Source organism: Anopheles maculipalpis, chromosome X (genome assembly GCF_943734695.1).
Source record: "Anopheles maculipalpis chromosome X, idAnoMacuDA_375_x, whole genome shotgun sequence".
Lineage (NCBI taxonomy): Eukaryota > Metazoa > Arthropoda > Insecta > Diptera > Culicidae > Anopheles > Anopheles maculipalpis.
In genome coordinates, this window is record NC_064870.1 from 15130217 (window position 1) to 15202305 (window position 72089).

At 42.3% G+C, this 72089-nt stretch overlaps 1 protein-coding gene across 1 annotated transcript; it reads right to left on the bottom strand.

Moving 5' to 3' along the window:
* Positions 1-941: 941 nt before the first annotated feature.
* LOC126563843 (uncharacterized) lies at positions 942-43852 on the bottom strand. The gene is made up of 5 exons (XM_050220622.1): positions 43788-43852; positions 18245-18398; positions 16772-17117; positions 15289-15595; positions 942-967 (listed from the first exon to the last, which is right to left on the bottom strand). Exons 1-5 carry the CDS (start codon positions 43849-43851, stop codon positions 942-944), a joined length of 897 nt encoding a protein of 298 aa, XP_050076579.1. The 5' UTR covers position 43852.
* Between the last annotated feature and the right edge of the window lie 28237 nt (positions 43853-72089).

Below are 72089 nucleotides of genomic sequence, written 5' to 3' on the forward strand. Positions count from 1 at the left end.
GCTGCAGAAATCCTCGAAACCGCTCACTGTCTAGCGTTGTTGTCTGTAAATAAATTATGTTGTCCTTTCTGGCGAACGTATCTACGCCAACATTCCATCTTCGTTTTGGAAACACCACGTCTCCTTTGTCAAAAAGCATATCGAATTTCATCTGAATATTGTTGAGTACATGTTTGGTGTGATGCATCTTTTGATGGACCATCGTTATCAATCAGCTTCTAACGTGAAAAGTCCGGTATTAAATACCACCAATCTCTCTGTGCGCAGAGCTGGCTATCCATATACGGTATTATTTTTTTTTCATTAATAGTTTTACTGCTTGTCTGTAACATAGGAAATAATTGCTCCTCGTATCGCGTTGAGCGTATACCACATAGAACAATAACTTCAACTTATTACCATTAGATCACATCCCATTTCCCGTTGTTGCGCGAAAAGAGGAAAACATCTGGGTAAAAGGAATCAGAGTAAATCGCTCCGTAAAGTTCTCGGTTTGCGGTAAAGTAAATAGTCGAGCAATTCACCGATCGAAACCAGTTACAAAGACGTGCGTTATGCGAGAACACGTTTTGGAAATGGATCATGACGATTCTCACCATTTTGGATCCTTTGTGGGACATATTTCTTTGCGTCTATCTGTTCCAGTGGTACAGGGAAGGAAATATTTCCCAGGGGAAATTTGAAACTTTCACTGCACTTTGGATCCATTTGCTTACCTTACTTATTTCGGTTATTTTCTTGTTACTTTATGTGGCAAACTAGAAAAGGGAATTTCAGTTTGCACCATTCTTCCAGTAGCTGGCGGAAACCTGAGACAGACGGGATTGTACTGTTACACATTAATGTTTGCAAACACGTGTAGCGTACCTGCTATACATCTTAACATTAGTTTACTAAAAGAGACACCTTTAAATCTCATAGAAACAAATGAGTGTTTTGTGTTAGTTACTGTTGTTGCCTTCTTTATCTGTAGACAGCAAAAACGGGGAGAATACAGTTGACGGATTTCACATGTAATCATCTAAACCTGGCGTTCTATTTTTTCGAGAGGTTTGAATATCCGTCTACCCAAGTTAAGGATCAAACCTCCAAAATTCCTCTAAAGGATATGCCTTTCTGAATATCCAAAGTCGCCTGGCGTAAAGGCTTCGATGTCTCCAAGGAATATTCTCATCTGATATCTTCAGACTGCCTGGACAGTCAATCTTAAGGAAAAAAAATTGTTCGCTCAGCTAGCACAGGGTTGTTCCGTTCTCGTCGCGTTTAAAGTCCGATTCCTACCCCGCCATCACACACACGTACGGTTACGATTTTGTTATTTATGCATTCGTTCCACGCTGCAGTACGTCAACCATTGCTGCATGAAAAGGTCATCTAGTGGACAACTGTTATATCTATAGCGTGAAACAAAGCAAGAGTGGCGGGGAGAGGTCTAGACTAGCTTGGTGTCTTCGTGTTTGCTTTGCGTTTGCTTCTATTCCGCTAGTTCGTGGAGTTTATGAAATCTCGCCAGAAGAGCAGTTGTAATTTACACTAAGGGACAGATTATTATCCATTCCGTCTCTACCGGTATCCGACTTTCTCCGCTGTAAGTGCGATTCGAAAAATAAGTCAATCTTTGTTTCCGTACAAACTTTCTTTCTCATGCTTCATCATTTTACCCAACTTTTCGTGATATCGGTACCGACGCAGTTTGCCATCGTGTTGCCATGTTTGGAGTGCAGATGATTGCTGGCGTATTGCTGGCGTCTGTTGACGTCATGCAGTGGCAGAAATGCTGACAGGTAGAATGATCCGGATTACCATTATTCCCATATCCTGGTGGTAGGGACGTGTAGTGAATGTAGAAGTGTTTGATTTTCGCTCGTTAAAGACGGGCTTGGGGTCCACATGAAACTTTTTCTGCTCCGGTATCCAGGAAATTAGTATGCTTGTTTCACTTAGTATTATCACATTTTTGCTTCTCGTCCAATGAGTCAATGGGTAGCATCACAATGTTAATGTGTTCAGTTTCTGTTTGTAGTAAAACCTCCTGCGGAGTACATTTTAACAGGTAGCTCTGCACTGTGTAGTCAAACAGTCATCTTACACGGTACAATGCTACAGATTATCTGGCTCAATGCACAGCGCCGCATCAAATAAGAACATCCATTTTTTTTTGGAGTCAGAAATTACTTCATTTCGTTATGGTGGAAGATCTTTCGTAAGCTTCCAGAAACTTCAAATTCGAGCAGAAGCTTCAAAGGGATTTGACGCATAACAAAGCTACGCATGGGACATTTTCCAGCTCACTTCAGTGCTGCTGGACTAATGTATAGCTTCCACCTTCAAAGTAGTTTCGAGCAAATAGCTTTCAGACGGCCTGTCGTTTTTACTACTAACTCCATGAGTGCCCTTGTTTGATCTGCATATGCACCTTGAAATGGATGGCTGCACAGTATGGACCGAAGACTGACTCTCTCGCAGTGTGTGTGTGTGTGTCAGTTTGAAGTTGTTAAGCTTTGATGGGCGGATGGAACACTACGGCTCCGGATGGAATTTGAGCCCTGGTCCTGCCGTGTGAAGACCGGTGCCGCTGTTGCAACTGCCACAAATAAAGAAGAAATACTAAACAGGAAGAATTTCGACGCATAATTACAAAACTGCACGCATATCGAGATTGAACAGTTACGTGTTCGCTTCGCTTCGGTTCGCTTATTAAGATAGTGAGCATGAGAGGAAGCAACACTCAATAATAGTAAAGGATTGCAAATGAATTACTTCTATAAGGTAATGCATAAGCAAATAAAACATCTCTCGCCCCATTATAAAGTGCATTGTTTTTCGCGCCTTGTAAGTCTAGTCTTGTGGAGAATACCATAAAAAAAAGAAAAGGATTAGTTTAGTTCCCTTCCACTGAGTGAAAGTAAAATTCTGAAAAAATCTCCATAAAATAATGGTTCTGGAAACAAAACGCAAACCCAACGGGAATTGCTTAAAACCCATGCTACACAAACCTTGACTACCAGCAAATGGTGGTAAGAGAAAAATAAACCAAACTCTGTTTACGAAAGACAATGACGGCTATGCCAGAGGTGGTACTTTTTCTATATCTGTTCGTAGGACCCTGTACCAGGCGTTTTGTGGGCGTCATCACCAACTTTTTGCTTAATCGTTGAATGTGTGCGTGTTATTTAATAAAGGCAAACATTTTGTTGTTGTTAGTCATCCTTTGGATTTCAGCTGTTGAGCTAGTTTTGTTTTTGTTGTGATGCAAATATGGTAGCTATCGCCCAACTAATGTTTGGCAACCATTTGCCGTGGGATTAGTTGCCGTCAGTATAGCCCTCCGAAATACAAATATATTATTTATACTTAAGTATGACGGCTGGATTTAATATTGTTATGTTAATTTTGTTATATTCAACGGACCGCGTTAGGCTCTCACGAAGCGGGGCAGCAAAAATAAAAGTGCAAAATACATGAATTTCAACGCGGACGTAATAAATTAGCATAGAGTAGGCCGCACACCGTGAATACAGTTTAAAAACTTGGCGCGTGGCATGCCCGGCTGCTGGCAATCACAGGCGACGTTGAATTTAGGGATGAAAAAAAGGATCAGAAGTGCCAAATCGGGTTCGGCGATCCTCTTTTAACGTATACGTCAAAACAACCAGGTAGACGCAATCTATACAAACCTGAAAGAAGTCTTCGAATCGCCGTGAGTCCTATCTGATGAAACGCACATACCGTGTAAGGCTGAGCAATAAACTGTTCGAAACCATCTCTTACACCTCAGGGGTCCCACAGGAGAGTAATTTGGGTCCTCTTCTGTTCCTGCTCTATGTGAACGATGTAGCTATTCTACTAGGTATTACGGTTTGCTGATGATGTGAAACTATACGCTGCAGTAAATGATGCATACGACTGTCGACGATTGGAACATGTACTGAGACTATTAGTTCTTGGTATTCTCGTAATATGCTGTCTCTGTGTGTTGCTAAAGGTCGTATAATTTCATTCGCTAAAACTAGAGACACTGACATTTTTGAATACAAAATTGGGAACCAGTCTTGAGTGACTTGGGTATCCTACTTGATAGCCGGCTTAGTTTTAGACCTCAAATAGAATCAGGGATCTTCCGAGCAAACCAAATTTCAGATCTTCTTCTTCTGGGTTTGCTCAGGATTGAGCACGTCGAGTCGACATGGCCAGGTCGCAAATCCGTTTCCAGGAAACTTGATCTTGGGATGTAGTCCTCCATACACGGCTGCATCCGATCTCCGACAGGTTAGAATCCATTTGATCCAGCCAACGAGCATGCTGTGCTCCTCTACGCCTCGTGTCGAACGGGTTGCTGACGAGCACCTTCTTGGATGGGCATGAGTCCGGCATCCTCATCACGTATCAAGGTACGGTAAATCGTACAGTTGGAGTCTTCTAGATCGCAGGAGTTTGTGGAGTCGTAGGCACGATTCCCCTGAACAATGCGCCTTTGACCTTCGCTGCCTACGTTGTTGTCCGAAGTTACGATCGTATCAAGGTAGCAGAACTCCTCTACCACCCTGAGGTATTTTGTCTTCGTCGCATTGATGCTCAATCCGATTCTATTGGCCTCGCGTTTCAGTCGGGTATACGCCTCGCACACCGCAGCAGTTGTCCGTCCGATGATGTCGTTGTCATCCGCGAAGCCAAGGAATTGGAGAGAACGGGTTAAAGTTTTAGATCTAATACAACGTATAGTAAGAAAATTTCACGAACCTTCGACCATTAAAACTCTTTATTACTCCATGGTTTGATCTGTGATTGAATTAGGTTCCTCCCTTGGAGGAACGGTGACACTCGTGCATCTTATGAAGCTAGGTGTTTGTTGTTAGGTGTCCAACCATTGTCAGTTCGACGTAAAATGTCTTAGACAACTCGATTGATGCTCCTAACTTATTTAGCTCGATTCCATTTTCGGCACCAACAAGAGACTCTCAGACCACGATAGGTATTACCTGTTTCGCGTTATCGGAACTCTACGATTTTAATGTATGAAAGTTCGCGTTTCGTGACCGTTTGCGTATTCATAGAAACTAAGATCATTTTAAGAAATTCATGTCGACTGATGTCCGATAAGTGGCCTGAAATAAAGTGCTCAATAATAACAATGAGGGTAGCTCAATGCATCAGGATCGAAGGCGGGATTGAGTTTGCATCTATATTGTGTATATCTATCTGCATCTCTATTTGCATCTCATCAGTGACGTCCGGTAAGAAAGACATAACGTAGTTTGAGGCAAAAAAAACTGCATATGAGGTGTTGCCATAGTATCCTTTGTAGTTGATGGAGCTTGAAACATCTGCGGACATTTCAACATTTCGTCTTGCGTTGACGAACTTCCAAAGAACGTCACTGCACGAACGCGAACCTATGCAACAGGCAAAGGTTTTTATTATAGCGTCGATAAACAGAGTGCACCGCATTATACTTGCGTCTTAAAGTGGAACATATACGCCCCCGATATCGTCGGGAAGAAGCTGCCTTAGCTGTTTTGAGCCTACGCAGGGTCCTATCACACCATGGAGAAATAGGCCTCTATTCAGAACCTGTGGCCGACAATGTGGCGATCATTTACGATCGGTGATAGATAAGGACTCTCTTGTCGCTGTGCAGAGACGCTCTTGTCGCTAGCAAAGCGAGCAGAGACGGGGATTGGATCAAGAGCTACTCACCTTTTCATTGCGGTGGCTAAAGTGATATCAGCGCCAGTAACTCATTCTGTAGGAACAGGCATTGTATCGCGCTTGAACCGTAATTAAGCTAATAATTATATAGCTTAAAGAGAACCATAATAAGACTTCTGCTGTTAATTCATCACATCGTATGAAATGAGGTGTAAACCATACGGCTTACGTTCTTATATTCTCGTGATTTTTCAAAGTAAATCGATGTTGAAGATTGTAGATGAAAAAAAAAAATTCAGCTCAAGTAAGAAGAAGGGATAATAACCACCGTTTTAAATGCCAAATGTACTAGAAAAAAGCATTATCCCGTTTCATCGATTGCCGCAGCAAAACCGGCAAACGTGCAAGGCGAATGAACTGACAAATATCGACTATGGGCAGTATTGGCGCTAACAAGCATAATGAAATTCTGCCAGAGTGTGCACTGTTTGCAATCTTTGATTTATTTTATTTGCTTGCTTTGATTGCTATTGATTCGTATAGACGAGGAGCCACAAAGCGTCAGAATTAAAACGATTTTAACACACACACATACACACACACACACACACACACACCCACACAAGGAACATGAATAAAATGTGAAATAAATATTAAAAAGGATTCCCCTTGGCCAGCCCGTTTGAAGCCCGGTACCGCTGCCGCCTTTAACATAATGTTATCTGCTTGAAAAAACACAAATATTCACATAATTGGGCATATATTTTTGTGAATAGTCTAACTGCTGCCGCTGCCAAATAGGAAATGACTAAATTAGAACACTTAAGTAAATTCAGCACGAGCGCAGCATCTTCATACAGAGTTGTGTGCGGCTCGAAAATTGTCCACCTCCTCATCGATAACTCCGTCGACGCGGAATCTGTGGTGCGATATAGCCTGGGTGAGTATTTTATACTCTCCCATCGCTTTGGCTCGTCGTCGCTTATTTTGAAACTCATATAAATTTTTCCATGCCATGCCTTCTGGCAGATTGCGACCCTTGGACACAATGATTGCAGCACACTCCGTGCAAGTATTTATGCGCGACTTGTTTGGCAAATTTGATATAAATATTCATGGCTGCTACCCCGTGACATCGTACACATTATAGTTCGAGGACAGAGTGTATCTGGGAGGTATCTTTCTTTGCAATAAAATAATGGTCGCTTTGCACAGGTGTGGGTGTAACTTGTTCTTGGTTTAACGACCTCTAAGGTCATGCCGGCCATCGAAATGGTTTACTAGACTTGTCGATACCACGAAGTTGGTTAGTCAGTCCTCACTACGGGGGGACGGTCCGGATGGGGTTTGAACCCCGGTCCTGCCGTGTGAAGCCGCTGTCGCCTACACCAACGGGCAGCAACTGCGTGGGCCGGTGTTTGCGATTCAGTAAGTCATCAGAAAGTAGTCCTCCGGAGCCTACAAACATCACGTGTTCTAACTTAGGTGCAGAAAAATTGCATCCAAGAAAAACTTTTCATGAGAATATTGTATGAGATGGTCGAACAGATCGAAAATACGAGTGTGAGATGAGGTGCAAAGTAATCGCGAAGTAAACAAGCAGTTGATCCTTTTTAATTTATTTTCCTAATTTTCTAGTCTCAACATATCCTTCCTAAACGTAGAGACTAGAAGGTTTGAAGAATATTATGGGGTTTCAAAATCTTTTTGACGCTGCTCAAAAACGTCATATTTGAAAGAAAAATTATATTCAACTCATTCATCGTCTCATTGCTACCGTTCTGGCCTAAAGTTTTGACCGAACTGACCAGGTGTTGACGCCGTGCAAAATATGATTGAAAGATGTACATGTATGTCAGGATGTTAAATATCATGTCTGCCCAACCGTTTGCTTCCAGGAGCAAAATCCAGCTGAAAAAAACAACCATATTCATGTTTTTGTGGCTATGAGTATGCAAGCAGGATTACAAGAATTGTTGTGAATATGTTGGTTCAGCTCAGATTTTGTATAGATATTAGTATAAGTGTAAGATTGTACAGAATAGTTGTAAAATAAAAATTGTAATTAACTTTAAGGTAAACCTCAACCAGACAATAAGTGGAAGAGCATGCTTATCGGATGCAGGATTTGATGTCCGTAGAAAAGCGTTTTATAACTTTTTTTTTCTGGTGATACATGTACTAATGGGAATACCTTATACAACCCAATGCTTACCTTCGAAGCATTTGGTTGATTCGGATATTTCTTTACGAGTCTCCAGTCGCAGTAATTCTGTGAAAGGAATCTGTTGCTAGGGGATGTACATAAACTACGTAACGCTAGGGGGGGGGGGGGGGGGGGTTAGTTTAAAACACCCTAGCATTACGATTTGTTACACAAGAGGGAGGAGGGGGTCCACTTTGTGTTACGTAGCAGAATGTTATATGCAACAACATTTAGGGACACGCTTCTTTTATATCCTCCTTCCTTTCGATTGCTTCAAAATTGTAATATTAGGCCCGATTATCTCTTGCAAACGGAGAAGTCTCAAAGTCAATAAAAATGGAAAATAAATTTGCATTATGAAACCGTTCTTGTGACAAACAAGTTTCGTTAAGCATTTTTTTTTGTTAAATCTTCAAAATCAATTTGTCAAAGTGATGAAACCAACAAAAAACAAAACCAAAAGTGTAAACAACTCTTCTTGTTGAGAAGACATTTTGTGTTGTAGCTGATAGTAAGGATATTAAAATGATTTTTTATAAATCATATGAGCGATGATAGCAGTAATGATTATGAAAGAACAGAAGATCTTACTAAACAACGCTGGCTGCGTCGTAGTACGTTCGATCCTTTGGAACTTAGTAATCAAGCGTGAGTTTATCCTGTGACATTTTTGTGTAAAACCTTTTTGATAAGTTCTTGAAGTTTGCTCTTTTCAGATTTAAGATAAAATTTTCGTGTATCGAAGGAAATTTTCCTCGATATTCTTGATGAGATTGAGCCAAAGTTTTCGCCTGTAAGGGCAAAAGGACTCCCACCAAAAGAAATGTTGGCTGCTACGCTGCGGTTTATTGCGGATGGGAGTTACCACAATAGAACCGGAAAAGATTTCAATACAGCAATTGCTCAACCAACTTTCTCCGTGGCATTTATCAAGTGTTTACAAATTTTGGAAGAAACGTTTTCGCCCAAATACATTTAATTAGGAATGAAACCAAATGAGCAGCAAGATGCACGAAAATCCCGATTTTAGCGTTACGTAATTTATGGTCCGCGCCTAATGTAGTTATACTTGATGATTATGTGATCCATGTTACGTTTCGGCAATGCTCAGTATAAGCATTTACATTCTAATGTAAATGCAAAACCGTTCAAACGCCAACACCAATATGGCCATCTCGTTCTAGCTGTAACAAATCAGCATCAACGCTCACGAAAATTGATGAAAAGGGGTCTAGAGAATTTAAAACAAGCAACGAAAAGACAAAAAAAGAAATCGCAGGAATATTTCGGTGGGTATGTCGTCAGGGGTAATTCATGTCGGTTAAAGACACACCGTGAAGCTTTGCTTTAGCACCAACAATTCCTTCAGTAATTTCATCACTTTAGGAAGGTTCATCTAGCATGGGAAATATATTCTGCTGGGAGTGCTATGAGGTAGACACAAGCAAACAGTGTTGCAAAAGATTAGCGAAACAATATGTAAATTTATGTTGTTCTGTTTGTTTGTTTTCAGCTGGAGTTTCATCTTTACTGAAATCTCTTCGAAGCATTAGCTTATACGTGCGAGTGATTTGAATTCCTTTAGCTTAAGGAGTAACAAGTATTCTGAATGTTTAGGGCGAAAACGAATAAAAAAAAAACACACACACACACACACACAAACTGTGGTTCGATATATTCCACTTCTTCTGTTTCTCTTTATCCTGCAGTTGCAACAGGGGAGAAAGAGCTAAAAGAATTATTTATCTTTTTGTTTGGACTCTTACAAACAGATCGATGTGTAAGATTAATCACAACCTGTTTTGTCGGGTAGATGTCGTAAATTTTTGTTATAATTTATGGAAAATGATTCATGACTGTGCAGTTTTGAACCTCCTAGTAATAGTTCAAATCTTGCATTGCGTGTGCGTCCCTGGTTTTTCCATTTTAAAAGAACAAAAATTGCTAATAAAAATGCCAAATCATGCTCATCAAAGTGCTTTCGAATCTGCGGCAATAGGTAAAAAAAATTGACGGATGAATGTGAGCATAACTTAATATATTTATACACCTTAAACGATTGCTTCAACGAAATATGCAATTGATGTAGTAGCAATGATGGAGTTTGAAGAAACAAATAAGAAGATTGTAGCACGCTTACCCTTATACCACCCCGACACGTTGCTGGAAAAGTTTTCCGACTCGATGCGGAACTCCGAGTGTGGCGCATACAAAGCAGGCCTTCTGCCACCGCTGAGCTGCAGTGAAGCTTCCCTTCCCTGACCACGCCCTCCCACTCCCCACCCCACTGCTCTCTCCCGCTCAACCCGAGCATGTTTGATGACGCCATAAGGGCGAAGCCCAATAATAATGAACCAAAATTATTCATCACCATAAATAATTCTGCCACGCGACGTCCAAAGTGAGTTGTTTGTCGAGACTAAGGGTCTGCGGTAGTGCGATCATCCCGCGTGCATTATTCAACCTGCATCATCTTTACCCACCCGTTCCACCTGGAGTAAGCGCCACAATGCTCTGGTGGTGAAGGAGGCGCCTGGTGGTCTTTCATTCAAATGGAGGCGCCTGGTGGTACATGCATCAATGGCTTGCGTCGCGTTTTCGGAACCGCGATGACTCGATAATAAAGCAATCGAGAGCAACACAGAGGGAGAGAGAAAAATATGCATGGGTAGATGGAGAGAGAGAGAGAGAGAGAGAGAGGGAGAGAAAGAGAGAGGTAAAGAAAGGAGTATTTTGAAAAGAGACTGTTAGCTGTTGTCGCGTTGGTCTAAGCGTTTTGCTTCTTACATTTTTATATTGATATTTCTTACACGGCATGGGAAAGACAGAAATCAATTCGTGGCCGATTGCGAGTCAATGATTGGTAAACAATCGTCGGACGTTTGCCGACCGTTTATGAAAAGTTATGTTAATGCGATTTGTTTCGTAAGCTCGCTTCGTATTTCTGTTTGATGTAGGAATAGCTGGCAGATGAACACGGTACAGAGTGACTAGTTTGAAGTAACAGTTGACAATTTTTTGGACATGGTTGAATAAATAAATAAGCCGTCAATCGAGTTCAATAGACAAGGCAGTAAAAGTGTTAGTTATTATTTAATGGATAGCTAAAGATATGTAATGCACCTCACATCAGAGTCTAGCATAATCTTTTCTTTAACCGTTCATTAAACATTTGAGGCTGGCTGTTCTTATTATCATTTATTCAAATGTTTAATGATTATTTTCGATAAATTTTTAACCCTGAACAATTGGCACATTAATATTCAAGACCACTTCTTAAACATATCATTATTCAGCTCCTTGCGGCTAAAATACCGCACTTGAAATGTATACCGACATCGTCCGTTTTACCCTCGGGTTGTCCTGTAAGCTGGAATTGACAAGCTGTTGAAATTAATCATTATTTACGAAACTAATTACCCTAATCAATACAAGCAAAACAAACTCGTAGGAAGAAGGAAGCCAGCTAAAGTTTGTTTTCCATCACGACACCGATTTGGGTTATGCCCGCGCTAAGGATAAATCACCCTCATCGTCAGCGCAGCTGGATCACTTCCACGATTGTGAAAACCTTCCGGCTATGAAATTTTTGAGGGTGAAAAAGCTTCGTGCAAATCTGGCAGCAGAAAGAGTCGTACACATTTGCTATCGATTCGAAACCACATTGTCGCGCGCAAAAGTGGGTGCGCCGGTGACCGGCGAGCCGAGGTTTAACCAATTCGTCTCAAGTTTATTTACATAATAATGAGTGTCGCTGAAAGTTGAATAAACAACGCTATCAGCTATTTTACCTAGGTGCACGCTACAGCAGCTTGCCGCATCGCTTAAGAGGATCTCTCATCGGAGCTGAGAATACCCGAGTGAAGCAAACGCTCGGTGTATTGCTTCTTTGCGAAAACCGTACAAACACATGCACCGTTTACTACGCCTGGAGATTTTATGCGGAAGTAAGGCATGAATTCTCGGCTATCTGGCAAACAATATCTATTTAAATGGCCTAAAACAAAGAAGGACGGATGATGGTAACGGAAGTGATTTAAATTTTGATAAAACAAAGACGATATGCAGTTTAAACTTGCAGTGAATTTTGCAACTATTGTGCAGAAAATCTTTCACTTTTATTCGTGTAAGAGACGGGAAGGAAAATAACTGCGACTGCGGTACTGCACCTCCCTCCCTTTTTTCTTCTATGACATTAGCACGCGACGGTCTACGGCTGCCTACTTTACTGCCGGTGATGAAAATTCGCATCCCTCGAAACGCTTACATTCGCGATGGTCAGTTGTCTGGGGACTGGGTTGACTAATTATCGCGTGTAATGAAGTCGTTGTCCGGGCTACGCTGGTGCAATACGATCTCAAAATCGATGAAGCGCATCGTTGAGGTTAACACTTGCCTGTACGCGATCGTAAATAATAAGCGTTCGGTCTTTGGCTACGCCGGGTTTTGCAGCTTTCGTTTGACTGAGGGAATCAGCCCACGTTTCTTCGCGAGTCGAATCATTCGTTATTGATTGAAAGATGATGAATTTGAATTGGGGCGGTCCGGTGAAACGGCGACAGCGGCGCCGGTATTTACTCGGCAGGGCCGGGGCTCAAGTCGCATCAGGACCGTTCCACCGTAGTGAGGACTGGCTATCCAACTACGAGGCAATCAGCAAGTCTAGTAGGCCATCTGACGGCCGGCGTGACCTAGTAGGTCGTCTGATTCCATTTGATTATCCAGGCATATAATAGTTTGGATTCTGCAGAAGCGGATGAAGCGGAGATATTCGGAGGTCCTAGACATTCGTTTAACTTGGGGACCAAACTTGGGACTAACTGACACAAGTTTGAGTACGAGGCTCCTAACGCGGGCCCCCTCATAGCAGACAGCTCTCTGGGTCCTAGGTGGTCCCACTTCGTATGATTTTCGTATGACAAAAGTAATTTAAACCAAGAATCAAAGCCAAGCGAAAATCCCAGTCATCCCAGTGTGCAACTTTAACCAGTGCCCGAATTGACGTTGTACGCAATCAAATTGAACAACCAAAAACGTAAAATAAAAGGTATATTCAAAAATTTCCATAGATTCGTTTGTTCATTAGCGAAAAGCGTCAAAACTCCAAACGCTTTCTCACTTCTTTGGTCATCGTGCTGGAACCTTAGCCATGAGAAAACCCGCTGCAAAATAATTGTAATAAAACTCAACACACGTTTTGGGGGGAAAAAAGAACCCCAAACAAGTAGCTATAAAGTAAAAATAAACGGTTTCGACACATTCAGTGTGCTCAGTTTTATTTTATTTGTTTTGATTTTCTTATTTCATTTCTCCAACGCTGTTGGTTTGCACGTGTTTTTTTCTTCTTCTGTCAACTGCGTAAATTTTTACACGCGCTTCTCGATAAAAAGTATGTGAATGCTGCCGTGTAGATGAGTGCATGGTATGTGTATTTGCTTTATCATTGCCTAGTAAAGTTTGCTTTACTTTTTGTTTTACTTTCACTTGCGATCTGCCGCTGCTCATTGCCTGTTTTCATCATTCATTTCCTTTTTTTTTCATCTTTGTGTGTCTGTATGTTTGCTTCATTTCCCTTTATAAGGGCTGTGTGGCTGTGTACTAGTGTGTGTTCGGTTACGTTGTTTATGAATTTCCTCTCTCGACAGTAAACTTCAATATTTACAAATCCTTATTCTACACTAAGTTTAATTTTTTGCGCGTCTTTTTTTTATCCATTTTCCCTCACCTTTTCCCCTTGTATCTGGCCACCGAAGCATAGATACTAGTGGTGGGGAAATTTAACTTTTGCCGGAACGGAACCATTTGCTTTTTTTCCGAAAAGGATCTGAAAGAACCTGTTAGGTTCCTTTGAATCTACTTTTGCGGGGAAATAAACAGTACAACAATGGTAAAGTGTCTACCGTGCTGTAGTAGTCATGTAAGGTTTTTTGACTACACAGCAATACGATCGAGCAAAAATTGCTGTTTAGTGAAAAGGAAGCTTATAGTACTGCCGGTTATCTAATGGGCGATTCAAATTCCAATAAAATTAATCGTTAAAATTTTGGTGTCGTTCGAAACGTTGGCTTCGTGCTAGAAGGATTCAGTTCTTGGACAGGAAACAGGACAGGAAAAAAAAGAAGTGAGAATAGCTGTTTAACGAATGTAATAGATACAAAAACTCTACTATGTGATTTTTATTATGAACCTATGTTCGATCGTTCCATGGAAGGAACGGAACGGTGCGTTTGGAACGAAATTTTCCATCACCAATAGATGCGCATCATGTATCAATTATCTGGTGTTTAGTCATTCTCAAAGAATACAACAATTGTCTTTACAAAATATATATTTTTCAGCTTACTGCTCATACCTTACCTAACAACTGGTTGTTTTGATCGATTAGAACTTCCTTTTTTTTTTACAGAACACATATCATATTTGATAGCGTTCGTGAAACATGAAATTAGGCGCATGATTTTGTTCGCTTACTCAATTCCATTCCACAATCGTAGCACTGAATTGCAGTACGAACGAGTCGTGAAGATTCTTTGAACGTGTTTGAAATGTTACAGTAATTATTATATACAGATCCCATCAATATGTTCAATCAGTTTGCACATTAGGCTAGCCATAGAAGCTTGGTTTTGGGGGGAAAATATATCGACATATGGTAAGGTGTAGTACATTCGCTTGTACATCTGAAACATCTGCATACTGATGTTGTCAACATTATCTCGGGTTTGAGAAGTTTTGCCATAAATGTTGCTTGGTTTTTGTTTAAACACCAGCTATAGTAGGTAGTTATTAGTGTATCAATTGTCGTATGATTGCTACTGCTAAGCTGAAACCGAAGCTCGTAGTATGCTCTTCAGGGTCGGTTGTCAAGAAGGAAACGTAGGTCCTGCTCGTTGTACCATCGCATAGCTGCGATACCAATTGTTGAGAAAAGTAGGAGAGATTGAGCTGCAAAAAAATAACAACAATTAGAACAAAGAGAGAAACCGAGCGTGCCCGGGATAAGGCATAACAAAAAACTAGGAATAAATGTCTTGAGAAATTTGTACAAAATCAGCTCGAGAAGAGCTGAGAATACGGCACCGAGCCGTAATACTTAAATTTAAAAACATAGCGTCGAGAGAATCTATGGTAAAGGGTATCTCTAAGAGAGTATTGATGAGAATTCATAAATAACGTCATATATTTTTTTAAGGAAAAACCCCGACCGTATCCCCGCAAACATGACAAACCATCCTCTGCTATTGGTAAATTAAGTCAAAGAAAGACAAAAATGGCGGGACGAGTCCTCATGTAAAGATAAGGATGAAATACGATGCGATACGACAATAAGATTTTGATGGTAACTTCCAAGGTTAGGATCATTAATTTACTGCTCAATGTTTTAGGTCCGTTTTGGTCAACATTCATCGGTATCTCAAAATAAGGCTACTTACCAGCTGCCAGATTGACTTTAAGATCAAGTCCCGGGATGATATTGCTTCTGCCAGTTGCTCGACTATGGCCTCCGAACCCAAACAACGACGAACGATGGCTGCGCAACCCGACCACCGCATTTGCCTCACGGCCAATCGACGGTGCAGCATCGACCGAGGCCATGCACTTGATATAGATAACGTTGTCTAGCTCACGTTGCACCAGCCTGTCCACTGGCACACGCATTTCCAGCGTGCGGTAACGCAGGTAAAACCCATCGCTTTCGAGCGTGGTTTCCTGCTGCTGCTGTAGGTACTCCATCGGAACCTGCAAATGACATCGTTGTTGTAAAAAAAGGGATAAAAAACACACACACATCGAAAAAGATCTCGCACGAGGGAGTGTCTTCAGGAGTGCTGCTAATTATGCTGCCACTACACTGCGGTACGGGTCGGATTGCGGTTTGCTGCCAATCGGAAGTCAGATAAAATCAATGCCTCTTGTCTTTGTCAACCACAACATACGGGTGTGCAACCCGTAACTGGAACTAGGCTTTGGTTTTGCGGTTATCGCTGGAGTTTGCATAAGAAATAGCACCCCTCATATGCTGCTGCAGTTATTTATGCCAGAATCATGCCGTTGCCATAGAAGAAGTTATACTAACTTCATGACGATATATTAACGATAAAACATATCTTTATGCTTTTTATTATAGCTTCTCACACTGCAATGTCAAACTGCTAGTTATCCTAAACTCTATTCTCTTCCCTTTTTAGATGTGCGACCGTCTAAGGTCACGCTGGCCATCTAATGGCTCACTCTACTTGCTGATTACCGCGTAGTTGGAAAGTAAGTTCTCATTACAGGGGAACGGTCCGGATAGGATTTGATACCTGGTTTTATCGCATGAAAATTAAAGTCGCTGTCGCCTTGCCACGGCCGCTTCTAGAATTCGGAATGAAGTCGGTATTAATGACGATGCCAATCAGGATGTCGAAGTTTGGTGACAAATAATCGGATCGTTATAGGGGCAGCCCGGTAGTGTAGGCGACAGCGGAGCCGGTCTTCAAACGCCAGGACCGGGGTTCAAATCCCATCCGGACCGTCCCCGCGTAGTGTTGTGAGGACTTGACTATCCAACTACGTGGTATCAGCAAATCTAGTAAGCCATCTGATGGCCTTTAGAGGTCGGGTTAAGCCAAGAAGAAAAAGAAAAATTGGATCGTTATATTATCATGTGTAGGCTCTCGAACAGTTTCAAACACTTTCCGGATGGCATTTTTCCTGGGTGTAGCATTAAAAAGGTCATATTTAATTTATGATACACGCCTTTATACGCCAGCATCAACACTATGATCATTTATCTAACGAATCGACTTTAAAACTAACTAACACATCCATTACGGAAATCAGTCAATATAGGCCGATACTCATACACCCCTTGTATCAGAAAATTGCCTAACCTCATTGAACCACCGTAGATGTTGAAATGCAGCTACTTACTGTGCGTCCATTGATGAACCACAGCAGACGGGTGGCGAGTGTTGAACGATCCGAGGTACAGTTTGCGGCGATGTGCTCGTTTGGCAGGTAGCTGGCACTGAGTCCGCTAATGGTGGGATCGTCCTGGGGCAGCACCTCAACCGTCATGTTGCGCGTCCCGTTTGCGAGCTTGAACTCGGGTGCGTCACCCGATATTTCGCACCGATACTCGCCGCTCGTGCGACGCTGCAGCTCGGTCAGCCGGATCGAGCATAGATACTGATTGCAGATAGTAGGCCGGTCGTTTGCGACGACGATGCCTTCTACCGGGTAGGTTGTCACTTTTGGAAACAACATTGGCGCATACCTGAAGAAGAGGTAAATTTAATCGTAAAGAATAACATGATTATTACAAGAAAACGTTTAACCGGGTTCGGTGTTAGACCGTTCGTTTGTTGAAACAACAGGGCTGCCATTATATTCCATCCTAACGCAGAACTAACTTTTTAATTATGGGTCACAAAAAATCTACTGCGAAATCATGTACGGCTCTTCTATTTTATAAGAAAAGTTAAATTTTGGGTGGTTTTTTTTTGTTTCTATAATCAAGTGTTACGATTTGTCGCTGTGTTACCAAACTTTTAGAAATATTAAGTGAAAAACAGTCTATAGTAGTGCAAACAGTATGTCCTTGTCTGTCCTTGCATGGAGCATCCTGCATCCTCATCTCGGCAGAAGTATACTTCGCTTCCTCCAAATGAAACGGTTCAATAAGAACCACGCTATTGCGTTCATTACTGTTCCTTGCTTCTTTTCGTTGTCGTTGGCCAGCTGATACTAGTCGATCGATGGTAAAACATACAATGAAAGTATGGGAAAGATCAATACCAAAGGCTGCCCGGAGTGATGAGCCCAAATATCATTCATCGCACAGTCGCTTCAACATGGAAGCCAGGTAGGCAGTCGTCACGAAAAGCATCATTTGGTTGTTTTTCAAAGTATGATGTATTGAATCAGGCATTTCGTATTGCAAAAGAAGGTCGGGAGAAGCATAAACAAACAAGGACCCCAAAAAACCAAGCCAATATTCGCCTGCAATCTGGCACGGTTCGTGAAACGAACCTCATGCTGATGATCTATCCTTGTTACCTCTATTCAATTTTTTTCCACAATAAGCGTAAATTGTCTAGTTGCTGCATCAGCGCAGTCGCTGCAAATTGGACCAACAGCGTCGGGATACATTCGGGAGTGTCCCATCTCTCTACAACATTAGTGTGCATTATGTCCTTGCGATGAGTTTTTTTGTTGTTGCTGCCATCACGCCCTTCCTTATGTCCACTCATCTAATAGTTTGCCTGTGAACACACCGTTCGTATACTATCTTAAACATTCAACGCATCAAAGTAGTGTGTAAAACTGAATACGCAGCAAATAGCTTCCTGGGCCTAGGATATTGTCGTCAGCAAGAGAAAGTTCCCAGCTACGATTGCGTACCTGTAAAACTCCTTATTGCCTTTGTACCATTTAACGGAGTTTAATTGGTGAGTACCCAGATCATAGCTACAGGATAGTGTTACCGTATCACGATAGTCGACCACTTCCGGAACGTTCATGTTTGTCAATCGCAGCGCTAGTGCCCGGTGCCATTCTGCAAATAGAGGTAGATTGTCGAACAATGTTAGGGCTGCTACCTATGCTAAGATTTTTCGATGCACTGGGTACGGTAATGCACACGGAACGAATGCAACGGCAACGGGTGAAGAAAGTTTCAAGGGAAGAAGGTGGTGGTGGCTGCCAAATGAAAGTTAAACATTTGCACGATGAATTAAAATACCCGCTCGCAAACATTTTCCCGGCCGGATAGATGATGAGCAGGGAAAGACGGAAAATGTACGATAGTGCAGAGAATGCGCGGTCGGATGTATACAAAACGCCATCACTGCAGCAAAGTTATTTTGAGCTTCAGATGAAACAATCACTGCAAACAGTGTGACCATTGTTGAGTACATCTCAGGGCCTGGTTGCTGAAGGTCTGGCACCCGAATGGGGAAAATCAGTTGGTAGACAACAAATGGAGATTTACATTAGCGAAACCATAACGAAAACAAAAACATAGCAATGACCATAACAACACAGCTCTATTATAGTTTTGGTCACTGGGGGGAATGAAGACGAAATATATTAAAAATGGCAATTAGTGTGTGATGATTTACAACGGCTGAAATTTGTGTTCATAATTTTCTTTTTTTGCTGGTCTAACGACACTAATCTCGCTGGTTCCTGGTGGCCGAGACGATAGCTGCGCCGAACTTCACTCGGCAGGACCGGGGATCGAATCCCATTCTGACTGTGTTCCTTTATTAAAGCTTTTTTCTATTGATTATCCATCTTCGGGGCATTGGTAAAATCAAGTCATGTCTGAACTAGCAGCGGATTATGAAAACCAAGAATGAAAAGAAGAATGTGTGATTGGCCTTGGGGTATATATGAGGTATGCTTTTAGTACGAAAAAAATGGGCTACCATTTCTTATCCCCACCTTATCAATGGTTCGCCCCCTGTTTGCCTTCTCAATTACTATTTACGCTTTGTGCACCTATTCATCCTCAGTTTTAATAAAGCTTTAAATTTTAATGCTCACCAATAGAAAATGAGCAACAAAAAGGGAATAAATGTGCGTTGAAATGGCTCAACGCAGAGCTAAATGCAGTATTCGGATTGACTCTGTCTAGTCTAATACGCTACGTGAACGGCTGAACGCATTTAGGGCATGCAATCAATATTAGCAATGTATCGGGATGCCTTTGAGGTTGTGCAGAGTGGGTGCTTCGATTCGAAACTAGAAACGGTAAAGAAAGGGCAGAAGGGGAAAAGCCAAAAACGACACAAAAAAGTGCATCTATTGATTACGACCGTGCGCTTCAAAGAAAGAGATGAAAGTGCTGACAACCATTGAGTTTAACTCCCAAAGAGTGCAGCTGTAAAAAAACGAGAGAAAAAAAACGGGTAAATAATAACGCAAGCATGATGATCCTGGTTCTAAAAAGCATGTGCGCTTAGCTATCAGGATACATGAATGATGATGATGACGGCGGTGAACTTCATAATCGAAAATAGAAAAGCAAAAGCGGCAGTACGCCGGAGCAGGTGCCGTACACATTATTACTGTTATTGCTGCACACTGTATTGCTTTTAGTTGTCGTCGTCATAATCGGCATCCCTTTGTTGGGTACATTTTTTATCTATATTATGATACGCACTTAAATGAGAACAGGAAGGTGAGAGGGCATGTTCATTGTCGCTGATGAAATTGTTGTGACTCGCCAAAGAGAATGTAAAATGAACAGAAGTAGAACGCAAAGCCATCCTGTGTGGATGGAATTTATTTATCTGGAACGATTCTAGTGATACAATTATGATTGTCTTATGCTGTACTCAAAATCCTTTTATTAGTCCAGGTGACAACTACCGTCCGGAGTGAGGTAAACGTTCCTGGTAAAATTCATGTACGATTGCCACGTACAATCCCTATACATTGAATGATTGAAGAACGCATCTTGTATTGGATACGCGACTTTATGATGTACTTAGGAACCAGGGTACTAAGGTCCTTGGTACTTGCTCGGGGCTTTGTTACGAGGAGAACGGGACCCCTTATACGTCCCGTTTTGCCAACCGTCAAACCTGGCACTACAGCTCGCACTCTACCCGCCCCTCTATAGATCACGCCGGTCGTCGAATGGCTCACTAAACTTAATGATACCACTCAGTCCGGTGTTGGTGTTGGATACTGAAGCCTCAGACTCATCAGATTCTCAGTGCCGAGTGAAGACTGGCGCATCCATCACCTTGTATGCTTAGTACTGTCACTCCTCTTCTGTCCATTTTTTAGAAATTTACAGTGAAGAACAGATAGCCTCATAGCAATATGGGCAGGCTGTCACTCACGGATAAAAAAAGAAACAAATAGCCTCATTCATAAATTTGAAATAAGATATACACCTTCACACACACACACACACACACACACAGCTGTAGGAAACCATATTAGTCACACCTGTTCTAGGAAAGAATTCGTATTATTTCCTAAAACGGGTAGGACGGTTTGCAGCGGATGGTAAGGTGGAACCGGAATCAGCATAGCTAGAAGGTTTTACAGTATCCTGCTCAATCTTTCATTCTTCACGATATGATCCCGGAAATTGCCCTCACCATGTCTCGTTTGCCAAACGTCGAACCTAATTATGATCTGTTTTTCTTCCATTTCGTGCCACTGTCTGAGGAAGGCTCCGCCACGGATCTACGCTTCACACTACCAACTTTATCCGCTTTACTGTACTGCTAAAAACCCGTTTTAACTGGAGTGCTGTAGGAAACACGCAGTCAGTGGAATGGTTGAATTGAGCACGGAAATAGAATACGGAAATTGAGGTTATGAGATTGCGTTTGTTTCATGTATGTTGCACAGCAGACTGTGTAGCAAGTTGTGTACCTCCTGCTCGGTTGGGATTTCTTTCGTTTGCACTTTCACATGCCGGTTTGAATATCTACACCAAAAAAAAAAAAATGTCTCTTCGAAACGGTGAGAATTCGTAAATATACTGGTGATACTAGGAATACAGAGGGGTGAGGGGGAGGTGGGGTGAAGGGGAGGGGGAGAAATTTACGGAATGCCATGGAAAGGATGATGTTTGCAAGCTGCCATGAGAACAATCCGTGCATGAGCATTACTCAATTTGAAAGCCCGCGTCGTATCTCTTGTCTTCGTTGTGATTCTTCATGCAAACCGAGCGAGTTTTTATCCCGTTGCGGGTAAGTGAAGCTCTTCGCTCGTTTAGTGTTTCATAACATTTGCAAGCCTTAACTATGCTAAAACTGCTGTGTGCTAGCGAATGGCGCCGATGGGCTTCGAACCAAAAAAAACATATTCCAAGTGAAAGCGATGTTCACAATAATTGCTCCCCTATTACACTTTAGTATTCGTAGTTGATGTTTTTTTTTGTGTGTGTGCTGTTTCTCGTTCATTTTTATTTGTCTTTTGTTTAACAATCGAACTTTTGGTCACATACATTTAATTGAGCCACTTTCAGGGCACGAACGTTTTGCAGTTTGAAGTGATGAGACAACTGTGTTGGCGTGTTAAAAATTCGAACAAAAATCTACTTTCTGCTTTGAATTGCAGAGCTGAGGAACAAAATGAACGTTCGTAACAGAGGATAGATGACGACCGACGCCGTAATATTCTAACCACAAAATAGACGAGCTGTCACCTATGTCTTCGTTTAGTTTGTGTTGTGTACGCACAGAAGCAAGTACATATATAATTATGTTATTTAACTATGGTTAGAGTTCTATTGCAATATACTAAGCTAGCATCGTATTATAATTTTTGAAACGAACGTAAGCTTAAATGGGAAAATCATGTTTATAGGGTGGAAGGTGTCGCAGTTTCTACCTCGTATGAATACTGCAGAATGCGCAAACTAATGAGCACCCCTAGTGTCAGATTTTAATTGCTTCCATTAAAGAATATGGAAGATACTAGTTCACTGTGTGTGGCGTCGCCCTCCGTGAGAATTTCAGGATCCATGATGGCGATAAATTAACTCTCAGGTGTGTTTCGTACAAAGCTCTATTTACAGCGATCCTCAGTCTTAATCACCGCGCTCAATTACAGTTACGTGGCGTTGAATCCATTGCTACGCTCGATAATTGTTTGCCGTCACCATAGTAGATACATTTTTGGGAGATTGCAATTTATAGCAGCATGCAGATTGCTTTTCGTCTAATTCTTCGGCTCACTCATTCATCAGCTGAAAACTTTACCATGCTAGGTTAGAAGATTTTCAGTTGATATGCTAGAGAGGCGAATTGAGGGCGCGTTCCTGTGCGTGGGGCGACAGCGACACCGGTCTTCACATGGTAGGATCGAGGTTCAAATCCCAACCGAAACGTTCTCCCGTAGTGAGCACTGACTATCCTACTACGAGTAGCAGCAAGATTAGTTAGTGATGGCCAGTGTGCCCTAGTTGGTCGTTAGGCCAAGAGTAAGAAACTAGTTGATTTCGATGGCTACAATGGTAAACAGTTCTAGCTAAAGTTGAAGGGTCCACAAAATACTTTCAAAGTTGCTTCGTGGCATTCAAGTTGACCGTTGCGATAGATTCCGAATTTAGTGTCGTTGATTGACTAGTCAAGTTTGTACTTCTTCGAATGGCCTTGATTCTAACTAGATGAAGTTTGAATTGATGATGTTAATTATGATATACAGGGCGTTCGGGATAATTTTGACAGCTACATTTTTGTTTATAACTCGTGATGGAGTTGGCACAGGAAAACAAGCAATACGTCATTCGACAGCTAAACGTGTACGGAACAAGCAGCAAAAACATCCCGTGATAAAAAAAATGCCAAAAAAGGGTACATTGTGGAAGCGGATCACATGCATCATGATGATCCGCGCCGGACGCGACAACCGCCGACACGGTTAACACCCAGAACAACCGGTGGCTGGCTTACTGCCCGGCGGGCGTGCCACGGGTGCCGCAAACCAAGTTCTCCCAGACCTGGTGTTTTCCTGCGTGTCATCGGAAGGGGACGTGATGCCGCCCCACTTTTTCGAGCAGGTGCTGAGGCTGAACGCAGACGGGTACATTTCCATGCTGGACACCGTCGTAAAGGCTTGAATCACGAGAGTGGCCAACGGCAGACCGTATGTGTTCCAGCAGGATTCCGCTCCGTGCCGTACAGCCTCCAAAACGACAAAGTGGTTGGCGGCCAATTTCAACGACATCACCGGCGCGAATGTGTGGCCTCCCAGCTCCCCGGATCTTAATCCAATGGATTATTTCGTATGGGGCGCGGTGGAACGGGACACCAACAGAACGTCCAGCAACACCAAGGCGGAGCTCAGGTCCGCTTTCGCGGCCCTACCCCGCGAAACTGTCGCCAGGGCTTGTTCCCGGTTCCGGAGACGGGTGGAGGCCGTAATAGAAGCCGAGGGCGGATATTTTGAATAAAATGAATAAAATACATGGTACGCTACTATTTCTAAAACAAAACAAAATCCCCGATGATTAATTTTGCCATAAAAAAATTTGTTCTTTCACCGTAGGTGACTGTCAAAATTATCCCGAACGCCCCCCCTCCCGAACCTATATATTTAACACTTCTGTCAAAAGTGGATGCACAAACACGTTATTCTTACTCGCTCCTATTAAATCGGTCTATCGTGTTACGAAATCATCAATTATCCTCTCAATTTTTGTGCTGATAGCTTGGAATTCCTGTGAAAACTACGTTTTAATCGTCGCAACCGAGGTGTTGTTTTCATCTACTTCTTTGCAATGGCAACCAACTGCTCGTCCTGCAACACACCCATCAACGTTGACGCTTTGTGTATCAGTTGCAATTACTGTGAGGACATTTTTCACTTTGGTTGCACAAATGTTCCTGAAGTATTTCTGCTCGGCGTTAATCAGCGACCTGATCTACACTGGAGTTGTCCTGCCTGCACTGATCCAGTAGGAACCCGCGAAGTAAAACAATCAAGGAAACGGGATTGCAAGTAGGCTTCCAAGCCGCCCTTACCACAGCTGTTGACACTATGAAGTCCGTCATTTTGCAGCCACTCATTACTGAACTACGTTCTGGATTTGCTGCATCGAAAAGAACCGATCCATCTTCCCCCTGCCAAGAAAATGTCCAAGCACGCAAGAGACGCAGATTTCAGGATGATGAATCTGGGACTACGAATCGTGAAGCTTCTGATTACGCAAGCGTTGTCATTCAACATCACCCATTCGTCCATCTGTCATCGGCACTAACACTAATTCAAAGGCATCATCACTAGTCATTGCCAAACACAAAACACCATCACTAAACGCATATGGATACACTTGTCTGGACTAGAAAACACCGTTACCACCGATCATGTTGTCTCGCCAGCGGTTGAGCTGCTGGGAACAGAAGATGTGATCGCATTCAGCCTACTGCGAAAGGGCATCGATCCCAATACAGTGAGATCGCAATCTTTCAAGGTCAGAATTCCCGCCACACTCCTTGATAATGCCCTTAACCCCAGTACTTGGCCGGCTGGTCTGTATGTAAGAGATTTTATATTCGATCGACCTTCTTATATTCGAGAGACCTTATATTCGATGCTTATCCGATACCGACAACTACAAACGCTACTACCAAGGCGTTCAACATACAGCACACACCACGACGATCGGCATTCCCACGACTACACACACCGAGCACCATTCGCACGCCAGCATCCAGCACTGTCCAAGACAAATCAACCCACACTAGACCACTTTTTTCGTAAATAAAGTTAGTGTCTCGAAATTAACACAAATGCCCCTTGTTACTGATCATACAACGTTAGGACTAGCACAAAACAACGACCGTTGCGATTCGCAGTCTATCATGTTCTGTTACCAAAACGGACGTGGACTTAACACGAAGATGCATGAATTTTTACTCGCTGTATCCCTGCACGATTATGATATCATCACCTTAACGGAAACTTGGTTGGACACTTCTACACCATCTGGCTTATTCTTCGATAACAATTACTCTGTTTAACGCACAGATCGCAACACAGCAAACAGCGCTCGCTCTCCCGGCGGTGTTGTTCTCACTGCTGTATCGAACAGGCTTACGTCCCGTCTCTGTTACGCTCAAGCGGACTCGCTAGAGTGTGTATGGGTGAAAATTTCTCTAAACCAAGGATTTCTGTATCTTGGCAATGTTTACCTGCCACCGGATAAAACTGCAGATTTAAATACGTTATCGCGTTTATCATCATCGATCGACAGTATTGCTGACCTTATGAGACTGGATGACAAAATGATTTTACTCGGTGATTTTAACCAGCCACACATCACATGGTCTGATTTCCACCCGAACGACACACATGCACACAAATCATTTGTGGCTTAGTTAATCTTTATCTTCTGCTGCAATTGAATACAATAACCAATACACGGGGACGTATTCTGGACCTAGTGCTTGTTAATGAGATTGTTCCTGCGATATGGAAAACATCGTGGATGGTACCGCTGTATAAGAAAGGGGACAAGCATCTCGCTACCAGTTACAGGGGTATCACATCCATGTGCGCATGCATGAAAGTTTTGGAGATAATGGTTCGCGAATCGATCCTGCATGCTTCAGCCTGCTACACTGACCTAAGAGCAGCTTTCGATAGTATATCCCATGAAATACTACTCCGTAAGCTCCATTTGTTAGGCTTCTCCATCAAAATCACAGCATGGCTGAGCTCATACCTCCTCAACCGCACATATCGCGTTCAATTTGGTCAACACACCTCTCGTCCTTTCACCAGCACCTCAGGGGTTCCACAAGGAAGCAATCTAGGGCCGGTTCTATTTATCCTGTTTGTCAATGATCTGTGTTCTGTGTTACCTGACGATTCCTACCTTCTGTACGCCGACGACGCGAAATTGTTTATGCCTGTAAAAACTACTGACGCCTGTGAGAGACTACAACATGCTGTTACTGTTTTTAACCTGTGGTGCGTCCAGAACTCATTGACGGTTTGTACGGAAAAGTGCTTTGTGGTGTCTTTCACTCGGACGCGCTCACCTGTTAGGTACGAATATCAGATAAATAGCGTCAAGATAGCGAGAACCAAAGAAATGCGTGACCTAATGCGTGGCCCTTCATTGACGATAAGTTGACTTTTAGGCATCACTATGACAACGTTATTAACCGCGCAAATAGAACACTAGAAATAGTACTTTTTAAAATGACCAGGGACTTTAATGACCCATATTGTCTACAATCTCTATATTGTTCGTTGGTTCGCCCGATGTTAGAATACTGTTCTATTGTGACTTGTTCTTATACTGTTTTATCTATAAGACGACTTGAGACAATACAGAAAAGATTCACACGATACGCCATAAGAAAGCTAGGTTGGGCAGACGGATCCTTACTACCACCCTACAATCAACGTTGTCTTCTTCTGGGCCTAGAAACGTTAGAAGTCAGGCGCAACAGAGCTCAGGGTATTTTTATAGCAGGACTACTACTAGAAATCATTGATGATCCGTCAATAGTAAGTAGGATTTCTTCTGCTGTCCCGCGACCGGTATCAAGACACCGACAAATGTTGCACGAAGCTGGCGCCAACACATGCCTATAACATGGCCAGCCCATCGGAGCCTGGCGAGCCTAATTTGCTGCACGATGGCGAGGTCGTCATACAATTCGTACAGCTTACCGTTGTAGCGGCTCCTCTATTGTCCTTCCACACATACGGGGCCAACGATCCTTCTGAGCATCTTCCTCTCGAACGCGGCTAAGAGGGCTTCGTCTGTTTTGGAAAAGGTCCATGTCTCAGAGGCGTATGTGAGTACTGGGACTATAAAGGTACGATACAGTTCCAGATGTTTCCTCAGGCTGTAGAAATACCGGCTGGCCGTCAGCATCCTAGTGCGCAACTCCGTCTCTATGCAGTTTTCGGTGCTGACTTTTGACCCGAGATAGGTGAAGTTTTGGACGACTTCAATTTCTTAGTAAGGCTGCTGATGGTGCCACTATCAATTTGGTTCTCTCGTTAATCTGCAACCCGAGGTTTTCTGCCGCCTACTCGATCCCTTGGTAGGCCTCTGCTACCAGGGAGCCACAGACCAATGATGTCTACATCATCAGCGTATACCAGGATCTGGGTTGACTTATAGAAGATGGTTCTCGAAGTCTCCATCTCCGAGTCACGGATGGCCTTCTCTAGCGCCAGGTTGAATAGGAGACAGCGGAGCCCATCTCCCTGACGCAAGCCTTTGGTGGTAGCAAAGGACCCTGAGAGTTTTCCATACACCTTCACCTGGCATGTGACGCTGGACATGGTCATTCTGACAAGCCTGATCAGTTTGGTCGGGATTCCAATCATATGCGGATTGCTATCATATGCGGCCTTGAAATCTATGAACACGTACCATGTTCAACTGCAGTTCAGCCATCTTCTCCAAGATTTGCCGCATGGTGAAGATCTGGTCAGTGGTAGATTTTCCGTTTCGGAATCCTCTTTGATAGTTTTCAACTATATGTTCAACGAATGGGACAAGCTTATCCTGAAGGATTAGGGAGAATATTTTGTAGGTGGTAGTCAACACCGTAATACCCCTGTAGTAGTGGCAGTACAATATATTTCCCTTCTGGTATATGGGCCCATACCTCAGTAACAAGTTGATGAACCTCATTTTCTAGTGAGTTCTAACGATCTTTGGTGGTGTTAATGGTCACCTTAATCTCTTCATTTGCTTTAAATAACTTTGAATCAGTACATTTCTGTTTGGTCGTTGGGCAAAAGGGTGGAGTGCATCGGCTATACTGTCATTATATTACTGCCTTTAACGTTCTGGCTGGCACGAACATCTCACTAGGTTGTTCGCACTGAAGTCAAGGGAAGTGAGTAATATACATTTGAAGGATAAACATTATCCCTTGTTTTCTCCTATTTCGATGAAAACAAAAGTCCACGCCTGAAGAACGTTACGGAACAGTAAGTTATTCAAAAAGGAAAACAACTAGGAACATAGGATAACATCCTATAACGTCACAGAAAGACAACCCGATGAAAGCTGGCGAGAGTAAAATGAAAAACTAGGCGAGACGAAACATGATAAAATTGAAACTCTGTCAAGTTCCCGTGTGCACGATGATTTGGGTCCGATGTCTGAATTCTCATCGTCCAGAAGCTGGGTTCAATTTTACAAATAATTTTAGGAATACAACACACAGGAGGAAGATAAAGCAAGGGAGCAAGGCGGTTGAAGTAGGAAAGCAATAGATCATAACGATGCCAGAAGCTAAAAGACTTTGTTGCAATGTGCGAAAGAGACCGATGCACGGCAGAAATAGCTAACACAGGCTGTGACGAGTGATTATTTTAGGGATTTTCCTCGAGTTTTCTTCGAAGGATGTTGTGTTGGTCACATCTCAGTCTCACGTCAAGTAAGGTTAGCTTAAGTTTGTCTACACCATCTACTCGCATCGAGCTCGTAGACACGCGTATCTGTTTTATGCATGCGTTCATGGTGGGTGGAAACATTCCGGATATGGTTGCAAAACGATGAACAATGGCAAGCGTGAGTGCCCGTGTAAAGTGTCAAATTGTTGACTTAACTAAGGACCATCCGTTTTCTTTCCTGAACATTGTTGGGCAAAGTTCAGGCAGGGATGCGAACCGTCTTAAATAAACGAATTGCCACTCAGTGCCTTTTTGCTCTGTGTAGACTAATACGGCACGTTTAGTAAAGATGTTTGTTTACCTTACAGACTACAAACTTTGATACAAACGATAACAATGGTATGCTCCAGTATGTGGAACGTGCAGTTAAAGTAAGACAAGTGCCTGCATAGATCCAGTTGTTGCTGTCGATTTGCCATGTTTAAAATTAGGATAATCTAATTGAAAAGCAACCTCAGAGCGCAGACAATGCAGCTGTGTTGTATGCACAGTGTTATTTATTTCAAAAGACCTCTACCAAAAGTAGTCGAAACATTTTATTTCCTCATCTGAGACAATCCACACAGTTTTTCTCACAGCTTATGAAACTGCAAAAGGAAAATTCATTTAAAAGAAAAGTGTCAATCAAGCTTCTAAGCAAAGTTTGGCGTCCTCCGTGATTTCGCAATATGGGCGCAGCGTAGAACCAGCTGGCGATAAAAATTTTGCAATTTAAATTAATCTATATCAGAAAGGCAAATTCAGTATCGCCAACAGTGGCAACGGGGTCCGTTGAAAATCCTTTTGACAAACGAAAAACTAAATACCTTCATCGTAACCGGAAAATGCATAACAAACTTGGCACAGCTGCAGTGAAGTTTTACTTGTTTTATCCTTTATTCTAGCACGCTTAAACACTTTTATGTGTTTGCATCGCTTTTTTTGTCTTCTCTCATCCTCTACAAACGTTTTGATATCTTTTAATTTGGGATACATTTGGCGACACGGTGGTATAACGAAACACTTCAGACGTTTCAAACGGAACGGAGCGTAAGTAGTCAAAAAAGAACACTAAAGCGTTTGCTCTTTTGCGCATCAAGTTTTTGGTTCGTTGACCAACTGCACCAACAATCGATAAGCTGTTGGACCCTGGGCGAAAGTCGCAGCGCAGCGAATCGTCAGCAAAGTGTAGTGATAGGACTGGGACAACAATCGATTCATTTAAAAAGGCGAAATGACTAGGTACGGCCATGAGCTAGCTAACGAGAAAGGTAGCTCGCGGTTTGTATCCATGATGAAGGAAAAACAGACAATGTTGGAGCGGCGTTCACATAGGGAAGTTTATTCTGCTTGCACAAGTGGCACTTTACAGGTTTGGCTCTTAAGTTCGATTGCTACTCGAACACGATGACAGGCGCGGGCGAGCATGGGGCAGAAGATACCGATTGAAGAAACTGTTTCCCGGGAGGGGCAAATCGTGCGTCAAGAGGCTCCATTGATGGTACGTGGCGAATCCATAAGTGGTGTATAAAGTGTTTAAAAGCATTATTGATCCAGTAGAGCTAGTGGATAAGACTGCCACCTTGATGGTAAAAGTAAAAGCACTGGCTAAAGCTGGTGGCGTTGGTAAAAGTCAGAAGTCTCAATCTATTTTAATTTGCTATTTCTTAAACAACCTCCTCCCGGTTAATATGGAGCAAGGAAAATTCAAACCATAGTGTGGGCGTGGGTTCTACGTTTACGAGAGAAACATTGACCGGTATTGGAGAGATTATTTTGATTTTCAGGGAAAAAAAGTAAAACGAACCCATTTGCCAACAATCGAACTAGCTCGGAATATGAGTCAATACATTTCTAAGGTATCTTGCAGGACTCGAGTGTGGATCAGTATCAATATAGGTCTTGCTGGGTCGGTTGTATCTGACTTGAAGTTCATTTTTATTGAGTGGTTGACCGGGAAACGGTGTAGTGGGCCACTCGCGTCGCATTCGCGTGAAAGTTACTTATAGAGTACGATAGCAATTGTAGCCTTTACTTTTTTCCACTGCAAGCAGTTAATTACTCAAACAGGCCCACGAGAGTTGGGAAAACCGAGAATACTTTCTCTAAACAGAGGTTTTAAGGGGAGAAAATCGCCTAGAAAGCCATGAGAATTAGTTGAGCACAATATTGATAAAATGTTGACGTTTGCTTAATATGTCGGTTTGTTTATTCAATGAATGTTGGCACAGGGTTCTTCTTCTTCTTCTTCTTGGCTTAACGACCTCTAAGTCATGCCGGCCATCTGATGGCTTACTAGACTTGCCGATGCCACGTAGTTGGATCCAGTCAGTCCTCACTACGGGGAGATGATGGTTCGGATGGGATTTGAACCCCGATCCTGCCGTTTGAAGACCGGCGCCGCTGTCGCCTGCACCACCGGGCCGACCGGCTGGCATAGGGTTATATATACATATATATTAATGGTTTATTATCATTTTCCGTCTTTACAAATGGGTCTTTTTTTTCGAGTTACAGCTTAAAAGCTTTTCATCGAAAGTTATTGTTGTTTGGAGACACAGTCCATCAGAGGTAATGTGTACTTTTCAATTGGGAAACCTTTTTTTTTACTCTAACTTACCTAATTTTACTATGATTACTATGAAAAAATATCCTTTAAATGGATGAGAGGTGAGTTTAGTGAATTATATCTAATTTTTTCGTTGTATATTATTATTATGTCCTTTAAAGACAAGCTATTGCTTTCACTATGTAAATTCTGTTGTCTTGTTCTAGGGGGAGTATTTAAAACCATTCTAGGAACCCTATTCAAGGCGACCTGAATTTTATTTAGGTAAGTACTAGCACACGTTTGCCATACAGTCATTGCATATGTTGCTGACGGAAGAAAAACATGTTTATAGATTCGACCTTCGATTTATAAGGGGGTAAAGATTTTTTGCCAGAATTATACACTTCCTAATCACATCATATATATGGTCACGGAATAATAACTTTTTATCGAAAATAACCTTTGGGTACTTAACTCTCGGTGACCATCCCATGGAGTCGGCTTCATTTTCCACTTATTTTTCCACTCGCTGATTATGTTGAGGCTACGCTGCGTATTGCTGTGCAACGCAACTAATGTTCTACGTTTTGCTGAGATCGCTGTGTCGTCAGCGAACATGAACAACTGGCTGCCTTTGGAAAGTTGAGAAACTTCCGAAACATAAAGCAGGTAAAGCATAGGACCGAGTATGCTACCCTGGGGTACATCCGCTGGAACATTTGTGGTTTCTGAAGATGTGGATCCTAATGCTACACAGAATGTTCTGTGTTGCAGATAACTCTGCAGAAACTTGATAAGGTAAACTGGCAGTTTGAAACACATCATCCTGTGAAACATGCCCATCATGCCAAACGTTATCAAACGCTTTTTCTACGACGAGTATAACAACAGCAGTAGATTTTTTGTCACGCTTGTTTTGCTTAATATTGTTTAAATAGCGAAGAAGTTTATGAGTCGTAGAATGTCGTAGAAACCTTCACGGAACCCAAATTGTGTTGGTGGAATGATGCTTAGTTCGTTTGACACTTATTTAATCTTCGTAGGACCAGCATCTCGAATAGTTATCCAAGAGCTGAGAGGAAACTGATAGGCCTGTAGCTGGATGACAGCGTTGGGTCCTTCCCAGGTTTGATGATAGGACATTTCCATGTCTGAGGAAAATATCCTAGCTCGAGACAATTGTTGAAGATGTTTGCTAGAAGAACAAATGCTTTATCTGTCAGGTGCTTAAGCAGACAGTTAAAAATCCCATCGAAACCAGGTGATTTCATGTTTTTCAATTCCTGAACATTGCAACGAAGTTCCTCTTGTGTAATGCGATTTTCGGAAGGGTAAGATGAAGGCTTTCTCTCAAGTTGTCGTATACTTGCGGCAACATCATGTTCGTAAGGGCTACGAATGTTTTCGCCTAGGAGAATTTATTTGCTTTTTCTGCGGGGGTCAGTAGAGGGCCTGTATTTGATGCCAAGGGAGGAACGGGCCTTGGTTTTCGACGTAGAATTTTTTGAACCCTCCAGAATGGCGATGAATGGGCATGAGGGTTAGCCATTGGAGTTGCAAAGTTGTTGTTGCGCAAGTCGGCGACGCGTGCAGCTATGACTCTACCAGGGATGCCAGCGTGATGCTTCTTAGTAACATCACCTGTGCGTTGATATTGTCTTCTAAGGGAACCGCGTTGCTTAATAAGGGAACGTGTGTAGGTGTTGGTGATGTTCTTGGTAGTGCTAGCTTGAACCGCCGTAAGGACTGGAAAGTGATCTGAATTCAACTCGTTTAACGTGAGCGGTTTCGTAATCGTTACATTAACGAGGGAGACATCGATTGTGCCAGCCCTACCGCGTGTAGGAATGTGCGTGAGACAGTCAGGAAACTCAAAGTCTTTTTTTTGTAATTTTTTAACGATATTAATAAAAATGGTTCGTTATAATCGGAATTATTAAATTTTGATGAAAGCATTCTATTCATAGCAATATTGAAACACATATGCTGTATTAAATCCTAGGAAATATTTAGCCCCTGGACGTTCTCATGAAAATGCTAATGGCTTTCAGTTTTCGAATAAAAATGGCCCAAATTCGCGTGATATCTTTTTATCGAACTTCGGAAAAAAGCAGTCACAGAAGCTGTTTTCAAAACTTGATTAATTTATCAACTTTTTCTCACCTCTCATGGCCTTGAAGCTAAGACTTATCGATACCACGCAGTTGAATAGTTAAACCTCACTACGTGGGAAATGTCCGAATGGGATTTGAACTCCAGTCCTGCCGTGCGAAATCCGGAGCTTCTAACCTGACTCGCACGTCATGCTAATATATTGTTCGTAAACATTAAGAGTGTTTGCTTTTATTTTGGATTCAAATACTAAAAAAACGTGTCAGATTAAATACATACAAGCATGCTCAGATTGGATTAAAGCTCATTGTAGAATTTGATAAATGTTAAGTTACAACAAATTGATCCCATGGACTGATGTGGGTGATTGCATCTGGTCAAACCGTTTTAACATACGTCCGGAAAAAACCCCTACTAAATCGTCCGTGACAGACACCATCGTTTGAATAATACACCGTCCTTTATTGGGCAGTTTTCTACTAGGAACTTATTTCGAAATCAATATCAATCAAACGTACCCCTCGTTTCTGGTGCGGCTTGTACGCGAGCAACTTGAAATTCATCGCTCCCATACACGAGGCAAGCATGCATGCCATCAACAATCAATCATAACTCCAACAAGTCGTTCGACCTCTGGACGGTTACGACTTTCGCATCATTAATTTGGTGTTGAACTCGCAATTTTACGAGCATGTTCTTATTATTTTGCTGGCATTAGCTACCGATTGTACAGAAGGGTACGCAGTAAATAGTATCGCTTTACTTTATGTATATCCTTTCTTCTTCGGTTAGTGGAAAATATTTTTATGAGAGTTAACAACGATGAAATAATTTTGGAATTTGGGCAACGGTTCAATGGATGAAGGTGGGTTAACGGATGTTTTTCTTCTACTTTTTTTTCTTGACTAAACGACCTATTAGGTCACGCCAGCCATCAAACGGCTAACTAGACTTGCCGATAGCACGTAGTTGGATAGTCAATTCTCACTACGGGGGAACGATCGGAACGGATGTAAGAAATCCATAAATAGGATGGAGCGACAGACTCAGACGTTTTTTGTAACCTCGTGGTGATTGTAAAACGTTTCCTGGGATCGATATAGTGCGTGTCCAGTCTAGCGCAGACGTTACACAGATAATAAACTACTACAATAACGAGAGAGAGAGAGAGAGAGAGAGAGAGAGAGAGATAAAGAGAGAACGTAAGCTATTCAAGATCCTAAAAGGTAAAGCTATCGCGCCAAAACGTAGAAATTTAGTTACACTTTGCCGAGCATGCTTAGCCGAAAATGAAGACAACAAATATTTCATCACTTTCTTGCTATTTAAGATAGTTTTTGGAGCAAACGGAACGCATTCCAGGCTTTTATGTCTTTGTCTTTATTTAGGGTATAATGTTAGTGATTCATACAGTTGAATCGAATCTTCTATCCTTCGCCAAGCATTTCCATTTTCCGAGTAGGGGATGACGATGAGCTGACTTTATTTGAACTCCATACATGTTTGGTAGAAGAGAGAGAGAGAGAGAAAGATAAAGGGGTATTGGGTCAAAAATTCTCCATTCTTTACGGTGTTGGAATTTCCTCGGGAATGTCCTTCTAGGAATACAAGAAGGGGTCACAAAAATAGAACATTGTCTTGCGGAGTAAGAACGGAGTGTTAAATGTGGTCTTCACGATGCAAATTTAGCATACTCGTTTAACCGTGACTGAAGCAAACAAGAAGCTGGGAATAATACCTGGGAAGTTCTTTCTAAGGAGTGAGTTATTCACATGCTTGATTGTACAAAAAATTTAGTCAAATATGTGACAAAACCAACCAACGAACAACGAACAAGGCGATACAGCGAAACGAAAACTAGATAAAAAGAAATAAATAGCAAATGGAAATAGGGGAAACAACCACACTAACGATAAGCATTCTTCATTCCGATTACAGAAAGAATAACAAAGAGAGAAAAAATAAAGTATGTTAAGAAATAAAGAGAAACAGAGCGAGATAAAGAGAAAGAGAGAGGTAAACAGAGAGAAAGAAAAAAAAAGATAAGTAAAGAGAGAAAAAGAAAGGATCTGTTAAGTACGACAGTAAAACTGTATGTAAAAAAAATTATGGTACACGGTCTATGATGTCAAAAAGTTTTCGGTTGTAAAGTGGGATTTCCGAAAACTCGTAACGTCAAAAAGATTTCGGCTCTTCGAGCCTAAAACTCGGAAAGATTTGGCCTCTCTGTCATTTCTATGTGTTTCTATGGAAGTTTGCGGTTGAAGAGAGAGAGAGAGAGAGAGAGAGAGAGAGAAAGAGAAAGAGAGAGAAAGAGAAAGAGAGAGAAAGAGAGAGATAGCATGAAGTACTCCAAATAAAGGAGGAGCACATGAACCGAAATCTTTTTGACGTAAAGTTTTCAGCTTTTGTAATTTTCGCTTAGAGATTTCGGACCGTGTACCGTGGCTTGAATGATTTGTGTTATGGTTTGGCGGCCGAGATGGTAATGGTGGCGGGTCTTCGCGCACCTGGATCGGGTATCGAATCCCACTAGGACCGTCTCCCCGTAAATCGGTCGTTAGATGATGGGCTCGTACTTCGAAGGGGTGAAAATGTAAGCGTCATAAATTCCATATCCTCCAGCATTTCCCATATTATGCTTTAGCTTACTGTTTTGCACTATTTCTTCCGGGCAGGACATTTTGTCCCTCGCTCAACTAGCTACCAGTCTTTGTAGGTTTTAATTTGTAGAGCGCTCGCGTCGGTGTGCTGGTATGTCAACAATGTGTGTCGTGTGAAACAAATCCCCCAATACGCAGTACAATCACTGTGGCTGTGGTTAAACTAACACTTGACAACACTCTTGCTACCCTTGCTATGGCGAGGAATTTCCTGACAGCAGCTAAATTTCGCACGCAAAAAAGAAGGCAACACATTCTTGGCGTGCTTGATAACAAACATTTAGACATTTAGTAGTGCAGTTAACAGCTCGACGTGCAAATGAGTGGTCCGCTTGGTAAACACCGTATTATACGGCAAGGAATACCGATTTTGGGTAGCCAAGATCGTACATGAGTTGTTGTTGAACAAATAGAAAATGAACTGGAGTTTCTTAAGAAAAGCTAGTAGTCGAATTCTTCACTCACATACTGGCACGAGAGCAACTCTTTCTCTGGAAACATTTGAAGAACAGTGAAAACAATTTTAATTTCTCATACTTCATTGGAAGAATTTGTTTATGTTTTGAAGCACTATTTGCATCAACTTTGCTGTTACATTATCGATAGTACTTACAATTTGTACTTCAAGATGCATTCGATCATGCTCAACAAACCTATAAAATATTTTATTGAAGCAAAGAAAAAGAGAGTGAGAGGGAGAGAGAGCTAGAGAAAGCGGGGGTGGAAAACATGCAGCTAATATTACCTTATGAGCGAAGGAGCTGCCATGTTCCTTGTGATACAAGTGCGGGAAGGTTTCAAAGAAAAAGCAAATTCGAAAGCAGTTTTGCTGCAGAGATTTCACGCTCAATTTGGCGAATAAATTATTTTTCTCATCAACCTTCTTGTACCCCGCATCCAGCTGTCTCTGGCACTACAACGACAAGTAAAAGCATACCATGAAGAAATGGCGCAACCTCCAGGTATGCTACAGCTCTTTTGTGTTTCGTGCTTTAGCCGGTAGAGGGGGGAAAAAAAACATCAACAACAAACAAAATGAAGCAATGACACTGTAGACAGAGAAGTTTCTGTTCTAGTGAAGTGCAGCTAAAAGACGTGTTTCTTCGTGATCCATTCGACATCAATGGTCAGGGACGGAAACACACACAAAAACCAGGCCTCCTAATGCTCCTTATGGCCAATTGAGCACTTTTACTCAAGCAGTTCGCCCGTTATTCTTCGTCAATGTACTAAATCTGTCATCTGATTCCTTTTATTTTTTCATCTGGATGGTTCGTGATTTTTCCATGGGAACACTTCCAAAGTGGTACGCGAGTAGCAAAAAAAAAGCTAGACAATTGAGCAGTTTACAAAAAAATGAAATAATAAAACGGCAACCAGATTGAAGTCCTTTTTGTCATTTATTTTCTGAAAGTTTTCGATCAAGCTTATGCTTCGATCGATGCAAGGAACTAAGGGTGCTGCAATATTACCCGAGGAAATTAAAGCAACGACAAAACATGCGGTACTAAGCAAACAGCCCCTCTCCCCGCCCCTCCCAAAGCTTTATGCGATGGGAAAATGTTCATAAAACTGCATGTGCCTGTGATTGCTTAGATGCCCTTTTAAGTTATGCTGCAGCTTAAAGGACCGGCACCTGATCTTTCAAAGCAAAGTGACGAGAGTTTGGGAACCGCTAAAGACGCGAACCAAAAGTTTAGTCGGATTTATTCGGCGTTTTCTACCTCAAAGGAGAAAAAAAAAGACAAACTGTTCGGCGTTTCGCCCTTTTATGGATTTGGCCCCTAATCTTTGCATTTTCTCACTCTTTTCTCACGAGCTCGCAAAACTAGTGCTCTGACAGTCGGCATTATAAATTGTAGTGACAGTACTAATTATGCAGTATACAAACTGTTACGCTAAATCGAGTGTCAAACCATTTTGTGTGTTACAATTTTAAGCTGAACGTATTTTACGTTGTTAAACATTGTGGCTATTCGGTTGATGCATTAAGGTGAGATGTTCTTCAAACATCAGTTTCCACACTCAGATTACGGAAGGCTAAGCAATCGGGGTTTCCTAACGTTTGCTAATATACGCGTCAAAAGCTGGCGTTGCGTGCTGACTAACAATTTTGAAAAATAATTTTCAAAATGCACCGACAGCGCTTTGCCCGCACGGATCCGTTTCCTGCTGTCGATGGTGGACAGCACCAAGCGCACGATTAAATTTGCGGTTTATGCATGCTCGAATAACAAACCTCTGCATGGTTGTTTTTTTTTTTTGTAGAATATGCGATAGATGCGACTTTACCAGCCTATTATAGCAGTGCTGATATTTAAACGCATTTGCCAAGGCATAAATCATGAGGCCTTATTTAATCATTTTAAGTTTTGCATGATATCCTCTTTAGAAACAAAATCCTTGCGATACTTCTAAAAATGTGAGCAATGTTCTTCGATAATGGGAAAGTATTTATATGTTTGTTGTGAACAACCAATAGATCTGCTAGCCATAGCAACTTTCAATAAAAGATTATGCTTACAAATCTCTAAGATACTTGTGATTCCTTGCTTCTGCTTCTGGCTTTGCATAAAAATGTTCCAAATGTCAAACGGCAGGACCGGGGTTCATATCCCATCCAGACCGTCCCCCCGTAGTGAGGACAGACTAACCAACTACGTGGTATCGGGAGTCTAGAAAGCGAATATCGATGGCCGGCATAACCTTAGAGGTCGTTAAGCCAAGAAGTAGAAGATGAAGAAGAAGATCATCACCTTCGAAGTAATCCCCTTCCGATGCAATGCACCTCTTCTCTCACTCGAAGTGGATGGAAAACGCGGATGCTGGGATGTTTCTTTAGTTCCGCCGTCCCTACGGCTTCTGTCTTCTCGATAGTGTCAAAGCGACGTCCCCGAAGTGGCCGTTTTAGCTTGTTGAACAGCCAGAAGTCGGCTGGTGCCAAATTTTGGCGAATACGGCGGTTGCGGAACAATATGGATGCCAGTTGTTGCGCAAAACTCCTTCAAAATGACGGCACCAGGCGAGACTTCACCCGCTTCAACCCCAAAACATCTTTCAGGATGGTGTTGACCGAGGCTTTGGAAATCCCAACACTTTTCGATAGGTCTCGTATCGTCAACCGCCGATTGTTGGTCTCCCCGGACGGTCCTCGCCTTCGACCCTCTCACGGCCATTCTTTGAATCACCATTTGTACACTTTTTTCCTCGACATAGATTCTTCCCCGTAGGCTTTTTGTAACATCCGCAATGTTTCCGCAGCGTTTATTTCATTGCGCGAACAAAATTTGATACATGCGCGCTGCTCCACAAACTTGGACATCGTCAATATGGACAAAATCACTTCGCGCAGCTCCGGAAACAAATTGTCACTGTCAAAAACATACATATTGACAGACGAAAAATATAAACAAGGGGCTTCTTTTGGCGCGCAGAATTTGACATCCAATGTCACCTTGCTTATCGGACACAGTAGTATAGTTTGGGAGAATGGTGCGAGAGAGACTCCGGAGTAAGCCGAAGTAATATTTAGTTGATTCTGCAGTGCAACTCGGAGTAAAATCTGGAGTTCAAATCAGTGATTAGTCCGGAGTCAACTCCGGAGTTCGACTGCGGAGTTGAATCCGGTGTTTACTTCGTCGGAGCCGGAGTGAGATTAATCAATTTACTACGGAGTTCCATTTTCTAGTGAACACAATTTGGCATCGGTGAACCTTGAAAGCTATAAGATGGCCGGGGTGACCTAGTGAGTCGTATATTCAAGAAGCAGAAGAAGAAGAATCATCCATTGAAATGCCTTTAATCAATCTATTTTTTTTGTTGAAAAAAAGGCTTCTTCTTGGCGTAACGACTTCTAAAATCACGCCGGGCATCGAATGGCTTACTAGACGGTCCGAATGGGAATTGAACCACGGACCTGCCGTTTGAAGACTGTCGTCGCTGTCGCCTATACTACCGGTCCGCCCCATTAAAAAGGCTACGATTTGCATTGAGTGTACATACAAAAAAAAAGTAACATAAATTCTAAAGATAGTAAAACGCTTCAAAAAGGGTCCTTTTTTGTTGGTACGGTGAACAACATGATGGATGAGAGTACATTTTCTGCATGGGTAAGAATTGAACGAATTTTTCCCGGACTAATGAAGGAGAAGATAGCAACAGTGGGAGTGGAACTGTTTGAGGGTGTAATGTTCCTAATTAATTATAATAGCGAATGTACGATATGCTATTGTTGTAAGAAAATTTCCTGAGAGTTCTTCCGTTGTCATTCGCGAGATTCAAAACGTCTGCATGATACATAAATAGTAATCGGGAAAGAAAAACTTTAATTTCTTATTCTTTACTTATCGTTATCTTGCACCTTGCAGAGCAGCGATTTCGCCTCCTACAAAACGCGATACCAAACGTGGTACTATGACCGTCGAGCAATCGAGGTATTAACATTGTACCAGTTTACGTTTCCGGTTCATCTCGTTCTGTTTTCAAAATCTGTCTTTAACTTCTCTTGCCTTGCGATCCACAGCCTATCTCATGCAAAGTCATTTCAAACGCGCATTGCGTTCTGCCACCCCTTTAGCTTTGTAAGCCGTGTGATTGTGCTTCTGTATTGCTGGCAAATGTGTCCCAGTGCACCTCCGTTGCGCAGCTGGCGCTTTCTAAAGGCCGTCGTTGGAATAATTACGTTAGCGACTTTTGCTCACTCTGAACGGTATTTCTCCAGCATTCAGCATTCTGCTTCTTCCGTTGCGCTTCTCTTTATATCGCTTCCCTCGTAGTACAAATTAACTGATGAATTTATCGGCTTCATGAACTTCAAGAAGGAAAAAAGAATGAACAAGTTTCCCTACGCTACGCCCCGACAAGTCCATACTTATAGTTTTGGTGTAGGACATATGATTTGAGCGCATATAATGAAAGATCTACTTGTAATCAAACATTTGTTACGCTTCCGTCCACCTAACAACTGAGTTTATTTATGTTATATTCTGTCTTATGAGTGAAGTGAAAAAATGCTATCTTTTTTTGCTTCGTTAAGCCGTTAAAGTTGGATGAATAAATGCCAATAATAATAATAGTAAAGTATTCTATATCGCTGTTCTGAGTTGGAAAAGGTTTATTATTTATACCTTTAACAAACATCTAATGCAGGACATTCGTTTTGAATCTGATATTTAAGAATTTCAACAACACATTTATCACTCATCGCACGAAACAGCAGAAGCTACATCGAGGCATATTTGAAACGAATTAATTCGACAAGGATTCATCCATACATGGCTGATGACTATTTGAATCAAACGCTGAAAGGACAGAAAATCGGTGACACTCGGTTTGCCTATTGCCAAGAGCAAAATTGGACAATTCCTCGCAGTGGGCTCGTAGAACCCAAGGGCAGCGAAATTTATTCTCCCACGTGATATATATACATGTATATATATTTTTTGTCTACGAATTCACTAAAGTTTTTACACAACTTAGTTGGGGAAACCGATCCTATCAAGGCTCTTATTCTAAACATGCTAACAAAACTTTTGGTAAAGTTATACTTGGAAGAAGTATCGAGCAGCAATTTAAAAATCTTTTATAAAAGTAGTCTTCATCTTGGAACTTGGATATTTAAGTTCTCTTCTTGGCCCTACTCTATTGAGCATATCTTTGCAAAAATGGCTCGGTCGCCAATCCAATCCACCTGTACCAGGCAACGTGCCAACTTAGACATGCTTAAAACGGATTTGAATCGTCTAACGAATGCGCCCATGTCCTTACTGTAAGAATTCGCATTCCAGCTTACAAGCGCGTCAAATCTCGATAAATCATGGCGTCTGCTGAGGTCTGATTCTTGGGTTTTACTTGCTTCAAACAATCGACCTTGTTGGCACGACGAAGAAATCATTACAATGTGCATCTTGGTATCGAAAATCATCCGATTATTAAACTTATCAAGCATTCAGCATCATTATCTGTCATAGCTAGACATAGGCGAGCATGCATTTGGAGTACATTTTAATGGTACGCCTGAAATTCGTTTGCTATTGGTAACGTTCGAATCACGCTACGTACTCATCGTAACGTACGTGATTCCTTCAATTCTACCACTGGCTATCTCGTTGCCATTCGGCAATCAAACACACACGTGCCTTGATGCCTAACACTAACAAGGTAGCCCGGTTCTTCCGGCTAGGGCCACCTGTTGGCGGGAGGCAAGGCATAATTTCCGTGCCGTTCGTCAATAGCTATCTGTCAGCACAGGTTGCTTCGTTGGAAAAGCCGATTTCGTAGACTGTCTGCCCACTTTTGGTAAGCAGTTCCGAGTACCCTACACCGACTGTTGCATTCGCAGTCCGTCAGACGGTGCAACAGCTTCTTTATTGCATCAACGTACCGTGCACCTTGATCGGGAAATTTTCGTTGCTTCGTTGCGTCTCCTCCGGCCATTTTTCAAGCCCTGTCTGTCAGATTAGATACGGCTCTTCGATGTTTGCCTTCCAGCTCATAAGAGTCAGCGGCATGATAATGAATGCTTGCACTCCGCCATTTGCTTCTGTTGCCTTTTATACTGGCACTCTGAATTAGAGACCGAACGAGTTTTGCATATCGTTTTCAACCATTACTCAATGCATTACCCCGAATGTGACATGTCGCGGGTGATCGAAACGTACAGGTGAAGTCGTTAGTTAGGTAGAAAAACGAATATGAAAAACACCCGTGAACGTGACAAGTGCCTAGTATTTGTCATAGGCCTGGGACCTGGCACTGAGCTTTGTTAGGCCGTTTTGCATCATTTGTGTTCGTGCTGATGCTTAGGACGGCATGTCGTTGGTGGCAGCGACAAGCCGTACCGAAATAAAAGGGTTGGGACGTTTTTGACACAGATCTCTGTACAGCGCACACACACACACACACACACATACACCCAATAGCAGCACGTTGAAAAGCTAAGGCACGTTTCACCCAGGCCGGATCCTGTTCGCTTCGATTTAAGGTTGATTCATTCGTGCGAATATTTTCCAGTCCAAATACTAATCCACCGACTAGCAATGTTGGGGTTGACTCGTTTCATATTTCATGACTATTGTGTCATCGCCGCTCCATCATAACCGTCCCAAACTTGCACATTGTATTCCCTACAATAAAATGGACGCATAAGTATAAGGACACGCCATATGCATAACCGTAGCCTAACGATTCCATTGGCGAAGGACCTGTCAAGTCGTCGTCACCCACCACCTAAGCAAGTCTGATTTTTGTTGTTGTTGTTGTTGTTGTTTGCGAAGTCTTGTGGTGGATGGTGTGTAACACGTGCTCACATTGATACGGCTGTGTCGTATCAATCTCTTTTCTATTCAAGAAGCTTCGTGTTGTGAGTGCAAATTATTCAATCGGACGTATTGAATAAAATATCACAGGAAGTGAACCGCGCCAAACGTGTAAGCTATATAAATATGTAAATGTGTATGTAAAACGTATATATATATATATATATATATATATATATATATATATATATATATATATATATATATATATATATATATATATATATATATATATATATGTATATATATGTATATTTATATACATATGTATGTGTACATTTATAATTGTATATATACATATACATGTGCATAACCATGTTGACGAAATACTACTATAATAATGATTATTTCACCGTTTTGTCACTTTTATATAGCACGATTATTGATCATATAGAATTTGTTTCCTTACTACATACCTTGTACTTCAACAAGAATTATGCAAATGGGAATCCAGCGAAACACCTGCAACAGCATCACCATCGTGGTTCAAAGGACAACCATCAGAACTAGTTCAACAGTTCACCTTGCAGCTAACACCGGTGTCCAGTCAGACTTTTTTGGAATGCCTCATTTTTTCTTCCTTTGATTGATGAAATTGAGTGACGCTCACAACGAAGGTACACGTGAAAGACTAGCAGCTTACAAAATTACTGCGCTTAGTGATTAGCGCTTGTGTTCACGATTTTTTGGTTACAGTTTTTTACGATCTTAATTTGATTACCTTGCCGAACTGTAGTTTTTATCACTTCTACTATATATTTCTTTCGTAACTTCTACGTTAGTTATCGAACGTTGCATTATTTCTATTAAAGAAGCATTTTTAAAATGATTAAAAAAATGGCAGTATTCCCAATAGATAAGGTTTATATTTGTGAATAATTTATCTTCTATAGCTGATGTTGACTTATTTAGACAAGGATTCACTCGAGCACTATCCCGACGGCGATTGTTAATGGCTGCTCCACGAAGAGTGCATGGATCCTCAACTTATCGGCATTAGGGCGTGGTAGCTTATTTGAACTGTCGAGTTCTTTGGTTTAGCGCCACGCTGTAAAGACACTACGAGTCCTACGAGGTGACACCGCTCGCAGTGCTAGTGGCAGATACCTTGTTACAGTCACGGAAACCTAGGCGATGCAGTTACACACGCGATTCAACAAACGATAACACGCGTTTCGGTCTCGGGTTGTACAGTGCACGGGTTGGTTTGCGGTGGGTTTTTGGGATAGCTGTGACATACGCAAGGATACGACCACTACTGGATTCGAGACCAGATCGACTCATGTTTTTCGTTCGGTACAATCGGCTGTGCACAGGGCTGCCGAAATGCTCTGTACAGCATCCGAATCGGGCACGAGCATTAGCCAGTCGAAGTTTTGAGAGATACTTCGAGGTTTGGAGAGCAGAATCCCTTGCGAGGTTAGCTCGTGCTATCGATGATGATTTTGATGATGATTTCTCACTGGTCAGTGCCGTTGAAGAGAGCTTCTCTGCATTTAAACCGCCGGCTTCTCCGGTGTTAAGGAATGGTAGGACAATCTGCTCGCTCTTTGTGTTTCCATTGTAATGATCCTTGCTATTTATGGGGAGAATATATCCGAAGTAAAATGCCTGCTACATCTCCGCTATACTGCTTACCGTTGGTGCTTTGCTTGGATGTGCGTGTACATTGCGAAGAGCTTGCTAGAAGGATATGATTATTGTTTGAGCTTAATCATTTCAAGTATTCTGCTACATGTGCCGTAATGTGACTCTTTTCATCTGCAGGCTAGTTAGATACTTCACAACGGATATATTCAAAAAACAAAAAACAAAAATCGGATGCTTACGAACACGACAGGCCTTCAGAATCAAATGAGAACCTCCCTGTTTTACCTTTTATCATTTTATCTCTTCAATCAATAAAAAATAAAACACTCCTCATTCGCAGTTGATTCATTCCACTTAACTGATCGATGGCTTAAATTTAGTATTTTGCTTCTGCAAAATACTTAATTTACTAATGTCCTGAATATTCCTCTTATTGGCTGAACGACCTACTAGATCACACCGGAAATCGAAAGATTTATCAAGCTTATTAGTACCTCACAGTTGGATAATTAGTCTTCGTTACGAGTGAGGAATCCTAAGCGGTCCGATTGCTCCAATTTTTAATTTTAGTTTATAGAGACTTTGGGTCTTGAGGACCTCATTCGCCTCTTTCGTGTACATGATTACATAAAGGGTTGCAAATGATTGCAGATTTAGCTCCATTTTAAACTATGACTATTGCTCTTATATGAATCGAATTAGGTTTGGACGACGTGTATTTGTGACTGGCGGCTTTAATGTTGGCGGAATGCGTGAGTTGGATGCTACTGTAGCTTCACAAAGTTGTAGTGGCTTTCGGACTCGTGCGTTCTGCCAATGGTGGGGCCGCCAGCCATAACATGCTAATGCTGGTAATATGGTGTGGTGAACACCTAGGAGTATCCACAAGAAAAGGGGTTTTCTTGGGAGTCAATTGTTAGTCTCCACGGCACGATACTCCAAAGAGGCGACAACTCCTTAGCAAACATAGAGAGGACAACTTTAGAACTATACCTGACAGCAACAACATTCACAGCCGAGCTCACCCGGGATAAGGTGTACTTGAATTTAAGGAAAAGGAAATGTCTACCCTCCAAATAGGATGTAACCTTAATGAATTGTTAAGCTAGGTATAAGATTAGATTTAAAAAAATACGGCCTGGCCAATGGAAAATGGAAAAGTTTGTTTCGCTGTTGCTTGTCGGGTGATAAGATGGTTGCGAAGTCAGGTTCTAATTGGCAGGTGGCTCGGTGTGTCAATGGCAATCGATGATGTCAACGCTACAGAAGCTGCAGCGTGTAGGACTGGATCTGTCAGGGTGTGAGGAGTGTGTAAGGGCGCGTATGATCGATACGAAGGAGGGAAAAGGACCGATCGCCCCAATGCCCTGGTATATGGTGTACATTTTTGTGGCTCTTTATGTTAAATCTTAACTAACTTCCTTCATTTCCTTTTGTCTGAAGAAACCCTCCTAAGCAACTAAGCGACCTTTCTAATGGCGACCTAAGGAGTGCGCCATTTTTTATGCATCTCTTAGTTTTAAAGCCTAAAGTAACATTGTTCAAAACACTTCAAATCAACTCGTAATCTTTATACATTTTACGATATTTTTGATAAACGCTCGTGGGCGGTATGGTGTTGTACGTGAGACCGGTACTGGCTTTCACACGGAGCTCAAACCCTCTCCGGAACGTCCTATCCCCCGCAGTGAAGAATAGTTATCCAACTACATGATATCAATAAGTCTACTAAAGTGCATAGGTTTGCCGTATAATTTACATTTTACTCGTGTCAAAATTATATTACTGTAGGTATATGTGTGTGTGTATTTTTTTGGTTGCAAAAAATTAGCCGATAAAGCACAGCGCTGCAGAAAACTGGCTAAATCGAATGATTTTGATTCAATCGTTTAATCTGTTCAAAGTGGGCTGTTGCCTGCGATCAGCCTTGCACGTTCCTGAGAGCTTATATTCGTGCCCGGAACAATACTGTCACATCTTTCTCTTCCATACCCTAACCTCACATCCGCTTGAGACGGTCTTTGGCACCCATATCGTTTGGTTGTAAACGGATTTAATCCGCTCATGCCCTCCATGCCATTTGGCATGGTGAGTAAAACAAGCTAACTCTCCGCACTCTTCAAAGAACTGGTCCTAGATGGGTTTTATTCCGTTAACGAATAGTTTCATCCCTTCCTTGGCTATGGTGCAATTTCAATCAGATAATCAGGAAGTGGCACGAGCGAGAGAGCATGTATCTCTATCAAGGCTTAAACGTTTCAACGGATTTATTTCATCACTTTTGTTCGTTGTCGTTAGATCACAGAATCATACTTTTTTCATGTCATAGCTCATACTGCAACTTTCCAATGAAAATGACACATTTATGTATGTGTTTGTCTAAGACATCTGTGTCTTCTTTTCTTTCTTTTTTTTACCAAACCATTAGTAATGCTATTCTATTTCGCCATTGTCTCGACACTGCCAAGACAAAAAGGATCGACCATAAAACCATATTAAACAGCGTAAAGTTAGCGTACACGCACAAAATTTACAATGCCCTGGCAACAAACACATGTCGCATACATGAAAGGCGTTCTCCCATCGACGGCAAGGGCTGCTGCGTGCCAGCGTCCGAATAAAGTCCAACGAGTCCGGCACCAAATGCGATCTTCATGTACATATTCCAGATAAGACAGTAATGAAGGAAAATGTAATGCAATAAAAATTCGTTCATAAACGTTGCCTAACGCGCGCTTCTATTTCCCTTTTTCGTCTCGCTATGCTTACATGAGGGGTGAAATGAAACGGCATGCCTTGTTCGCAGTATATCACGTGGTGTGCCAGAAGCGGGAGGGAACAAAATAATACATCGAATCAAAGTTATACTACACAGGGCTCCTAGACCACTGGCCATTCTTATTCTCTAGCTTTGGCAGTGGTGTGAGTTGTCAGGAGAATTTACCAATAAAAATGGAAGAAATATTCGTAGCCTTGCATTTAAATTCAACACGAAACAGCAGCGGTAAAGGAAACTCACACGTTGCCGTTTGTGAGCTAGCGCGATAATTTTAACCAAGTCACGTGCTAACGAATCAACGAAGTACAACACACATGGAATTGAAAAGCGCCGGGAGGAATGGAGATTGTAACAAATTTTAAACACAAGCTGCATAAAACAGAGAATGCATGCAACTATTAGTAGCTGTTGGTGGGTGATAGATACGGCGATGAGGACTACCCAAGGTTTTGGCATCAATGGTTAGGATTATAAGCGTAGAGGCGAGATGTTTTTTTTATCCTATCGTAGGAGTAAAACGACGAAAAGGTGGTTACATTATGTATTAATAACATTTGTGTGAAAACTAGTTAAAAGCGTGTTTCAACACGAAGAAAGGTTGGTTCGTTTGTTTGCCCATGGTATTACAAATAAGTTCTTTACCCTCACTAAATTGGGGCGGACCGGTGGTGTAGGTGACAGCGGCGCACGTCTTCAAACGGCTGGATCGGTGTTCAAATCCCATCCGGGACAGCCACGCCCCCCCCCCCCCCCCCCCCCCCGGTAGTGATGAGGACTGACTTTTCCAACTACGTAGTTTTCGGCAAGTCTAGTAAACAAATCAATGGCCGGCGTTGTGACCTTAAGAAGGTAGTTGTTAAGCCAAGAAAAACCCACTGTAAAATTTCATAAGCATTATTATGGACTGTCTAAAACATTCACACAATTAGTCTTTTTCATCAATGATTCTTTACTTATGTGTCCAATGAGTCCTCGATAATTCATGTGCCTTTTTTTCGTCGCATGCGCCAAATTGTGCGAGTTTTGGTGAAATAGGGTGCGATAAAAAAGATGATTTTGACAGCATTTTTGTCTGCCTTCCTGACAAGGTATTTACTTGGGTATCGTTGGTTAAGGTGGTTATTTTTTTGTTATCCTCAATGTGACCATAGGTGCAAAGAAATGCAAGGGAAAGAAAATAAAATAAAACCCATACTCGCTACACTGAGACACAGAGTTGCGAACTATGGAAAAATTATCTATGTTTGTCCTCCCATTGAGGTTTGAAACAAAAGAAGAACTTGGAATATTGTCCAGCTGCAATCCACAAGGTGGAAAGCATTTTAGAAGTGTAGTAAAAATATATTTCAAATAGGGGGTGACGTTGTAAAGTGTATGTTATGTATTAGCATTCCAGCAGACATTTTTTTTTAAATCCTTTTCTGCTTCTTTGGAACTAGAATCTTTTGGGAAGGGGGTCCTACTGTTTCTATTTTCTGAGTTGTTTGATTTTTTGTGTAGCCTGATAGCCATTTCAGCACAGCGCTTGTTTATATACACACACACACATTTTGTCAGACCACAGTTTCGGTTGATCCATTTCAAGGGTGTCCTCCTGCTGTTAGCGCGGTTGGTGGTTGGTTTTTTTTTACGGCGAAATATATGTAAAACGCCCAACATAGCAAGTAATGTGTGAAAATAGAAGCCAAGGCGGTGACTAGAACTCAATGTTTGTCAAATATTTACTTTGTTTGCACGAGAAAGAATTTGGGCTGCATTTAAGTTACGTATAGAAAACAAAAAACAAAAATAATTTACCAGGGTTGCGGGCTGCAAAGATAAATTTTTTGGAACGAATAAATGGACGAAAATAGTATGCAATAACTATAAGATTTTCAATGTATTCAACAACTATACGATTCGGACTACCAGTTGTCATCTTATTTTTCATAGTTATACAAAGAGTTCCACAGTTCCACAAGCTGCCATAACCCTTCTGTTACCAGAATTCTTCTTCTTGGCTTAATGACTTTCCAAAGTCACGCCGGCCTTCGAATGGCTTACTAGACTTGCCGATACTGCGTGGTTGAATAAAACATTTCTCAATACGGGGGAACGGTCCGGATAAGATTTGAGCCCCGGTCCTGCCGTGTGAAGACCGGCGCCGCTATCACATTACCACCGGGCCGCCAGACCAGCCGTTACCAGATTTGCGTATTCAATGTACCACTGGATACTTTTAGTATAGTACCGCCAGTAGTACTAGAAGGAAGCAGCATTTTAGAATCGAAACGTCAAAACACTTTAATAAAACAGGCATAGGTTATCATAGACCACAATACGAGGAAAACTTCAAGCCAGTTTGTTCACCTGTTTGTATTATCCGTATCCGTTTGTAAACGAATTGAGACATTAAGCGCGGCGGACAACGATGGTCACAAGCAGTCTGGGATTTTTGACAACCATCGATTTTTCTTTGTTTTACGCTGTTATCTTTGTCCCGGCCTCGTCACCCTCATACATCGGGTTACGAGAAACAAACGAAAACTAGGACGAGGGAACAAATGGAAAAGTTGAGCCATCGTATCGGGCACGCTTTACACTAAACTCCAAAATAATGGTAGACTGTGCGGAGATGGAAGGCAGAAGTGATTTCAACGAACCGGCAGTTCATCACTTGTCATCGTCTATAAATATATAAAAACTCATCAAACATGATCGAAACGCTATCTGTCACCTCTCGATTGCCGTTTTATTACCGATCTGTTTTGCCGTTACGGCACGGAGTTGAAGCAGAGTTTTCTTAACGCACGATGAACATGATAGTAGCGTGTAACTGAGCTAAAATTGATGATCTGACTATCGTTTCACGTTCCATCGTCTATTTTTGATCATTTTTTGTGCTTTTCTCTTCTCATCGGTAGTATGCTTACGCATCTAGGAGCATGCAAGACAAAAATCTCTACCTCTGCGTCTCAGGACTGCTGATACGACAAACAACTGAATTAAAATGGTTTGTGCGGGATGGAAATCACGATCACGATCGGAATTTGTAATGGAAAAGGGCAACCAAATAAGTTTGTACGTTCCGTTTGTCGTTTAATTTCGGCTAAGAAGGTTTAGTATTTTCTTCAATCTCGGTCGTAGATGAAGTGGTAATGTCTCAAACGCTTTATATGTTTGTTTGTCTTTTTTTTTGTATTCACTGTATTAATCTGAAATGGGAACTAATTGGTGCTTCCTGATGTTGTTGTAGTCCCATTGATTCTACACAGATGAGGCAGTCGTTCCGTCCAAACTATTTCCTATCTATTGTGCAGTTAGAACATGTATGCCTTTTGCACAACTCCGGTCGAGTTGTTTCTGACATCTTCATATATTATTCTCTGTTCCTATGGTTGTCATTTTTACGTGCTTGCCGCTTGAAGAAGCGGCAAGCAGAGAATATATAGAAGTTGTGAGTCTCTGAGACTACATTCACCGCTCTACTGTATGCGAAAAGCGGTTGTTACTGTTACAAAACTGTTGTGGATGTATCTTATCTATTATTTAGAACTATTGCAATTATGGCTAGTAAAAGTTAAAATTATTGCTAAAATTTCTCTATATCAATTACTGATGCGTAAAAAAATTAATAAGGCGGTTCTGATGCAGTTTGTCGGGAGATGGAATTCTCGCATAATCGACGTCTTGGCGTTGGCAGTGGCGGACGGTGATGTGTACACCAAAGAAGCTGCAGAGTGGAGTATTGGATTTTTCTAGGAGGTAGGAGTGCGTAAGGCGGGTATGATCTATACGAACGCGGGAAAGGACTCCCCTATGTAGAGGTGTTGTGCTTGATAGGACGGAGTTTGTTGCTTAGGTCCAGGTTGTGGCATAAGGTGTTCCAGTGTTGGGAGATAAGGGTGTTGGTAAAGCGGATGGCATCACGGCGTGAAAGGGTGTTGTATGGTTCGTCAGGAGGTTTCTCGTTTCTGTTGATTCCGGAATGACCCGGAATCCAACAGAAAACGATTGTCGGGGATGCAGGTATGGAGTCTAGGAGCTGGATGTGGGGGTCTTTCGAGGTGCCGTGTTCTAGGCCGGCAAGAACTCTGGCACTGTCGGTGAAGATGACGTTCGGTCGGTCGATCTATAGTCCTTCATCCGCAGCTAGTTGGATGGTTATTGTTTCGACAGAGAAGATGGAAGTGTGACCAGGTAGTTTGATGGCGCAGTTGTCTATGGAGGAGTGGACTCCTTGGATTTTTAAATATTTAGTGTTTCTTAAGAAGATAAAGCTACTATTGGCAATGTGGCTGCTTTTTTCGGTTCCCCAGATAGAGCGTTTAAGTTATCAATGTTTTGCAGGTGTACGGTGGCACCAGTGACGACTTCCCCTGCGGATGGATTGAATGATCGGTGGAAGTTGGTGGCAAACCACCTCATCTTAATCAAACTTTTCCCAAAAAAAAAAATAATAATAATAAAGTTTTGCTAGCGCTCGTGTTATTTGGGTATACGCAATAGCATCCCTAATAAACCCTTTAAAAAGCTGCGTTTTTCTATAGTGACTATTATATATCAGGGGACCCGAACCGCTCTAGGTCGTTTACGGATAGCTCCGACCTGGTAGGTCCAGATCGAACCGTCCATGTCTAGTGAGTAGTTTTATATGAAATTGGCGGCCAAGAAGTAGAGGCGATAGCGATTCAGGTACGACAAGACCTTGAATACACGGCAGGATCTTGAACTCCGGTCCACGACAGGACCTGGAATCCCACCCGGACCTTTTCCCCGTAATACCTGACTGTCGAATTTATTGATATAAATAAGTCTACTGTAAACTTTTTGATGGCCCGCGAGACCTAACAAAATAGTTCCGTGTCTATCTTGTTTTCCAAAATCGTTTAGTCCCGATACTTTCATTTCGTTCCGATACCGGTCCTTTGGCACTCCAGATTCGCATTCAGTTTCTTTTGGAATTTGAACCAGTTTCGTTTCGTTCCCTTTTTTTTCAACAAATTTCCCACCACTAGTTCTTTTTGGTTGTGACTTTTTCTCTGATCCTTGGTTGTGAGGGTTTTATTTCAAACATTTTAATTAAATTTGGTTGTGCAAACAGTGATTGTTTGCTTTAATTCGTAACTTTCCCACCTATATATCGTTTGCGCAATTCAAATGTGATTTTCATTCTGGCTGAAAAGATACTTTTGCAAAGGCATTGCTATGATAAAGGGAGTCGATCCATACATATAGCTTTAGGTTCTTGGTCTTCCGGGACAAATGCTGAACTGGATGCGGTCCTACCTCACCGACCGTTTGTATCGTGTGAATATGGGGGGACAAAACCTCGCGACGTATCAACGGGTCTTCAGGAGTGCCACAAGGGACCGTTGCAGCAACCTTGGTCCGCTTCTCTTCGTGATATTCTTGAACGACAGCCAACTGCTTTAAGCAGATGATGCTAAATTGTACCTTCCGATACGTAACAAGGAAGATCAGCTGGCTTAATCTGCACGTATACCATAAACGACACTACCCTTGTCCGTAAAAGCTGCGTCAGAGAATTAGGAGTGCTCTTTGACGATAAGTTGAGCTTACATGGCCAGCTAGAGCACATTGTCGCTAAGGGAAATCAGCTAGTTGGCATTCTGAAGGAGCTTGCGCACGATCTTACAGACCCGATTGCCGTTAAGATGCTGTACTGCTTCCTAGTTCGGTCTGTGGTGGTATACTCATCCGTGATGTGGTGGCCCATATCGGCACGCTCGTTAGCTCGCTTGGTATCCATCCAGCGTAAATTTACACGGTTTGCGCTGCGTGGCTGGAGTGTCCACGTGGACTACGATGGACGTTGCGCGTTACTTGTCCTGGAGTCGCTGCAACAGCGGAATTGTAACGCGCGGAGACTTTTTTTCGGAAGTCCACTTGACAATCGCATCGACTCGCTGGCGCTGCTCTCTGCAGGCAACATTTACGCCCCGGCTAGATCGCTCCGTGCTAGATCACTTCTTAAGGTAGGGGCACGTCGTACTCGCTTTGACGCCTCTGATCCGTTCCTCGTCATGTGCCGCGAATCGAACGCCGCGTGTGATCGTTTTGAACCAGACCTGTCGCGCTCTGCGTTCCTTAATTGTATACGTTTCAAGGGGGACACATTTGGTCCGTTGAATTTAACAAGATAATCTAACAAATGTAACAAATATAATGGAATAGTACAATCACTCATTTCAATATTTTTTTATTCATTTAAGGGAAATTTTCATCGTGGCTGAGTTATGTTGAAATCAGCTTTACAGGGTGTTCAATATATTCGAATACACTTTAAAAACGAGCTCAAACAACGTAAACATAAGATGTAATTTTTTGAGTATTTTTTTTTCTTGAAGCCATGTTTATTTACTATTTTTTTGGCATATTAGGCATTTGTACTTTACCACGAGCTTGAGACGTTTCTCAAACGAATCGCACGCGGAACGCACCTGTTCCGTCGGCATTTTGTCCCAGATCTTGGAAAGAACGTTCTTGAATTGGTCGACTGGGTTCACTTTGTACTTGCTTTGCTTGGACAGCATGTATGACCATGCATAGTAATCAAGGGAATTGAGATACGGGAAACTGGCCATGACATCTTATCTAGAAACTCCGTCAAATTTTCCTGACACCACGCTTGAACGATATTCGCCGTGCAGGCCGGAGCGCCGTCTTATTGGAAAATGTAAGGATCCTTCCCGTAGAGATCCTGAAGTGCCGGAACCACAACCTTCTCCAGAACCTGAGTTTTGTAATACGCGGCGGTAATTTTGACGTTTTTCTCAATAAAAACCAGTAAGAGCTTCCCACGCCTGGATACGGCGCCCAAACCATCACCGACGCGGCATTCTGGAGCCGTAAGATGTTTTTTGGGGAATGCTGGCCAACGTAGGTGCCCACATTCGATCATTTTTAACATTGTGCGGCTGTTCCAAAACGAAGAGTTTCTCATAGGAAATTTGCATCTGTCCAGCCTCTTCTTCTTTGCAGCCTCCGTTACTCCATGTACTTTACGTTTCTTGTACGGTTTGCACCCTAGGTCTTTCGTCATAATAGTGTGATTCGTCCCGATGGACACATTCAGGTTAGCAGCGGTATCCCGGGTATCGAGTGGGATTTTTCGACGTAACCGCTCCCTCGCCGCCTTGATGACTGCTGGCGTCCTCACCGAACGCGGCTGCCCGGATCTTGTACGGTCATTGGTTGAGCCCGTCTCCCGGTACCGACGGATGGTAGTATAAATAAAATTCCGCTGCACCCCGTGAGATTTCAGCCGCCGGAATATGTCGCCGGGCTGATTACCTCCCACAAATAATTTTACTATAATATCGCGGTACTATTTCATCGTGCACAGTGTTCACAAACTAAGGGACAGTTACACAGAATACTCAGAGAGCACAACTACAAATCGATGAAAAGTTGTATTCGAACTTATTTTACACCCTGTAGTTTGAAGAAGCCGTGCGTGCTAATGGCGTGATAATGCAAACAAAGTATAAAATGATTTTTTGTTTTCATTTTACTGTTGAACAGGGGAGGACCGAACCGAAGGAAGAAATTTCACAGCATATTCCAAAGTTCCACAATCGAATCGCAAAGCTCTCTGAACTGAATGCAAGATTCCACTGTATGATTGCAAAGATCCATCAGAAGTTTATAATAATTCATTATCCATTTTGAAAATGCCGCTGGGTGATTCAAAAGCTCCATAATATAGATCGAAACATTGTATCTCTTGCAAAGACATATCATAGTTCTCTTTATATTGTACTTCTGTTGTAAGTATGTAAGTTAAAAGAGTGGCCAAACATCCCTTCATCTTCATTACGTGGAGGCTCTGCTATACATTTGAAGAAGAAAAATGAGAAGTTCCCAAGACGTGCAAAATCGCAATCGATGTATCGGCATTTTTGAGCAACTGAGCAACTCTTTACACTGAGGTTTGTAAAGTCAGAGCAGCATTTACTAGCTTCGACCTATCGCAGTTTTATTTTGGAACAAGGTCTCCTGCCCATCAGAAGCATTGTTAAATTATTGTGTTGCAAGTCGTCATAGAAAAAAATCGATTTCTACTCATCAGAAAACGTTGAACGAGAAGTGTTAGCAAATGCAAACGAGAAAGAAATAAGCGACACAGCGATGAGTACACAAGCAATACTCTTCCATACGCAGCCGGCATTTTCTTCACTCTTGATTTTCCGCGCATTTTTCATCCGTTGAAACCTCTCCTGATCGTATAATGTTTTCTTCTTCTTCTTCTTCTTTTCCTACGCACCCTTAGGCTTGGCGTTGTGAAGTATCAGGAGCAGAAGAAAAAAAAAAGTCACAGGACGTAAACGTGTACTGCTTTTCCTCCACACGTCACTAACCTAACAGTGGTAATGTTTACCAAGCCCATGTAGCGTGTGCTTGCATTTTCTTCCGTACATGTGTCCGCATACGATGTATCGATACGTGAAACACTCACACCACTTTCCAATCACCATCTTTTCTTCTCCTTCACTTTCGGATTTAGTTGATGTTGGAGAAAGTTTGCTTTTCTGGTAGGATTTTCTCTCTCTCTCTCTCTCTCTCTCTCTCTCTCGCGCGCGTCTTTTCCTTTACTTAGCTTATAAGGGGATAAAAAGCAATCTACAACATTTTTGCTTCGGCACGAGGCACGCGATTGCTTTGGCAGTGGACGTGCGTTTTTTTTCTCCGTCCAACGCGGAGCGGTTATCTGCTTTCCATCGTCTAGCACCACCAGCTCACCCTCTCTCTCTCTCTCTCTCTCTCACTCTACCACCCCCGGAGCTTTCGGTTTTATTATTGTGGCCCGCAAATCCATCGAAGCATGATAGCACTTTCGGCAATACTTTTAAAAAGATTATCGTATATTTTGCGTGGTTTATCAGGCCGAATCAGCTGCAGTGTGAGGATATTCTGATGATGTTTGTATAGATATGTGCGACAGTATGTTTTTTTTTGGTCCTCTGCAGGGAGAGTTTTCTCTTTGATTTTCTTGCATGTTCTTCTTTCTACCCTGTGCTGTTCGAGATAACCTTCGATAAGCTTACATTTTTCTTGCGTGCTTTGTCTCTGCATGCGAAGTTTGGCGTTGGTCGTGTTTGAAAGTGTCCAGGCTCGTGCTGGGTCGGGAAGCACATTGCTGAACGTATCCGTTGGAAGCAGATTCCTATGAATAAACAGCGTACGAATCACTGTACGGTGTGTTGCGGTGCTGGAGGGAAGCGAAAAAAAAAGGAGACGTGAGGGAGGGTATCATGGGTGGAGTTGTTGTGTGGTCTTAGTTTGAGGAGATGGTGTGTGGCAGCAATTGGATTGGGATCAAATCGTCCAAATGTCATTGCAAATAAATGCTGATTTGCGGACGATTCGACCCCTTTTATAAGACTTTAGCTGTCGGGTCAGCCAGAAGGATGTGATACAAAGAAAAACAAATAAACAAACACACGCACACATAACCAGTAAAGGCAATCTGCCTGTGATGAGGCAGAAGATGAGCCAAGTGGTTCTTGTTTGTTTGTTTTTTTTTTTTCGGGGTTGCATTTCTCTCCCTACTCTGTCTTTGATCGCCTTTCCTACTTTGCACGCCTCATCGAAGAACGGTTTTTGCTTTTTCGCTTCATTTGATTGGAGTATATATTGATACGATTGCACGCTAGAATATCTCATATTCATCTACTCCAGTGTGGTACCATGGAGCACAGAATTCCTCATAAAATAATTTATAATATAGCAATACGGCCAGGCCATTCCTTATGAATAAAAGAAAAATTACAATATGGTGGTTACAGCGGACTCCATATGTGTAGTAATAGCTCCACGTCCATGTTTTTTTTTTTGCGAAAGAGAACCAAAAAAAAAATCGAGTTTAAACATGAATTTATGCATCGCCAAACGAGAAAATGGTGGCTCCATATACTGCATGAGCACGTTAAGTGTTAGGTTGTTTTATGAGTGTACAAAAATGGGCAAAAATACATGTGGGTTGATCAGCACTGTCAACACTTATGCGACCATGGGAGTCTAAGAAGATTCTCCCTCCTTAGAAAACAGAAGAACCCACACCCGCACAATGTTTGTGTTGTGTCCAGTGTTCGAGAGTGTTATTGTTGCTAACGCGTACCAGACAAAGTGTAGAGCATTGTCTCTCCTATAGAGTAATACCGTGGAGGTGAACCCGTAGGAGGGTTACATTGTAGTGATGGGATCTCTGGAGTGCTCTCACGGATCCGGTCCGTTTCCAAGTCGTGTGCTTCCAGTTCCGATTCCGAAAAAATGGAATCGATTGTTCCGTAATAATCTGGAACCGCCTGGAATCATCAGAACTGTTCGGAGCCTAAGGAGCCGCTGGAACCGTTGGAGCCATCGGTATCATCGGAATTGACCGGGATCATCCGGAACTTTCGGAACCGTTGGAATCGGCAAGCATATTCGCCGGTTCCCCTCTTTTTGCCAATTTTCCCATTTCTTGTACATAAAGCTTAAGGAGACATTTTTACAAGGGTAAAAATCCCATGTCGCCACTAGGGTGCCTAAGAAGATTTTAAACTCCTTGTAAAAAAAAACACTCACATACGCACATACACACACAGGTTTCATTCAGTTTCCAATTATACAGTTTCATTCAATCAACTTGAAAAATCGAGCTTATTTGTTTTCCACATCAAATTCGTCTTATTTTTCGCAAGAAAAGCCTTAGACCATTGAAAAGTTTCCCGTTTTTGCAGCGAACGAATCAATGTCGGCTGTTTTATCGCATCGTTAGGGAGTGTAATAATTGAGGTCCGACTGATAGTGAAAACGAATTTGGCGTACAACGTGCTACAAGCGTGGGATTCTGTATCATCTGAACATCTTCATCTCCATTTTCCTTCCTGATAATACCATCCCGTGCGCTCTCCAGCAAAATTGAAGATCCGAAAATTCTGCTCCACCACCAAGGAGCAGGATCCTGTACCCTGTATGCTTCGTTGGTATTCATGGAACAGTGTCAGTTTAATTAATAAAACATGCTTGATTAAGTGAATTGAATCCCTTTTTTTATACGTTCGCTCGCAGTGAGTACTGCGCGTTGCCATGTGTGGAAGCGTAAGGGTTGATGGACGAAACTAAAATACACTCTGAATACCTTCATCCATTCTAGATCTTTTCGGGGTGAACTTATGATATGATAGAGTGTTCATAAGGATACTCTCGTGCAAACTACGCTTGCTTTATAACTCCCTGCATCTTATTGGGCATAGCGTTGTGGAACAAACGTTGATGTCTAAGTTTTGATGCAACTACATAATTGATCAAGTTTGCTGCTCATATATGGTTCGCAAGTTGTTGTTTGACATCTGTTGAAAGAAGTATATAAAAGTGATGTAGCTTGACAAACATTTTTGTACAGATTAAGGCTACTTTGATTCAGTAAACAGATCATCCAGATGTCCTCGCGGTGAGGCCGTGTTTTCGTTTGTAGTTTTTCCACGAATTGTTGAATGTAAATTAATGTAAAGTAAATTTTCTCTTGTTAAATGGCTACTTGAAGAAGTTAAGAAATGTTTATCTTTCATTTCTGACTTCCATGACTTTATTTCACCTGTAGCCGGTTAATAAGTGCTGCGTACGAGGAACGAATTGGATATGATTTGGAACCTGAACCTGTCGTGTATGAAAACGACCGCTATATCCCCATGGTCGATCCCAAGTAAATGATTTAAAGACCAAAAATACTAACTCCTCTCAGAGTTGTAAATCTGAACATCCAGTAACCAAACTAGAACACTGTCCAAGGACCTATAGCGGCAATGCAACACATCTGCTGGTTCGTTTATTTAACATTGGTGTACATGGACCCCTTCGCTACTACCATTCTTTCCTACATCAACTTTAGCTAAGTGCAACCAAAGCGCCTCCAGCTAATGCTGATTCCCCTTACCAGTAGCTGCATGGATAAAGTGATGCTGATATATCTATCTTCGTGCAATAATAAATGCTGAAACTGTAATAATTTGTACGTGCTTCACATGCAAGATGGAAAAAAAGAAGGCTATTGCAATGGGTAAAAGCTAGTGGTAACAAAGCTATCCTAGATCTCGCACGAAACACTTGCGACCCGTGATCCATTGGCGTGGTAAAGAAACGGTTCAATGATCTATCGATGTGCTGTGGATAGGTAACCTTCCAGTCGGCATTACAGACGACCATGCAGCAGATTCGTGTGTAAAAGAAATTGCCACTGTTGCTGGTTCTGGGATGATTTGACTTACCTATCCGATGACGTTCGAGCAAAAACGGTCTGTTGTGGGGTTCTTAAAGGTGATGGGTTTTCCGCCTTTGCTGCGCAAAAATACGTAACTATTGCAAGAAAACTTTTGGATGCAACTTTTGCTGCAATGATCGAAGCGCATGGAAAGTTTCACACGTTTCGTGTGTGCCATGTATGTATGATGGTGTAGATACTTCGACGCGAATGATACCATATGCCTACGTAAGCATAAAGCTATATCCGCGTCCCACTAGACCCAGGACATCATAAATCACGCAAGTTGAGAGTCTAAATATATGAGTTATGGTTGTAACTTCCCGAAAATGCCGTGACACGATGAAATTATAGTCTGCCGATGGCAACCGTCATGCAACGCCACTAATTCGCTTTCCGGGGTTCTCTTTTAAAACTTGGTCAATGGTGCTGTCGCGAATAGTGTTCTAAACTCAATGATGCATCGAATTCTACCTGCGAAGGGTTCAATATTGCAACCGCTGCTATAGAGTGACTAGAATATAGAGAATATTTTAGCTCCCAATGCAACGCTGTCGTGTACGCACGATTGGCTATCTAGCTACGGGTAAAATAAAGTTCAGGAAGTCTGAGTAATGGCACACCAAAACCTCTCGAGATTGTAGATAAATATCTCGTATTTGTCGTGAATATCCTTGCGCATGTGACTCAAGACTGCGCATACATCTATTACAAACTGTGCTGCAAAGAGTGAGCAGCAGGTATTATAAACAGAGAAAGACCCATCAGCATCGTGGCGACCCGCCGGTGTAGGCGATAGCGGCGCTGGTCTTCAAACGGCAGGACCGGGGTTCAAATCCCATCCGGGGACCGTCCCCCCGTAGTTGAGGGCTGACTAACCAGAACTACTACGTGGTATCAGCAAGTCTAGTAAGCCATTTCGTCGATGGCTGGCATATGAACTTTAGAGGTCAGCCTTAGAGCCAAGAAGAAGAAGAAGACCCATCAGCACCACGCTCTTCACACTAAGCATATTTTATAGCTATATTGAGCAAATCGACAACATACCTTTACTGTCTTGATTCTAGAATAGATCTAATATATAAACGTAAGGATGCGTCGCCTTTAACCGAGCTTGGCTTTTTATAAGTGCATACGTGAGCAACGAGCCACTTTGGCCATATGTTTGGATTTCACTTTAACTTACGCAAACCTCTGGAATGTGTTGGAAAGAAGACACAGCATACGTCTGTGTTCATAAAGTACCACGCGTAATATTGTTCAGCTACGTAGGCTTAGACTTTTGAAGGTATGCCACACATGAAGGAAAATGAAATTGAATACCTCCATAGTCTCCTACATAGTTGAGGTGGAGTAAGCAATCGTGCAAGTAAAAGATTTTGTTGTAGATGCTTTTGTGACGGGTAGTTTTATTACATCAAGATATTTTTCATTGTGATGGGCTGTATTCTCATCTCTGTTGTGCCTATTTTGATCATCTCCACTAAAGTCTTGTATTATTTTATTGCACCTATTTCTGACATGCCAGCTCGCACGGTCAGACATGGTTCGATGGCTTGAAAAATGGAATTGCTCCTTTCTACGTACTCACAGCAGCCACTCAGGTATTGCTGCCGCAGAAAACGCGCGTGATAAAAGTATATGTTTTTTAACGTGAAAGCATTTTGCATGTATATTAAATTATACTTGTAAAATATCCATTATCCATCGCAACTGGAACCACAGCGAGCGAACGAAGGATGAAGGATGGAAAACGGTAATGAAATATAGCCATATCGAAGAAGTACAACACACGCGACTTGCAAAACCAAGTACAGATTTTATTTACTCCTGTCTTCTCCTGTACTTCAATTCGAAACGAACGCGTCCTGGTCCAGTACAATGTTCTTCGAAGAAATGTGCACACTGGGTTCTAAGCCGTTGTTAGGCCAAGGCCTCAAACAGTCCTTTTACGTTGTCTCGCTCGGGAAGAACAAAAGTTTTGATTCGTAAGAAGAACGAATCAGTAAGCGCTAGGACATGGGAAATTCAATTTATCTCTACTCCAGCAGGAGTTGTTTTATTTAAACTGGATTTGACTCATTTGCCGATGTTTCCGATCGAATGGAAACAAAAATTGTTTAAGAGGGTGAGCATGTGTACAATAAAAAAAAGAAATAAGGGAGTTACCTGCATTAGTTGGATATATTTAAAACTATTTGTGCACATCTTTTAATCGATAAGAACTTGAAGCAATCAAAGAGATATTAGTTGTTTTAATTGGATGACTGGCGTTACTTAAGAAGCCGTTAAACCAATATGCATAGATGACGTATTTAGCATTAGTACAGGCCTTTCGTTTGCGCAATAAAACTGAAGCTTACGAGCGAGAACTAATTGAGAAGGTGCTGTTTAAAATAGGAGCTTTTAAGAATTTTTCATACATCCAATTGTACCTTACGTACGGTGCGTTATTTTCTGTCGATTTGTCCCATTGTCTATGGTTTATTCCATCAGCATTTTAGAATTTTATTGTGCATAAAAACGTGCAAAGCTGGTGGCCGAGCTTCATGCGACAAAGAAACCTAAAAACGAGAGAATCCTTAGCCTGTGCGTTATTTTTTCACCTCATCATTCAATCAATGCGGCACCTTCCTGCTGCCTACAAAACCATCAATCGCTTGGATTGTGCGGCGAATTGAATAAATAGCATTGACCGAAGCGAGAAACCATAGTCTAATAAATTAGATGTTCCGGACTAGTTAACTGAACAGGGGCAAAACCATGCTTAAGCACCATCTCGCTTGTATGTCCTCGAGACTGTTAATAAAAAAAAAAAAACAGTATACATCACAAGAGCATCGGTCAGTCGGATTACAGCGTGGATTTTCCCGTGGTAACGATCCGTAACCGGTTTGATACGGGATGCCTGTTGGCTTATGGCAGAATCCTATTGGAGGGAGATTTAGTTGTGCAAAGGACGATACAAACCAACCACGGAACGGTCCGTCGTCAACGTCGTCAATGTTGTTTTAGTTGTCGTCAGTGTTGATGGCATATAAGCTCCGGAATAAATGCTGTTGAAAGACGGTTTTGTTGCTGTTTAGTATTTTTTTCATAAGCATCTCCACGAATTGTTGACTACTAGATTCCTTAGTTCCATTCTACGCTTGATCTATGAGCAGCTGATAATAGTTTTATTCTGATATTTGGTTATATTTGTTCCTCCTTTTTGGAGCTGTGTAATAATGTTGTTATCCCTAGCGACGTCTAATGTTCAATCAGCAATAGATGTTGCGCTCAAATCAAGGGTATTCCGTGAGCACAACATTCGCTAGGAGTAACTCGTCAATTGCTTTTTCAAATAAACTGCTTTTTTTCCTTGACATCTTGGCAGTATCTGGTACTGTTTCTTTGGGGTTTATCAACATGCACACTGTTTTCTTTACACTCCTTTGCTTAAGTATTCCGTATTGTAATACTACTTGTGTTTCTTTTTGCTTTAACGAAGTTTTAGGTCATGGCGGCAATCTAAGACTTGCTTATAACCTTGTAGTTGAGCAGTCAGTCCTACCTTAATGGAACACGGGAACGGATAGGATTTAATCCTCGGTCCTGGCGCATGGAAACCGGCGTGCTATTATCGCATCACCGGACCGAGCCGCCGATATTACTTTACACTGTTTTATTTATGTATTCTTATTGTGATAATACTTTACACTGCTCTCGCTTTACGACGAGATGAAATATGAAACCATGTAAACGAGCCGCTTCCTGGATTCCTGGATACCCGTTCTGAGCTGGCTAACTTTATTCTCTAGACGAGTCCAACTGACAGATTAGTTCGTGCCCGACAGAGACGTGATAAACGGTCATCGCAAAATGTCCAGAGGAAGGAATGTTAGATGGTGAAGTAAATGTTCTTCCACGGTTCTTCAATTAAATTTCGCTAGAATCTCGCACCTCCCTTAAAGAACCTCATTTAAATGTAGGGTTTTCCTGCTTTAACCCTGCTAGAATAGTAACGTAACACCCAGAGAAAGCATCCTGGAAACAACACTCATAACATTTTTGTAAGGCATGCGATTGCCATATGATTTTATTGATCAGAGGTCCAACCTGCATTTGAATCGATTTCAAAGCCTTAACTCCTTTTCCTTAACTCGACATCGAGACAGTTTTGTTTAATTTCCATCATGTTCATGCTACCTTCGATACAGCAGAATCTTCCTAACCCAGACACTTTGCTCGTGCTTAAGTTATGCTTCGTCCCTCAACGGGTTAGGAGCTGTGTATACATTAATAATAAAAAGAAGTATATTTTTCGCCCCACCCCTTGCGAGGTTCTATTGGCGTTGGAATGCGTCGGGATGCGCTCGTTATCGCGTCCACATAAAGTTCGTTCTCCTCCCGGAGCAAATGAGTCTCCTAACGGAGAGCCCAATTCTCAGCTCATCACCAAAAAATTACCACACATTTATGAAATCAACCCTCCGTCCGAGTCTCCGCCTGCCCCTTCGCGTTCCCTCTCGCAACATTCACCGTACGCTATTATCCTTTTTTAGCTCGGTAGCACTATAACATGTTTTCTTCATGTTTAGAACCCTTCCCATCGATGTGATAACGTGTAAAATATGGCGAACGAGCTCACAAAAGCGAAAAGCAAAGGGCGTTTCATCGAACTCAAAGAGCCCTGCCCGGCAAACCGTTGCTAAACTAAAAGTTGTTCATTTTCATCAAAATATTTATGATGATAAACAATTTCTCTCCTACTACGAGCTCATTCTTTATAAGTTCTCTATGCCGTGTCAATGGAAAACGCCGGTACGGTTGACATAAACAAAAACCATTTTTTCCTACGTCAGATTTGTTTTCTTCACTCTTCACTTCGTTTCGTGTACGCTGCGGCAGGCACATGCACGAAAGGATGTTCGTGAAGGAGTGTGTGTTCAAGTAGAGAGCGTTGAAGTAGCCAAAAGGATACGTAGTGTACCGAACGCTTGCACGTAGCATCAGACGTCAGGCCGCCTGAACATCGCTGTTGCCATTGCTCGTGTGGAAGATACTTAATGCAGTAGCAGGGAAGCTTCATCGTGCATTCCGGTTCCGGTCTCGGTAGTTTTGGTAGTGTTACCAAAGTGTTGTTTACGATTGGTTCCCAGCTGCGCTGAAGAAATTCAATGACCAAGCGACATTTAAACAAAGTTGTAAGCTTTCTGTTTTGCTTTGCTCAAAATCGTCTGCCTGTTTATAAGGATTTAAGGATGCATTCCAGATCCATTCCCGTAGACCGTTCCTCCGTAGTGAGGACTGACTATTCAACTACGTGGTATTAGCAAGTCTAGTAAGCGATTTGGTGGCCTGCGTAAACTAGTAGGTCGTTAGGGCTAGAAGAAGAATAATGTATTATAGAGCATCTCATTAGAAACGTATCGCGCATCGTCATAGATGAACAAGATTGAATGATTAACGAAGATTTCATTGTACAGAAAGTGCATCAATATTCCATTTCTGCAGATACTACACGTGTCACTAAATGCAAATGAAAGCATAGAAAGCGTGTATTAAATTTTAAAATTCAAATTCATTTTAATATTCCTTTGGGGTGATCATGGAGAATATTGTTGTGGGACAAAATTTACCCAGAACCTGCTGTAATTGGGGAGTTGGTCCAAGGGACAAAGAAATAATCCAGTCTAGATGAACGAGGATAAGGATCAAGACTCGGAAAAAATCATCAATAGTGGGGAGAGGGAAATGGTTTTAATGCGACAGAGGCGCCGGTCTTCACACGCCAGTAGGCCCGGAATCCATGCAGATTGAGGACTGACTATTCAACTACGTGGTACATATTTTTCTTACTGGTTTAACGACCTCTAAAAGGTCATGGACCTCTATAAGGTCATGCCGGCCATCGATATTCGCTTTCTAGACTTCCGATACCACGTAGTTGGTTAGTCAGTCCACACTACGGGGGGACACGGTCCGGATGGGATCCGAACCCCGGTCCTACCGTTTGAAGACCGGCGCCGCTGTCTTCTATACCACTGTGCCGCCCCAGCGTGGTACATCAGTAAGCCTACTATGTACAATTCGATAGTGTGACTTGAAAGGTGTTAAAGCCAAGAAAAAGAGGAAGGCGATTCCAGTGCAATGTTGGATTCGACTTACTACGTCACGCCGGCCATCGAATCGCTTACTAGACTTGTTGATACTACGTAGTTGGATAGTCAGCGGTCCTGCCGTATGAAGACCGGCACCGATGTCGCCTCCACCGCCGGCCCGCCCCTATTTACATACGTTGCTCGAAGAATGAGAGTGCTCAAAAGATCGAAGTAAACTAACGAGAGAAGTGAGCATGGATAGGAAAATACACATGAGTATGAATTTCTTCGTAACGCAATACATGTTTTCGTTCAGCCAAGAGAGTTTTTAACACTATCTGCGTAAACACCGCGGGTCCTCGATCAGCAAACTGAACCTCGTCGAAACTGCCGGTGAAGGATTCGGAATGGTGGTGCACCATGTCATCCGCAATGCGGGCGATAGCAATGAAGCTTCAAATTCTGCGAATGATGAAGCAACGAATGGTCGAGCGTGAATGTTTCGCAATGTGGTAAAACTGCGATTTTTTTTTCTCTTGTTTATGCCATTAGAACGGACTGGCCGTTTGGTCGCGTTTTGTTGCGGCGCAATTTGTGTTGGTTACAACGTTGGGATTAACTGGGTAAAAATCCCATCCAAAACACATTGCGAGTCTCAAACGTCTGTGGGAGTTTTAGGTCTTAGGTCAAGTCTTTGCCTTGTATTAACAAAACACAAATACACGCATGTCGATTGTACCCTTTCTCTCGTTATTATCTGAGAAATTGTTGTTAAATATTTAAACTAATCCTCACGGTAACCTTCATTCTATCATCCTTCATAGAACAAACATAGTGCATAGCACTTGGTTAATTAAACCTTTAGAACAAAGAATTCTCAAGGGTTTTTCTCATTTTTATTTAGGGACTAACCGCAAGCCGAAATCAAGCTTCTATTTCTGCTTGGCTCTACGGCTTACTTGGTCATCAGCCGGAGTCGTAGTAGTCAGTCGTCATTACGGGTTAAGGACTCTGGTTCTGGCGGGAGAAGAACGGAGCCGCTGTCGCCTCTACCACCGGACGTCCCCAAAAGTCGTATTGATTCTTTTCGAAAAGCACTGTCCATCATGTACAATTTTTCAATTATTTGGAGCATTGCCTTATCAACCGTGGATAATTTTTTCTTTTGATGTACGACCCAACTCGTAAAAATGGAAAAAAGTACTAGCGGAAATTTGTTTCTTACTAGTTCATTGACAAATGTTGATGGTTGCTCGTAGGGATGGTTCAACGGAGGATTCTAATATGAGTCATCGGAACGTTGCCAACGATCTTTTAAGCTTCAAGAAATGGAGTTGGATATGCCTGGTTGCAACACCACTACGCAGCAACCTCAAGTGTGCAATGGCAAGCAGCTAACATTTGCATACGGCCAACCAGAGCGCCCGGTACGTTTATGACCTGCCACAGGGAATATCACGTCACGTGTAGTGCGAGGAAATTCAACCTTTCCACAACTTTGTGCAAAGAAACACACTCCTGCGTAGCAAACTACCAATTTCTTACATTAGCAAATTTTCCGATTGCATTGCACACCGATGGCACGAGGTTGCTAGATCTTTACACTCCGCTTGATGCACCGCAAGCGCAAGTGGAAGAGCATCTAAAAGGAAGGATGACTTCGTATCGAAGCTTTTACGAAGCAGGACAGGTTTGTTCGGCTTCAAAAACGTTGCTAAATTTTGCCAGCTGGAGTCCCCCGGCAGGTTCTGGGACGGGATGCAATGAGACGCAAGTGGTTTGGCGAACAGCACTACCCACAGTAGTTGTTAGACAGCGGATTGTGATGACGGAAATAAAGTTTTTGCTTCAAAAAATGAGTATATATTTTCAATTTGCCAAATCGCATCCCAACCATTTGCTATTCGTTTCATTGCTTCACTGTTACGCTAGATATTTCCATTTTTCTTTTTTTTTAGCCTACAACTCATGGAGGGAAGACTGATGCAAAGGTCCCTTTGCTTTCTTTCATCTCACGGCTGGCATTCAGCAAGGTGCTTGGAAGCTAGACAATATCTTTCAGCATCATATTGAAGGATTTTAGGTCGACGGGGAAGGAATGGAAGAACGGACGTAGTTTTCCTAGGCGGGAACGATCGACAAGAACGATCGGGAAATGGAAAAACTTTTGATTGCTCACATCCTTCTCATCGACATATCGACAACCGGCAATGAGGAGCGAGTTTTCGACAAGCGTTCCATCCAGAGTGAACTCATCGATGCACATACCTGGGATGGCGCCAAGTACATGGGGTAGAAAAGCCGGAGCATACCTCTTTTTCATACCACCGAATGTCGGAGGAAGTGTATGAAGATGAATAAGGGGGGTTTAAAAACTATACCGCTCCACCTACTTCCCCCCCCCCCCGTCCCCCCGCCACATATATATATATACACACGTACATGTTTGGAGCAGCGATAGATTTCCTAGTGGAAGTTGGAACGCTGCCTGCCCTATCAGGTAGGGCTTACACTACGAGTTCCATGCCAAAAGTCAGGTGTCTCGATGAGCGCTCTGTTTTCATATGGTGTGATGAACACACCCGATGGCTTCAACCTTGCTCAACAGGGACACACACACACACACACACACAACCACGAAGTTAGATACGCAGTGGTGGTGGTGGGAGCCGTCCGGACACAAATTTTAAATTTATGCATCGCATATCAGGTACGGATTCTTCGCCTTTCCAACCACTTGACAGTGCATTTGCTCTCGGCGGTTTACTCGGCCACTCTCCCGGCAATCAATTTTGCCGAAACATCGACTGCAAACCGAAAATGGTATCAGCCGACTGCAACGCTGGTGTGCGCCACGGTTGAAGAATATGCTAGCTGCTATGATGGGTGGCTCTTGCCTACTTTCGGGCGTCATCACTGCCACTGACAAACACTCATAGCCGGCAACGGGGTTTGAAATATTTGTGTTTGTCACCCTCTCCGCATCGCGTACAGTGCAATAGATTTGATTTCGCTCGAAGCGTACCATCCGTTTAGCATGCCAGAGTCAGCGTTTATCGCATCAATCAATGGGTGAAACAGGTCGCTCGGAGGTTTGCCTGTCGATTCCAAATTCGAAACTCCCTGCAAACCCCCGCACCAGGTCAAAGAGTCAAAGTGATTCCTCGGACGAAACTTTTAGAGAAAATGTTGCGGATGTAAAGTAAGCAACAAGCAACGCAAATGTCAATCGAAAATTTTTGAAAACAATAACATTTTAGGATAATATAGCATTTGCAAGGTTCAGCATACTGAATTAGTTTGCTGTATTTCCCACAAACAGCAACGAGGCGCGTGAAAGCATTAGGGATTAAAAATAGCAAACAAAGATGGCTTGAGTGTGACAAATATGATTGGCATTTGAAGCCACTAAGGAAAACATTGAATTCATTCCGCTGGGTCTTTCCAAGCTCCGTCCTAATATTCAACCAAGCGACCACATCCGACTGTCGTATTTGATTTAATTTATTTCCCCTCCACTTGTCTGCTTCATGCTACGCCATACTCCATAGGTTTGTTTGGCATGCAAAAGAGAAAGAGAAACGTTAGAAAGAGAAAAGAAAGAAGACAAACAAAAAAACACAATAAAAATTGAAGAGATAGGGTATAAGGAGCGCGGATAGGATGAAAATAATAAAAGAAAAGCCCATGTAAGATAGAACGGGAGCGCTATGCAATAAAAGCAAAATCGTATCGAAATGTCCGCAGAACACCAAGAAACAAAGCTAGCATTCGAGCAACATCTCTGCAGCTATGTCCGTAACTTAACAACGACAACAATTCCAACGACGCTAGAAGCGAAGGGAAGGGAGTACCACTGCGCGGAGCACAATAGCGGTGGCAGACGGAAAAAAAAGCCGCAATTCCTCGTGACCATCGGCTGCTTATTGTGCACTTTCTTAAGTCAGGAATTGAAGGGCAAGCAGCGTGAGAAAGAAACGGGCCACGGGCATATATAATATATTTAAAACAGAGCAAATGCCATTAGGTTTAGAGAATGGTAGACCTTATATCATGAACGATATTTACCGAATGAGCGTACAGAAGCAACCAAAAATAATAAAAAAAAATCACGCACATTCATTTGTAACGAAGCAACATGGAGAGAAAAAAAAAGAGAGAGAAAAGCGAAACACATTGGCACGGAATATGTTTGGAGGTTTGGGCCGTGACGTGGGACCGCATAGGGCGAATCCTCCGGTAGAATGAAATGAGCCAAGTTACTGACATTCATGTAGCTGCGCTTGTTATTATTTTGCTTGCTCCCTTATTGCATAGCTTTCTTGCTGGTGTTGGAATTTTCGTGTTTTTTTTTCCTCCTCCTCCTCCTTTCAATTTATTGCTGCTCTTGTTGCTGTTGTGTTGCAAAACTGTCAGACACAAAAATACCGAGAAACACCATCTTGCACTAACGGGCCACGACTACCTCTTTGCGTTGTCCAGAACAGTTAATGAAAAAAGGCGAGCAATCTCCCTTATATCCCTATAGGCTCCCTGCATCTCTGCGCTGGCTTTCTATCTCCTTCATACAAACATACCTACACACACACCACACACCCTACCCCCAATACACATATTAAACCAGTATTTGAAAGGTTCCCAGCCGATCGTTTGGCGCTGAACACCGTTGAGTGATAAATTACGGGAAATATTATAAATGACCATGTAGGCATTAAGTGTAATTTTATTTTATTCATCCTTGAGCTACCGCTCCTGCCCGTCACACTTCCCCGCGCTTGCCTGCTCCGTGCTTTCCCTTTTTTTTCCCCCCCCGTTGCACAGTTTGCCAGACACAGCACTTTGTATCGCCCTGCAGGGAAAGCAAATATAAAACGAAGTGCTAAACTTATCGCACTGGAAAAAGAAAAAAAAAACTTTTCCCTGCGCGTCTTTGCCGCGAAAATTACGGACAAAACATCCCTCACAGATGTGGCTGACGATGGATATGTGGTCGACGGATGCGAGCAAGGGAAGCGAGAAAGTTCACCTCTTGGGTGTGGGTAATATTTTCGCACCCCCTCAAGATGGTTTGCGAGAGAACGCAAACGGCGTCAAGATAAACTCATCCGTTTCTGTAAGCATGAATGGTTCCCCGAGCGCGAACGGTGGCGGTTTTTTTGGGGGGCTAGGGAGGCCATTTTGTCACTTCACCAATAATGGAAACTGGCCGTGTGTGCGGGCCGCTTTCTGTTCTTCGCCTTTAAACCACCTTTCGGTTTTATTTTTTTTTTATATGTGTTCGCTTAATAGATCTGACTCTTTAGCAGGCATGCTGGTAGGTTGAACATTACGGTAGCTCGTCCCAAAGTCGAAAACTTTCCTTCATTTCGCATCAAACCAATGGAAGAGTGTCTGCTACCATGCTAAAAGAAAGCGATAATACGAAACCATGATAAGAAGGGAAGCAGTTAAGGTGTTGATTGTGTCTCGTCTAAGTGATGAGATATGAGAGGATAAGTGATTAAGACGCCTGGCTTCGTAGGAAGCCTATTGCTAGAGGAAATATTACCTTCCCTTGCTGTTTTATACGCGGATGGTTGACAGCCTTCCCCACACGCTCCTGTAGGGTAATAATTTAATTTCATCAAACAACGGTTGCTTTCGGTGGTTAAGCATCTGGTACGACGAATTCTATCATGGGCTGTGTGTTTGCTGTCTACCATATGACCAACTTCAAAAATCTTTTTTGTAATCGTAAGGCATCTCAGGCAACGTGCTTAGATTGCTCTCGACCGAGACGAGATGTACTTTGGTTGATATTTGTTGTAGGAAAGAGCAGCCATAGTAGTATGCTAATGCGATTAATAACAGGTGACAAATATGGCTGGTAAAATGAATGCATAACATTTTCATTTATTTGCTCAACTCGTTCTGTCAACAACCCTAATGAGAGCTAAAAATATCAACCCATATCATTCTTCCTATTGGCTTCACGATCTGCACGCCGGCCAACGAAGGGCTTACTAGATTTTGCTGATAC

Bases quoted from the DNA above. Each gene is read 5' to 3' on its own strand.
- LOC126563843 (XM_050220622.1), bottom strand. From the start codon at position 43,851: ATGGTGATGCTGTTGCAGGTGTTTCGCTGGATTCCCATTTGCATAATT. The intron at 15,596-16,771 runs GTAAGTAGCTGC...TGTCATTTGCAG, and splicing joins GGTTCATCAATGGACGCACA to GTTCCGATGGAGTACCTACA. The intron at 968-15,288 runs GTAAGTAGCCTT...TGCTGTCTACAG, and splicing joins TAAAGTCAATCTGGCAGCTG to ATAAAGAAGGCAACAACAGT.